At 48.4% G+C, this 67,877-nt stretch overlaps 5 protein-coding genes across 14 annotated transcripts; all 5 read left to right on the top strand.

Moving 5' to 3' along the window:
• The first annotated feature begins 1,785 nt into the window (after window positions 1-1,785).
• Window positions 1,786-13,461, top strand: PORCN (porcupine O-acyltransferase). 3 transcript variants are annotated; one of them, XM_058535805.1, is made up of 13 exons: window positions 1,787-1,887; window positions 2,550-2,722; window positions 4,206-4,398; window positions 4,712-4,755; window positions 5,154-5,335; window positions 5,416-5,546; window positions 7,047-7,172; window positions 7,316-7,416; window positions 8,939-9,015; window positions 9,106-9,169; window positions 9,269-9,354; window positions 10,391-10,501; window positions 12,998-13,461. In XM_058535805.1, exons 2-13 carry the CDS (start codon window positions 2,587-2,589, stop codon window positions 13,097-13,099), a joined length of 1,353 nt encoding a protein of 450 aa, XP_058391788.1. In that variant the 5' UTR covers window positions 1,787-1,887; window positions 2,550-2,586; the 3' UTR covers window positions 13,100-13,461. The 3 variants fall into 3 exon arrangements, with proteins under 3 accessions (XP_058391790.1, XP_058391788.1, XP_058391789.1); XM_058535806.1 differs by having other exon boundaries at window positions 2,578-2,722; XM_058535807.1 differs by lacking the exon at window positions 7,047-7,172 and having other exon boundaries at window positions 1,786-1,887.
• A 669-nt stretch (window positions 13,462-14,130) lies between these two features.
• EBP (EBP cholestenol delta-isomerase) lies at window positions 14,131-18,479 on the top strand. 2 transcript variants are annotated; one of them, XM_058535817.1, is made up of 5 exons: window positions 14,131-14,475; window positions 15,379-15,697; window positions 17,067-17,103; window positions 17,232-17,362; window positions 17,984-18,479. In XM_058535817.1, the coding sequence occupies exons 2-5, from the start codon at window positions 15,397-15,399 to the stop codon at window positions 18,205-18,207; spliced, it is 693 nt and encodes a 230-aa protein (XP_058391800.1). In that variant the 5' UTR covers window positions 14,131-14,475; window positions 15,379-15,396; the 3' UTR covers window positions 18,208-18,479. The 2 variants fall into 2 exon arrangements, with proteins under 2 accessions (XP_058391800.1, XP_058391799.1); XM_058535816.1 differs by having other exon boundaries at window positions 14,132-14,475; window positions 15,336-15,697.
• A 3,309-nt stretch (window positions 18,480-21,788) lies between these two features.
• TBC1D25 (TBC1 domain family member 25) lies at window positions 21,789-36,068 on the top strand. Of its 2 annotated transcripts, XM_058535793.1 has the most exons (7): window positions 21,789-21,980; window positions 23,508-23,617; window positions 24,801-24,955; window positions 27,023-27,112; window positions 31,100-31,227; window positions 31,367-31,555; window positions 31,827-36,068. In XM_058535793.1, exons 1-7 carry the CDS (start codon window positions 21,861-21,863, stop codon window positions 33,186-33,188), a joined length of 2,154 nt encoding a protein of 717 aa, XP_058391776.1. In that variant the 5' UTR covers window positions 21,789-21,860; the 3' UTR covers window positions 33,189-36,068. The 2 variants fall into 2 exon arrangements, with proteins under 2 accessions (XP_058391776.1, XP_058391777.1); XM_058535794.1 differs by lacking the exon at window positions 27,023-27,112.
• Window positions 36,069-43,224: 7,156 nt separating this feature from the next.
• RBM3 (RNA binding motif protein 3) lies at window positions 43,225-46,846 on the top strand. 2 transcript variants are annotated; one of them, XM_058535819.1, is made up of 7 exons: window positions 43,228-43,323; window positions 43,920-44,039; window positions 44,297-44,403; window positions 45,042-45,147; window positions 45,248-45,341; window positions 45,838-45,924; window positions 46,258-46,846. In XM_058535819.1, exons 2-6 carry the CDS (start codon window positions 43,937-43,939, stop codon window positions 45,896-45,898), a joined length of 471 nt encoding a protein of 156 aa, XP_058391802.1. In that variant the 5' UTR covers window positions 43,228-43,323; window positions 43,920-43,936; the 3' UTR covers window positions 45,899-45,924; window positions 46,258-46,846. The 2 variants fall into 2 exon arrangements, 1 of the variants encoding a protein (XP_058391802.1); XR_009217486.1 differs by having other exon boundaries at window positions 43,225-43,323; window positions 45,042-45,341; window positions 45,838-45,920.
• A 10,463-nt stretch (window positions 46,847-57,309) lies between these two features.
• On the top strand, window positions 57,310-64,033 carry WDR13 (WD repeat domain 13). Of its 5 annotated transcripts, none has more exons than XM_058535800.1 (10): window positions 57,310-57,438; window positions 57,791-57,870; window positions 58,555-58,795; window positions 59,430-59,539; window positions 59,658-59,788; window positions 60,360-60,667; window positions 61,496-61,676; window positions 61,780-61,921; window positions 63,225-63,343; window positions 63,760-64,033. In XM_058535800.1, the coding sequence occupies exons 2-10, from the start codon at window positions 57,830-57,832 to the stop codon at window positions 63,942-63,944; spliced, it is 1,458 nt and encodes a 485-aa protein (XP_058391783.1). In that variant the 5' UTR covers window positions 57,310-57,438; window positions 57,791-57,829; the 3' UTR covers window positions 63,945-64,033. The 5 variants fall into 5 exon arrangements, with proteins under 5 accessions (XP_058391783.1, XP_058391784.1, XP_058391786.1 ...); XM_058535801.1 differs by lacking the exon at window positions 57,310-57,438 and adding an exon at window positions 58,392-58,416 and having other exon boundaries at window positions 57,565-57,870; window positions 58,589-58,795; XM_058535804.1 differs by lacking the exons at window positions 57,310-57,438; window positions 57,791-57,870 and adding exons at window positions 57,953-57,985; window positions 58,392-58,416 and having other exon boundaries at window positions 58,589-58,795.
• The last annotated feature ends 3,844 nt before the right edge of the window (window positions 64,034-67,877 follow it).

The following is a 67,877-nucleotide window of genomic DNA, read 5'->3' on the forward strand; positions in this document are numbered from 1 at the left end:
CATAGACTATCAAATTTGACAGATATTTATTGAGTGCCAACTCTACTAAGCTCCAGGGATAAAAATATGAAACACCACACCTAGTAGATGTGAAATGGTATCTGTTGCTTTCATTTTGCCTTTCCCTGATAACGAAAGAGACTGAATTATCTTTTCATATATTATACATATTGGCCATTTCAGGGTTTTCTGCTGTGAATTACCTATTCATGTCCACTGTCCATTTTCTAGTGTACTGTTTGTCCTTCTCTCATTGATTTGTAGATGTCCTTTATATGCCCTAGAATCTAGATACTAGTTCTTTGTCAAAAGACTAGATGGAAACAATCAAGTCTGTGAAGCTCAGGGTCACGCATAGTGAGGATCTTCCAGTTTTAAATGCCAGGTCTTGCAACTAAGAGAAATATTTCCGGCATGTGCTGTGGGTCATCATTGACTCTACTTGAGTATGTTTGAAAACTGAGAAAAAAATTAGAATGAAGTCTAAATCATAAATAAAAGTTATGACCTTATTCTGCTGTTAAGGAAAAGAATTAGTATTCGTGTATCTGGCCTATGTAATTCATTCATTATATATATTCTTACTGTGTTAAATATTTTTCATTTGTAATACATCAATATTAATTTATGAGTTAAAACTCCATTTAACTTCATGTTAACATTTTTTTAAAACAAAGAGGGGAGACTTATACATTCCTCTTCAATTGCCATTGGTATTTCCAAGCAAAGAACTGCTAATCCCACTCTTTTCTTTAACAGAAAGGGACACTGCAGCCCGGTGAGCGGGCATGACTTGCCCAGCTCCATACAGGCAGGCATGAATCTGATTAGAACCTGTTTTCCTTAGCTCCTCAGGTCACGGTGGGATCCAGCTTGACTTTGGCTTCCTTCTCCCTTCCACCTTATACATAGCTAAGCATACAGTACGTGCCCAATAAGTGCTCGTTTGGAAAAATAGGCCCTTTATCAGCCTAGGGACAGAACGGAGTGCCCAGACACTGCACACTGCAGGGTAGGGGAGGCAGACAGCAGGTGCTGCATAAATCCTCAGTGTTGGTGCAGATAGAGCCCAAGTCAAACCATTGCTGGGGACACTGTAAATGCTTTAGAAACGCTCCCGGTCGGTGCTCCGTACCAGCCTTCCGGTTCACAGGGAACACACTAGTTGCTGGAGTCACCCTCAATGCAGGGGTGAGTCCGGTGGGTAATTAAGCAGGAAAATCAGTTCTCAACGACAAGCCAAGTGCACACAAGGAGTCCCTAGGGGAAGCACAGGCGCCTAATTCGTGCTCTTAGGTGACCCCAGTCAGTACTTATTAAATGTTTCTGGCCCGTCCCTGGGGGTGGGGAGGGTTGGAAATTCCTTTAGTTCTCTCAAAGGATGGAGAAGGAGAGATCTGGGTTTATTTTCCCATCCGTGAAACGGGGGCACAACAGTGTCACGAGGACGCCCCCCCCCCCCCCCCCCCGCTTTCCCATCTCAGCTTCCAAGGATTAGGAATTGGACGATTCGAAAGTTTGCTCTTGGACGGCCAGAGGACCTCCAGACGCAAACGTTCAGGGCCTGGAACACTTGGGGGCCGGAAAGGTGCGGGCGCTAACGCTCTGCGCGCCGACGCCCTCCCGCGCCCCGCTCCTCTCAACCTCCAGCTCCTCCTTCCCTGGATCCTCCCTCCTCCTGGGGCCCCGCCCCGCTCCTGCCCTCTCATTGGCCGAGGTGGCCGGCCGGGCCTTCCCGGGATTTAAAGGGCCCGCTCTCCGCGGCGCTCTGGGAGCCGCAGCTGGTCCCGGCCTTGCGGCCTGCGGGGGAGGCTGCCCGGAGGAGGCGGCGACGGTGGCGGTGGTGGTGCGTCCCCGGCCCCAAGACTGCGGCTTCCCTCCTGCCAGGTAGGTCGTCAGTAGTGCGCGCGCGGCTCCACCGCTCCCATCCTGAGCCGGCCTCTCCGCGCGGGTCTGCAGCGCGTGTCCTGGGGCTCCCTCTCCATCACCTTTCCGATCCCCCTCCTGCTATGCCCCCTACCGCCACCTCCACCTCCCTGCAGCCTCCAGGCCTGGGCAGGGCTTTGTTGGCGGCTGCGAGAGGCCGGGTGGGGGTGAGATGAGGCGTGCGGGGGATACAGGACACCCCCCACCTCCGTACAAGGAGAGATGCACACGGCTCCCAAGTGTCACAGGATCTCCCTGTCTGCCCTCCACACAGAGTGAGTCTACCTTGGAAACCAGGGGGTCCCCGCCATTAGATATACGGGCCTAGAATGTACACCATTCAATCACCATTGGACCCGGACTGTTCATAGCATGCAAGAGACACAGGTCCTTCATTCACCGCAGGTCGTGGGCTGTGTGTGTGCGCCCAGGACACCCACATACACACAGTTGGCAGCTCAGTCTAATGTACCTGACACTCACACCCTCCCCCAGGGCCCCCAGGACCATATCTCTACATGGGTTGGACAGCCCCAAACTGAAATCTGAGTGCTCAAGTCCATCCCTTGAGCATGGTCTGCCCCATGGACATCTGGGCTCCCTCTGTGTCCCCCCTTTGGCAGGTCTATCCATCTGTCCATCCATCTGTAGGGGTCCACAATGGCCACCTTCAGCCGCCAGGAATTTTTCCAGCAGCTGCTGCAGGGCTGTCTCCTTCCTACTGCCCAGCAGGGCCTTGACCAGATCTGGCTGCTCCTTGCCATCTGCCTCGCCTGCCGTCTCCTCTGGAGGCTCGGTAAGTGCCTGCCACGCCATGTGCCACACACCTGCCACATTCATCCATACCAAGTCACACCTTATCCTGCCACGTCTTGCCAAGCCAAGCCAGGTTCCAATATGCCCAGCCCACCACATCCTACCAGGCCAAGCGCCATTCTATCACACCACGTCCTACTACAGCCAGCCACCCCATGCCACAGCACACCAAGACACATCCTGCCATGCCAAGCCATGCCTTTCAGTATTCCTAGGTTCTGGGACTCTGGAAAGCTGAGGTTCCTGGATCTTGGGATCCTGAAATGTCTACATCCCTGGAATACTCATGTCACAGGGTTATGGAATCCCAAAGTACCATGTTACAGGTTTTGGGGATTCTGACAAGTTGAAATTCTCACATTCTAGGCTTCCAAAATGCTGGAATTCTGGATTTCTAGAATCAAGGCATGATGTGATTTCTGGATTCTAGGATTCTGGAATGTTTCCACAATCACGGCAAGCCTATATCCAAATAAGATTCCAATTCCTCAAGGTTCCTATAGGATGCTGAGAATTTTGGAAATCTGAAATTCAAAGGTTGTACACTTTCTTTTTTGTTTTTCTTTTCTTTTATTATTATTTTTGTGTGTGTGTGAGGAAGATCAGCCCTGAGCTAACATCCATGCTAATCTTCCTCTTTTTTTGCTGAAGAAGACCGGCTCTGAGCTAACATCTATTGCCAATCCTCCTCCTTTTTTTTCCCCAAAGCCCCAGTAGATAGTTGTATGTCATAGTTGCACATTCTTCTAGTTGCTGCATGTGGAACATGGCCTCAGCATGGCTGGAGAAGTGGTGCGTCGGTGCGCGCCCGGGATCCGAACCCGGGCCACCAGTAGCGGAGCGCGCGCACTCAACCGCTAAGCCACAGGGCCAGCCCGTGTTTTTCTTTTATTTTAAATGGATGTTTTATTTTTCCCAGGTTTATCCTTTTGAAATATTTCAAAGTTACAAAAAAGTTAAATTGAAAGAACAGTAAAATGAACACCCATATGTGCATTACCAGATTCTCCATCAACATCTTGCCACATTAGTTCTATCTATCTATCTATCTATCTATCTATCTATCTATCTATCATCTTCCTGAATCACTTGAATAACCTGCTGACACTTCACCTCAAATCCTTCAATGTGTGCCCCCCAAGAACAAGGACATCTCCCCCCAAAACCCACAGCCTCAAACATCACCCCTCAAGAAATGTATTCTTCATGCAATAATATTATCCAATTTAAGTTGATATTCAGATTTCCTTCAGGGTTCCCCAAATGCCCTTTATAGATGTTTCTTTTCTTTAAACCCAGGCCCTGCCACCTCTCCAGCTCCCCACCACCTGCTTTGGGCCCCCTGCAATCCCACCACATTCCAACCTCTAGGCCTTTGCCCAGGCTGTGCCCTCTGCCCAGGTTGCCCTCCCTTCCTACCACCCACCCAACTTGCCTTTCCTCTCTCTCTCTCTCACCCAAAGGGCTGCCATCCTACCTGAAGCACGCAAGCACCGTGGCAGGCGGGTTCTTCAGCCTCTACCACTTCTTCCAGCTGCACATGGTTTGGGTCGTGCTGCTCAGCCTCCTGTGCTACCTCGTGCTGTTCCTCTGCCGACATTCCTCCCATCGTGGCGTCTTCCTATCCGTCACCATCCTTATCTACCTACTCATGGGGTATGGCTGTGAGTCCTCCTCCCCACACTTTGGCAGTGTGGGCCCCCAGGCCACTCCTTGCGAGGCTGTCGAGGACAGCGGGGCGTGGGGTGTTCCTGGAGGAGGGAATCTGGGAGACTTGTTCTTTCTAAAGGCTGTACAGGACAGGCTGGACTTGGGCTGCCCCTGGAGGAGGGAGGCCTGGAGAATGATTCCTCTGTGAGGTTGTGCAGGACAGGGGAAGGTATAACCCGCTCTGCACCTTGCTTCCCCCCTTTGTGGTCTCTGAGGCCATGGGAGTCATGGGGCCAAGACCACCACCTTGTTTCCTCAGTGAGATGCACATGGTGGACACCGTGACATGGCACAAGATGCGAGGTAGGCAGCTCTGGCCCTCTCACCCGCCCCAGCCCTCCTGCCGCACTCCACAGCCCCTAACTCTCCCAACCCTGTCTTTCCTTCCCCACTTTTCTCCTTCATCTGCCCACCCCACTGGACATGCAGGCCTCAGATTCCCCTGACGTCTGTGTCTCTCTCTACCATGCCTCCCCGCACCCCCCGCCCCGTCTGTCTGTCCCATCTCATGTACGTGCCTGACTCTCTTGAGTAAGGGCATCTGCCAGTCCTGTGCCCACTTGCTCACCCGCTTGTCTGACCCCACGCCCACCTGTTCACCCTTGTCCTCCTCTTTTCCTACCACCTCTCACCTGGTGCTCCCATCCCCCCATGCTGACCTGCTCTATGCCTGTCCACTTGACCATGGGTGCCACACAAAGGGGCCCAGATGATCGTGGCCATGAAGGCGGTGTCTTTGGGCTTCGACCTGGACCGAGGCGTGGTTGGTGCAGTGCCCTCACCCGTGGAGTTCATGGGTTACCTCTACTTTGTGGGCACCATCGTCTTTGGGCCCTGGATATCCTTCCACAGCTACCTACAGGCTGTCGAAGGCCGCCCGCTGGTGAGGTCCTGGGTGGACAGGTGGGGAGGGACTGTGGGAGCCGCCACAGGACAGTGTTCATGGAGCCTTGATCCCCACAGAGCCGCCGATGGCTGCAGAAGGTGGCCCGGAGCCTGGCGCTGGCCCTGCTGTGCCTTGTGCTGTCCACCTGTGTGGGCCCCTACCTCTTCCCGTACTTCATCCCCCTTGATGGTGACCGCCTCCTTCGCAAGTGAGCACAGCCTTTGAGGCCTCTGCCCAGCAGTGAGGGGGTTGGGTAGGGCCCTGGGGTCTCCCTAGTTCTGAGCCTGTCTCTTAATGCTTCTGTCTGTCTTCTGTTACTACAGCAAAAAACGCAAAGCCAGGTAAATGAGGGCAGGTGCTGAGGGCGAGTGGGGCTGACTGGAGGGGGGGCACAGTCTGTGATGGTTGGTTCTGGAAGTCTGAGACTGTCTGACCATCTACCCCATGACTAGGCAGAGACTGAGTGTCTGTCTGTGGCTGTTGTTTGACCAAGATTGCCTCTGTGACTCTGTGTATGACTGACACTCCAACACATACCATGTCTGGCTGTCCGTCTGTTCCACTGTTTCACCATTAGAAACAAGTTACATGACTGCAATGGGGAGTGACAAGTATGTGCTGGTTGGTGACGCTGGGGGGGTGACACTGTGGATGGGTTGTTTGGCTATCAGCCACTGACTCTTTGTGTGAGACTGGACTGCTGGCTGGCTGTGCCATTGTCAATGATGGGGTGTGTGGCTGTCATTGGATGAGTCAGGCTTGTCTGTAACTCTGGGTGGGAATGGGTCTGGCTATAGCGTGTTGTGTGCCTGTCTGTGCTGGACTCTGCCTGTGGGTCTGCCTTCTGTGGCTGCTTGGTGTTGTCTAGCTGAGGGGTCATGACCGACTGTGTGCCTGTGCCTGTCTGCAGGACTGACCATCTGCCTCTGGTGTGACTGCAGGATTCCATGCAGCTGTTTGATTGTATGACTCCCTCCCGCACTCACTGGCCGCTGACTGTGTCTGATGCTGAATGAGGCTCCGAAAGGTGGAGTGACTTGCCCAGTGTCACCCAGCTAAGCAGCCAGGCATTAATCCAGGCCTGGTTCCAGAACCTACACTTTTTCCAGGGCAGGATGCTGCCTGTTTTTGACCATGTCTGATTGTACGACTGACGGGATGATTATCCTGAGTGCAGAATTGTGTGTGGGTGCATAGCAGGTGCTTGCTGGTCTCCAGGCCTAACTAAAGGACTGTTGTGTGTCTTGTAGTCACTGAGTCAGGATAGAAAGCTTTGAGGCTGGGAGTCTGATAGTATTTGCCTCTGGCCACGTGGCTGTGTCAGGGTGTAGGGCTGTGCAGTCAGGCCTCTGATGGTGGCTGGGTCTGGATGTCTGGCCAGGTGAGGCTGCAGTGTCACATTATAAGGCAGCTCTATATCTGTTTGAGCCACATGAAACTGACAGTGTATGTATGTGTATGACTGTTACAGTGCACTTCTTTTGCCACTATGTTTCTGTCTGTCTTGTCTACGAATAACTCAGGCCAGCCTCCAGGGCCTCTCTGACTCTCTTTCCTTCCTTCTCTGCTGCCTTCCTGACCCTTGGGGGCCCTAGGGGCACCATGATAAGGTGAGTTTATAGAATGGGGCCGGGGATGCTGACATATGGTGGGGTGCCATGCTGGGGCCTGGGCATGATGCCTCTCTGCCCTGCTCCTTTCTCCCCAGGTGGCTGCGAGCCTACGAGAGTGCTGTCTCCTTCCACTTCAGCAACTATTTTGTGGGCTTTCTGTCCGAGGCCACGGCCACGTTGGCAGGGGCTGGCTTCACTGAGGAGAAGGATCACCTGGAATGGTGGGGAGGGCCAAGGGGCCCCCTCTCCCACAGGGTGCTACCTAGAGGATCTGCAGGGAGGAGCGGGGGGTGCTCCCGGGGGAAGGAACAGCCAAGATAAAGTTGAGCTCCCAGATGAATTTGCGTGTCTGTTTTGCCCACAGGGACCTGACAGTGTCCAAGCCACTGAATGTGGAGCTGCCCCGGTCCATGGTGGAAGTGGTCACGAGCTGGAACCTGCCCATGTCTTATTGGCTAAATAACTGTGAGTCACCAAGTCCCCACTCCAAGAGAGTTGGGAGTCCTCAACCCAGGCCCTTTCACACATTCATACAACAAACATTTACTGAGAACCTACTGTGTGCCAGGCACTTGTGGAGCTGGCATTTTTTGGTGGAGGGGCAGATAATAAGAGAAAAAAATACATAATACTTCCGGTGGTAATAAGTGCTATGGTAAAAAACAAAGCAGGTGGGGCCAGCCCGGTGGCATAGTTAAGTTCGTGTGCTCCGCTTCAGCGGCCTGGGTTTCGCGGGTTCAGATCCTGGGCACAGACCTATGCACCACTCATCAAGCCATGCTGTGGCGGCATCCCACATACAAAACAGAGGAAGATTGGCACATATGTTAGCTCAGCAACAATCTTCCTCAAGCAAAAAGAGGAAGATTGGCAACAGATGTTAGCTCAGGGCCAATCTTCCTCACTAAAAGAAAAAAAATAGCATGTAAAGATCTGGGAGTGTTAGCGGGAGCGGTTGCAATTTTATTTATTTATTTATTTATTTTTAAGTTTTTTTATTTTATTTTATTTATTTTTCTTCCCCCAAAGCCCCAGTAGATAGTTGTATGTCATAGCTGCACATCCTTCTAGTTGCTGTATGTGGGACACGGCCTCAGCATGGCCAGAAAAGTGGTGCGTCGGTGCGCACCCGGGATCCAAACCCGGGCCGCCAGCAGCGGAGCGCGTGCACTTAACCGCTAAGCCACGGGGCCAGCCCATGCAATTTTAAATAAATTAGCCAGAGCAAGTCCTACTGAGTAGGTGACATCGAATATGTGGGGGAGGAGTGTAACAGATGGAGGGAACAGCCAGTGCAAAGGCCCTGAGGTAGCAGCATACCTGGCACATTTGAGGAACAGCAAAGAGACCAGTGTGGCGGGAGAAGAATGAGTGAGAGGGCCAGTGGCAGGAGGTGAGGTCAGAGAGGTGACGGGGGCCTGGTCCTGGAGGGCCTCGCTGGCCATGGGAGGACTTGGGCTTTTTCTCTGAGAGAGATGGAGCCATGGCAGGAGTCTGGACAGAGGCGGGCCGTGAGCTGACTAGGATTATAATAGGACCCTCTGGCTGCTGTGAGGACAGGTGGGGAGGGGCAAGGCCGGAAGCAGTGAGGAGGCCACTTCGGTAGTCCAGGCCTGTGCTGGGGGCGGCGGCAGCGGACGTGGAGAGGAGAGGTCAGATTCTAGATAAATTCTGAAGGTGGAACTGACAGGATTTGCTGAGAGTTTGGTTGTGGGAGTGGAGAGAGAGCAGATCAAGGGTGATTCTGAGTTTTTGCCCTGAGGAACTGGAAGGGTGGAGCTGACATTGGCTGAACTTGGGGAGACTGCGGGAGGAGTAGGTCCGGAGGGAAGATCAGAAGCTAAGTTCTGGACATGGGAAATTTGAGGCCATTATAAAGATCCTGGGAGCTCCAACAGGTTGTGGGTATCCTCACCCTGCCCTATGGCCCCCCAGGAAGGGCAGGGGGGATCTCAGGAGCCTCTTGACCTGCATCTCCCCCCTCCAGATGTTTTCAAGAATGCTCTCCGCCTGGGGACCTTCTCAGCCGTGCTGGTCACCTATGCAGCCAGCGCCCTCCTGCACGTGAGCAGGGTGGAGCGGGATCAGGGTGGAAGCTGGGCGGAGGTGGCAGGGCCTCCTCCTCACTGGCCTCATTGCACCCGGCTCCCCCAGGGCTTCAGCTTCCATCTGGCTGCAGTGCTGCTGTCCCTGGCGTTTATCACTTATGTGGAGCACGGTGAGTGCAGAACCCAGCCCGGCAGACAGGGTGGAAGGTTGGTGGGGGACTGGAACCACCATCCCCTGAGGCTAACCTGACCCCCCGCATCTGTCCCAGTCCTCCGGAAGCGCCTGGCTCGGATCCTCAGTGCCTGCGTCTTGTCAAAACGGTGCCCACCAGACTGTTCACACCAGCATCGCTTGGTGAGGGTTCAACCTGGGCAACCTCATGCCCAACACTCCCCCTCAAAAATATTACTTCTGTCTCCATCTTATATCTGTCTCAGGGTGCCCAGCTTCCTCTTCTGGTGCCTGAGCCATCCCCATAACCTCACCTCTATTCACTGGCATTCATTTCTCTAACATACATTTATCAAGCACCTGCTGTATACACACCTGGCATTTATTTCCCCCAATGAACATTTATTGAGCACCTGCTGGTACCAGGCACTGTTCCAGGTGCTGGAGACACAGTGGTGAGCAAAACAGACCAAAGTCCCAGCCCTCTGGGACAAACATTTTAACAGAGAAGACAGTAAATAAAAAATAAGTCAGTAAAATATAATAGTTTGTTCGATTGGGATTAGTGCCAAGGAGAAAATACATAAGGGAAAAGGGAGAGGAAGTATCTGGGGGTGAGTGGTTTCAATTTTAAAGATGGAGGTGACTTTTGAGTTCTTTAACTGAAGGAGGTGAGGGAGGGAAGCATTCCAGGCAAAGGGAACAGCTGGTGTAAAGAGATGGGAGAGGGCCTGGAATATCTGAGGATCAGTGAGGAGGCCAGTGTGGCTTGAGCAGAGTGAGCGAGGGGGAGAGTGGTGGGAGAGTGGTGGGCTCTGTAGGTCATGGTGGGGGTTTGCTTTTGTTTTTGTTTTTTTTTTTTTCATTCTGTTTGCAATAAGAAGTGTGGACAACCTCAAATTTGTCTCCCACCCGACAACTGATGTTTATCACCATAAACCCCCAACGCAAAGCCCCGGCATTTTTCCTCCTCTGCGTGAATACTCGCATCTCCCCCAACCTGGATGCCCTCATGCTAACAGTACCCTCATCCCTGGATACCCCTTGAGCTCCCATAGGAGGATCTGAACCACCTCTTTCCTAGTCCGGGGGGTACCCTAGACATCCCCATCCTTGGGACCCACTGTGCCTTGTGCATCTCCCTGGGCTCCCTGCCCAGGTGGGGCTCAGGGACAGTAAGTAGGTTCCGCTGCCAAACATATCCATCTGCCCCCTACAGGGCCTGGGGGTGCGAGCCTTAAACCTGCTCTTTGGGGCCCTGGCCATCTTCCACCTGGCCTACCTGGGCTCCCTGTTTGACGTCGATGTGGACGATACCACAGAGGAGCAGGTGAGCTGGGGCCTGGGGCTGGGGGGTACCCGGGATGTGCTGCCTGCTCATAGGAACCTTGAGCTCCTCTGGGAGCTCAAGGGGTGTCCTCACTAGCACAAAGGTGGGGAGGCCGAGGCATGAGGACCTCATATCATGTATCTGCAGCTTGTGCAGCCAGTGCTCCTCAGTCCTTCTTTCCCATTGTCCCTCTGGTTGATTCGCACTGTTGGGTCTTTTATTTGGGTGAAGTGTGCAAAATATGTTTATTTTACTTATAAAATTTATTTTATAGAGATGTAGTGCAAAATCCAGGTTTTACTTTATTAAAAATTTATTATTTCATCATATTTTTGTTTAGATGGAATTTGCAAGGTTTCTTAATTTTTAAAAAAATATTTTTACTCAAGTTGAGTGTGCAAACTCGATTCTACTTTCAAAATGAATATTAAAATGTATATGCTATTTTTATTCATGTGGAGTATGTACATTCCTTTTTAAATGAAAAACAATTTTAAAAATAATGTTGATTGGGGCCAGCCCAGTAGTGTAGTAGTTGAGTTTGCGTGCTCTACTTTGGTGGCCTGGGGTTCGCGGGTTCGGATCCCGGGCACCGACCTACACCACTCGTTGGTGGCCATGCTGTGGCGGTGTCCCACATACAAAATAGAGGAAGATTGGCACAGATGTTAGCTCAGCAACAATCTTCCTCAAGCAAAAAGAGGAAGATTGGCAGCGGATGTTAGCTCAGGGCCAATCTTCCTCACAAAAAAAATTTAAAAATAAAATAATAACAATAATGATGTTTATTCATATGGCTCTTATAGGATCCAGGTTTTGCCTCTCTTTTAGTTCAATTTTTTATTTTTAATTTAAAATAAAAACTTTATATTATTTTTGTCATTAAAAAAATTTTTAAGTTTTATTCAGGTTGAGTGTGCAAAATCTGAGTTGTGTTTTTTTTTTATATAATTTTTTTATTTATTTATTTTTTCCCCCAAAGCCCCAGTAGATAGCTGTATGTCATAGCTGGACATCCCTCCAGCTGCTGTACGTGGGACGTGGCCTCAGCATGGCCGGAGAAGCGGTGTATCTGTGCGCGCCCGGGGTTCCGAACCCAGGCCGCCAGCAGCAGAGCGCGTGCACTTCACCGCTAAGCCTCGGGGCCCGCCCTGAGTTGTGTTTTTTGTTTGTTTGTTTGTTTGTTTTGGTGATGAAGATCAGCCCCGAGCTAACATCCATGCCAATCCTCCTCTTTTTGCTGAGGAAGACCAGCCCTGAGCTAACATCTATTGGCAATCCTCCTCCTTTTTTTCCCCTTTTCTCCCCAAAGCCCCAGTAGATAGTTGTACGTCATAGTTGCACATCCCTCTAGTTGCTGTATGTTGGACACTGCCTCAGCATGGCCGGACAAGCGGTACATCGGTGCGCGCCCGGGATCCGAACCCGGGCCACCAGCAGCGGAGCGCGCACACTCAACCCCTAAGCCACGGGGCCAGCCCCTGAGTTGTGCTTCTCTTTAAAGTTTTTGTTTTATTTTTATTAAAACATTTAAAAATATTTAATGCATATCACATGGCTCAAAAACCAAACAGTATTCAATATATTCAGGGAAAAGTCTTACTCCTACCCTCTACCCCCTGCCCTCTTACAGGTAACCACTTTTATTCATTTTATTGAAATATCCTTCTAAAATTGAAGCATAATAAGCAAATATAAAATATATTTTAATTCCCTCTCCATGGTTTTTACCCTAAAGGTAACACATGAATGACACTGTTCTGCATGTTGCTTTTTCAGATAATAATTCTTGAAAATCTTTCACTTTAGTACATAGAGTGTCCTCATTCATTTTTTCCATTGTGAGGATATGACACCGTGTAGTTTGTCACTTATTGGTGGACACCCAGGTGATTTCTAGTCGTTTCCTTTTGCAAATGATGCTGCAGCAAGTAATACCCTCGTACCCATGTGGATTCACACAGGTGCAGACAGAATTGTTGGATCTATTCTTATGGTCTCAGTGGAGAAATTACCTTTTTGCCCTCCCACCAACAGTGCATGAATGTGCCCATCACCTCAGCAACAGAGCACCTCTCAGACTTCCTGGATGTTTGCCAGTTTGAGAGAAGGAAGATTATGAGTGAGGCTGAGTATCTTTTCATATGTTCAAGAGCCATTTGTTTTTTCCTTTACTGAGAATGGCCTACTCACCTCCTTTGCCAATTTTTGTCTTTTCAAAAAATTGATTTCTAGGAGCTCTTTATATATAAGGGAGAGTACAGGTCAGAGAATGGAATTGCCTTGTCTTGTTTTTAAATGATTTTTAAAGAAGAATAAAACACAAAAGAAGAAAAAATTAAATCTGCTTACCTTTCATGTGTACCCAATCTCTTCTCTGGAGCCTCGCCTAAGGTTACTGTGGAGTCACAGAAATGTCCTTGAGCAAAGGATGGGTTTTCCTGAGAATTTCTTTGTTCTTAATGAGTGAAACCATCACCTTTTTCTCTCCCACAGGGCTACGGCATGGCATACACTGTCCACAAGTGGTCAGAGCTCAGCTGGGCCAGTCACTGGGTCACTTTTGGATGCTGGATCTTCTACCGTCTCATAGGCTGAGGCATGTCTGTGGACCCTCACAGCTCCCTCAAGACCCCTCCTCAGGGTGCCAGCTCTGATGGGGGATGAGGGAAGGCCCTCTCTCTAATTCTTGACCACTCTCTATCCTTGACCCCCCTAACACCCCTACACACACACACACACACACACACACACACACACACACACCATTTCCATGCCTGTAGGTCCCCACCCCACCACAAGGCGGGAAGGGGGTGGTCCCTGCTGGGGCCTAGGGGTGGGGGATTCTTGGGGAAGCAGAGAGGGGGAGATCCAGGGCCTCCCCGCCTTCCTTCTCCCTTTTTATATACAGTTTGTTATTGTCAAATAAAAGTAGGAAATATACGAAAGGCTCTTTCTTCACTGCTCAGTGGGGAATAGAAGTAAGGAAGGGAGCACAGCAGGGATAAAGCTTGGAAGCTGGAAACCATGAAGAAGGAGCAGGTTGTGATTGGTTCATGGTTAATTTCTATTGTTCATGATTGGATGATAAGCCTGAGGATGGCACTGCTTGATTTGAGTGGGGCCAGGACAGATTTGATAGTTGGATGTGGGGGAAGCCTGATACTAATTGGCTGGAAAACCGAGGGATCCCCATTCTGATTGGTTGCTCCGATGGGACAGAGAGGAGGGAAAGCAAGACAGATGAAGAGTTGCCGCTTATTGGTCCTTAGGACTGAGAATTGTGCGTTCTAATTGGATAGGAGATCTGGGATGGGTCTAGATTCTGATTGATTGCGCGGTCAGGGTGGCCACTGGCTTAGTTAGGGAGTTCTGATTGGCTCTTTAGAGTTGGCACAAGGATGACCGCTGAGGAGTTCTGAGCTCTGAGGGAGAGGGTGGAGGCTCAGTGTACAAGATATGATTTGCCTGTCGTATTAACAGTTTCCTTGCCAATTTGGGCATTAAGATTGAAGGTTGGTCCGGGAACTGATTGGTTGCTCTGCCTAGAAAAGGAGGGCAAAGGTGAGAGGACGCAACGCAAAGCTGGTTCAACAGCAGGTGAGGAGGATGAACACTTGATTTCCGATATGATTGACTGATAAGTAGATACGGAAACTGAAGCCAAGACTCGCGGCAGATTGGCTTCGGCTGAAAACTCCCATCAATCTTGGCCAGACTCCACCCAACTCCTGACTCGGTCTCAGCCAACAGCGAAAATGGCACCATGCGTGAGGGCGGGGCCGGCGGCACACAGAGAGCTTCTATTGGTTGAAAGCGGCACTGGCCGCCTTCCCAGCGCCTCCATTGGCCAGCTCCATAAGGCGAGGAACCTGTGAGGGGATGGGTCTGAACTAGGGATGTTACGGAGCCAGCGTGCTGGGCTAGAGAGAGCTGGGAGCCTGTAGGAGAGTCCGCTGCGACCGCGCCGCTGGGTGAGTGCCCTCCACCTGGCCTGCCACTCCATCCCCTAGCTCTCAGCTGCTAAACAGCCGGCGCTCGGCGCGCCTAGGCGAGACCTCTCCCCCACCCGCATCTTACCCTCCGCCGCGCTTGCGCGAGACCCCCGGGTACCGCGCGGTCGTCCGGACGACAGAAGATCCGCCTTCTCATTGGGCAGCTGGACTAGAGGGTTCTAGTTCTGATTGGTGGTCTGTGTATTTGACCTTCCTTTTTCGTTTTAGCGCTGCGCGCCAGACTCATCTTCCACTTTCCTCTTTTTTGCAGGTTGGCTGAGTTGTGCACTATTAGGGGAAGTGTCTGGCTTTCCACACGCTGAACTTGAGGGTTGTAGTTCTGATTAGTCTTCTCTCTTCTGTCCTGCAGTTACCAGGACTACGAGGAGGGAATAGCTTTCCGTTGAACGATGCAAGACACTGACCCCTGCAGTGGGACCCAACGTGGTTCCTGTGTCTGCCTTACCAGAGCGTGACCAATGAGGGCTGGGACCTAGTCTGGTTCTTGTGTCTGCCTACCAGACTGTGACCAATGAAAGCAGGAACCAGACCTGTTTCCTGTGTCTTCCCCAGCAGAGCGTGACCCCTGAAGGCTGGGACCTGGTCTGGTTCCTGTGTCTACCACATGAGCCATATGGCTCCCAGAAGGCTGGAACAAGCTTTCAGTCTTTCTGCGGCCTTGTAGTCATGTTTTTAAAACAGCATATAATTAGATGATTTTTAATCCAGTCTTACAGTCTGTCTATTAGCTGATAAATTTAGTCTATTTACATTTCTTGTGATAGTAAACTATTTGGGTTTGATTTTATGATCTCATTCTGTGTTTTCTATTTGTTCAGGTTTTCTCTTTCTTTTTTCTGCCTTCTACGTATCCACACACAGCCATTAGCTTAGAAAGACATGACCACCAACACCAGCCCGTTGCACCCATACTGGCCTCGGCACCTGAGGCTGGACAACTTTGTGCCTAATGACTGCCCCACCTGGCATCTCCTGGCTGGCCTCTTCTCCGTCTCTGGGGTCTTAGTTGTCACCACATGGCTGTTGTCAGGTCGTGCTGCAGTCGTGCCACTGGGGACTTGGCGGCGACTGTCCCTGTGCTGGTTTGCAGTCTGTGGGTTCATTCACCTGGTGATTGAGGGCTGGTTCAGCCTCTACCATGAGGACCTTCTTGGAGACCAAGCCTTCTTGTCCCAACTCTGTGAGTCCTGAGTTCTTTGATGTGCTGAGGGAGGGAATTTTCTGGGCAGGGATTGGTTTAGATGTTGACCCACCCACCAACTCTTCTTCTATTAATTTATTTTAAAAATTTATTTAACTTTATTGTCCCATATATATTCACATGTGTTAAAAAACAAACCATTTAAAGAGGTATGCAGTGAAAATCTACCTTCTATCCACCAAGTTTCCCCAATTATTAACCACTGTTAATAATTGCTTCTTTCCTTACAGGGTTTATTTGCACATAGATTACACAAGCCTCAGTTTGCTCAATTGTAAAAGAGGGATAATAGTAATACCCAAATATATGTAAGGCACTTAGAACAGTGTTTGGCAGACAGTAGATGCCATATAACTTTACTATTATTATCATCATCATCATCATTGTTTTTATTTTTCCCTTTTGTGTAAGCAAATGGTAACATGATATATACACTTCTCAACTTCGCTTTTTTTAACAAGGCCACTCATCAATTCATGAAGAGCTTTCAAAGCATATATGTTACAGAATTATTTGACTTGTTATTGATGGGCATTTTCCCCCCAATGTTTTGCTGTTATAAGCAATACACATTTTTGGCCTTGTGAATAAAGCTGCTATGAACATTCTTATACAAGTCTTTGTATAGAGATCTTTCATTTCTCTTGAATAAATATGGAGGAGTGGAATGGCTGGGTCGTATGGTAGATGTGTGTTTAACTTGATGAAAAACTGCCAAACTGTTGTCAAAAATGGCTGCACCATTTTATATTCCCACCGGCGGTATATGAAAGTTCTAGTTCCTCTACATCCTCAGTGACACTTAAGTATGGTCAGGTGTTTCTTAAATTTTGGTCCTAGTGGATATGAGTGATATCTCATTATGGTTTTAATTTGCTTTTCCTTAATGACTCATGAAAGTTTGAGCACCTTGCATGTGTTTATTGACCATTTGGAAATCCTCTTTTTTTGAAGAACCTATTTCAGTCTCCTGCCTGTTGGGTGATCTGTGTTTTTCTTATTGAGTCTCTGCGCACTCTTTCATTCACTCATCTGTTCACTGTGCTCTCTCTCTCACTTATTGGCCACTTCACTCACTCCCTCATCTACACCTGCTTGCTTTTTTCCCACCAACATTTATTGAGTACCAGACAATCAAAGCCACACTTATTGTTCTGTGTCAGGGTTGCACATATTATCTTGTATACATATATTAACTGTAGAATCCAAACAGCTACCCCATTTCAGATAGGAAACTGAGGCATAGAGAGGTTATAAAGCCTGCCTTCTTACATGGGCCCTCAGCTTGCACAAGTTTGAGTTCCTTTTCCTGCCTTTATTCTTCATGTATGTCTCTTGTCTTCTTCAGGGAAAGAGTATGCCAAGGGAGACAGCCGATATATCCTGTAAGTGTTTGCGCCTGTCGGGGGAGACCTGCATTGGTTTGGGGTGGTGGTGAGTCAGGGAGCACTAACGGGGTGCCCTGTGGGTAGAGCACAATGATGCCACTGTCTCTCCATCCTTTCTCCCGCAGGAGTGATAACTTCACGATATGCATGGAGACCATCACAGCTTGCCTGTGGGGACCACTCAGCCTATGGGTGGTGATTGCCTTTCTCCGCCAGCAGCCCCTCCGCTTTGTCCTACAGCTCGTGGTCTCTGTGGGTGAGGAGAGGGCCCACACTGGGTGCTGGAAGGGTTGATGGGGGTTCACAGACACAGGGGCGTACCTGCGGGTGGGATCTCTCAATTGTGCCCAACCAGGGCAGAGTCAGAGTGAATGACAAACTCCCTGAGGTTCTGGAACAGCCATGCCCCTCTTGGCCTGCATTCTCAAGCGGAGAGGGTTCATTTCTCCTCCTCCTCCATCACCAAGTCTCCTGTGAAAGTTAGATGAGGTGGCCCATGATGGCAGGAAGCCCCCCTGATCCTACAGGATCAGGATTCTGAGCTCCCTTCCTCTGAGTCTCAGTCCTCTTGTGTTCTTACAGTGTTAGCTTTCTTTAGTTCTGGAAACGTGAGTTCTCTTTAGTCCTGCAATCCTGACCTGTCTTGAATTAAAGGATTTTGAGCTTCCTTAAATTCTGGAGGTATGAACTCTCTGAGTTAAGAAATTCTCAGCTTCTGATCTCTGGAATTCTCAATTTTCTGATTTCTCAAATTTTCAGCTGTATGATTTCAGAATTCTTAGCTCTTTGAATTTAGGAATCCTGAGCACTGAGACCTTGAATGATGACTTGGAATAGCTCTTCCTCCTCACAGGATTCCCCCTTCCGCCTCCCACAGGTCAGATCTATGGAGATGTGCTCTATTTCCTGACAGAGCACCGCGACGGATTCCAGCATGGAGAGCTGGGCCACCCGCTCTATTTCTGGTTTTACTTTGTCTTCATGAACGCCCTGTGGCTGGTGCTGCCTGGAATCCTCGTGCTTGACTCTGTGAAGCAGCTCTCTCTTGCCCAGAGCACACTAGACGCCAAAGCCACAAAAGCCAAAAGCAAGCAGAACTAATGAGTGATGGACTGGGCTTGAACACTGGCTGATGAACAACTCTCTACCTGCCAGAAGAGTCCAGTCCATGCTCCCACAGGTTGGAGGGACAAAGTGAATTGATCTGTCAAGCTCAGGCTGATTGGGTGGGCACCAAAAGGGCCAGAGACGAGAAAGAAAGGAGCTGTACGGAGCTACTGCCAGGAGCCGTTGGAACAAAGGTACAAGAGAACACAGGAGGTCCGTGATGGTGGCGATTTTTTAAATCAGGAAATAAAAGATCTTGACCCTGACACTGAGAGATCTTTAATTACTAACCCCAGAGATGCCCCATGACTGACCCAAAGACCCCTCCATCACTCATTCATTCTACAGACCACCATTCTCTCAGCCATGGACCCCTATCATCATCACAGAGACCTCTAATCTATGATCTCACTAGCCCCCATCGCTGACCCCACAGATTCCCATGATGGCTGATTAGATCCATGAGACACCCATAATCTCTTCTAAAGAGTGATTGTCCACTGATACCCTTGGTGTTCTCACCAGAACACACTTTTTCATTTTCTTGCAATATGAACAGGCTGAGAATTTTCCAAATCTTCAAGTTCTTCAATTTACTCAGCCTCTTGTCTCTTGATCAGGCACCTCACAGACTTACCCATCACTACCCTAAAGACCCCCATCACTCACCCCAGAGACCGCACAAAACTCACCCAACAGACCCCATCATTAACCCCTAAGACACCCCTCGCTATCCCCACAAAGAGCCTTTCATTCACTCCATAGACTTCCATCACTCATACCACAGACCCCATCACTTGCCCCAATAGACCTCCCATCATGTACCCTACAACCCCATGACTCGCCCTGGAGACTGCCCCCATCGTGTATCACACAGACCCTATCACTCTTCCCACAACCCCCCTATCATTTACCTTGTAGGCCTCTTATCACTCACCCTACAGATCCCCCATCACTCAACCTATAAACTCCCCGTAACTCACTTTGCAGAATGCATCACTTACCTCACATATCCCTATGAGTCACCCCACAGATCCCCAATTACCCTACAGACCTCCATCACTCATCCCACAGACCACCTATCATGCACCCACAGATTCCCATCATTTGCCCCACAGATACCCCTCACCGTATAGACCCCTCCATCACTCATCCCACTGTCTCTCTGTCATTCACCTCATAGGCCTTCAGTCATAAAGCAAATGGGTACTTGAGGAATTCTGAGGAGATGGCAAAGAATGAATAATAAAACTGCAGATACCTGTAGACTGGCTCTAGGTGACCTGTGCAGGGCTGGGCTTCAGTTCAAATCCTGGTAGTGCTCGAGCCTACAGTATAGCTTTTGAGAAGTGCCTCGCTGTTAAGGCCAAAACCGTGCATCACTTTCTCACCTCATATTCACCACTTACCTGATCGCTTGCTTGAGGCATGCTGGCCTGCTTGCTCTTCCTCACTCACGCCAGGCGCAGCCCCACTTTCTGTCCATTGCACTGTCTACTCTTTCTACCACTTACTGTCCCTTTGACCTTGAGCATGTTTCTCCCTGACCTTCAGTGCTCTCATCTGTAAAATGCTAATTGTAGTAGTACCTACCTCATAGAGTTTTTATGGAGATTAAATGAATGAATATATGTGGACAGTCTGGCATACGCTTTGTATTTGTTGAATGTGTAGGGGAAGAAGGAGGATCCCCCCCGCCCACCTTTTCCTGTAAGGTTCTTATGGCTGGTCAAACAATTAAAAAGGCAGGTTAGCAGGAGAAAATGAAGTTTAATAACATGTATACATGGGAGAAACCCAGAAAACTAAGCTACTCGCCACAATGGCCGAAGTTGCCCCCTTAAATATCATCTCAACTGAAGATAAAGGAGGATGTTGGGGGTAGTGGTTTGGGACTTCAAAGGGGAGGAAGGCAATTCACATGGAGATGGAAAAGCAAATGTTTGTTAGACAACTGTTTACTGGGCCACCTTTAGAGAACATGGCCTGAGAGACAGAATTTCGATAAGATGGGCTTGATGGTGCCTTTCTTATCACACCTATTTTATGTTATACTATAGTTATCTCATGGTATTAGCTCCTTCCTGGAACAGGCCTTCTATCTTAAATTCTTCTAGGCAATTTGGAGGAAAGCCAAATGTTCTTCCTGAGTCTTCTGAGCCTTTATTGTCTTCAGCTCGAAATAATCCGCATACCAGACTCACGCATCTTGGGGTGGCCTGCCCTGAACCCCATCAAATAGAAGAATAAATAAATGAAAGAGAAAGTTCTCCCCAGGAATATAGCAAGGACCTCTTTGATCTCCTTGCTTCCAGGATCTTTCCACCAAGACTTTCTCTGCAACCGAGACAGAGGCATCGGACCATCATACCCCCATCTAAAACCTGTGCTCCAGCGCCCTCAGGATAAACTCCAAGCTCCAGGATAATGTTTTGCTCACCCCATCCTATGATAATTTTAATGAGAAGCAGACTCTCCTTGTTTCCATCAGAAAATCCAGCAGTGCCATAAGAAGTGTGTTTGACTCCAGCATGTGGGACAAGAGAAATGTGCTAATAACCCTCTCTGGCTTTCAAAAAAAAATTCCCCATTATTTATACCTTTCAGAAAATAGATGTCTATTTAATACTGAGGCAAGAAATTATTTAAAAAGATACCAAAATAGAATTGCAAACTTCTCTAAAAAGTTAACATTAAGGATAACATCCATACAACCCTGCAACAATAGCCGAAGTCCAGGCATCTTACAGGACTCCTTTGTTAGAAATTACATTGTAAGGGCAGTCTATTTTGTCCAAGCCATATGGATGCTGTGTAATGAAGTGAGGAAAATGCCTTTTTGCATTTTGTAGAGTGTTAAGTTTCTCAAAGGAGTCTAAGATACGCTCAGTCATTCAGCTGACATTTAGTGGACACACCATTTAATAACAGGACCAACCTCAACATGTTGTAAGGATTATATAAAATAAAGGCAAACTTTAAAAAGCTAGGACCCCCAAGAGAGCATAAAAATGGCTTTTTTTGGCAAATTATTTATTGAAGTACAACATGCGGACAGAAACTGCAAAAATCATAAACGTACAGCTCCATGCATTTTGACAACGTGTAAACTATTAAGATTCTGGAAAAAGGATTATTTTTCCGTTCAGCAGATTCATCCAAAGCGAGGTGCATAGGCATTTGAAATAGATGACGTCATCTGTCAGGAGAGACACTCGGCGACTTTGGGCTGGGCGTGGGGCCTTGGCGTCATCGCGCAGCAGCTTCCTTTCCCCGCCCACTTCTCTCGCCCGAATAGGTAGTCACGTCAACACACACCTAGGTGAATCCGGAATTAAACTGCCCAAACAACCAAACCGCAGACGGGGGGAGGCGGAGCCTCAGAAGGCGCCTGCACATTGGCTGAAGTGAGGCCAATTGCCCGGCTTTTGGGGGCGGGGCTCCTGGCAACGGCACCATATGCGCATGCGCAGAGGCGACCTCAACATTGTGCCAGGTGGGAGGGGCGGTTGGGGGGAGCAGGGTCGCGCGGCGCACTCTGCGCCTGCGCCCGGGCGCAAGGTGGGGCTGCGGGCGCCCGCACTCTGGGGTGCGCGCAGGGGTAGGGGGCAACGGTCCACTGTCACCCTGAGACGGGTGGCGGCGGGATGGCGACGGCCTCTGGGGCCTCGGACTTGGCCTGCTCCGGAGCGCCCCCGCCTGGCGGGGGAGCCCAGGCGGCGGCGGCTGAGGAGGAGGAGCGAGAGGTGGTACGGGTCCGAGTCAAGGTGAGGCTGACGGCCGGTCGAGCAGCCCGTCCGGAGCTCCCAGGGGAGGGGAAGGTGGCTGTCCTAGGATGGAGGGCGGGACCTGAGATTTGAGGTGTTACCTGAGGGGCGAGGCTTGAGGGCAGAGTGATGGTGGTGGGCGGGAGGCGGGGGGGGGGGGGGCTGGACCAGGGAATACAGGGGCAGGGCCTGAGGGCGTGGGGACTGAAAATAGAGGGTGGGGGCCTATGGAATAGATAGGTGGAGATTATGGGCAGAGAGGAGGAGCTATAGGGTTCGAGGAGGGGCCTTAATAGTTGAGAAGTGGGGCCCTGAAGAATGAGGAGGGCTGTTGCTGTCTGAAAAGGAGGCGCTGAAGTCAGTTAGCGTATGTGTTGAGAGTGCACCCTGAGGGAGCTGACCTGCTCATCGGGGAGACAAACAGCTAGATAAATGAGATGCTTTGGACACTGGTGAATGTCATCAGGAAATAACGAAAAAGGTTCTGAACTAGGGAGTTAATTTAGCCACGGTTCTATAGGGAACTCCTCAGAGAGCTATTGAAGTAGCAGAGACCCGAATAAAAAGGAGTCAGCCGTGTGCATATCAGGGGGGAAGAGTGTTCTAGGCAGAGGGAACAGCAAGAGCAAAGGCTGGGAGGTGGGGGTGAGTTTGGCATGTTCCCTTAAGTTCCCATATTGCTGGAACAGAGAGAGTGAGGGGAAGAGTGATAGGAGGTGAAAGAGAGATAAGAGAGGGCGGATTGTGAAGGGCCTTTGGTGTGCACTCTGAGTAAGAAAGCTGTTGCAGTAATTCCAGCAAGCAGTGACTGGGATGGCTCGGACTAGGGTCGTGGTATTGGTAGTGATGAGAAGAGAGTAGATTCTGGAGAAGTAAACATCACTTCAGTGTAATAGAGAAGCTCTGAGATAGAGGTTTGGGAGTTCAGAAAATAGATGATGTCTGAGCTGTGAGTGAGCCACTTGAAGAAAGTGGGAAGGACTTTCCAGACAGGGGGATCAGCACAAGCAAAGGCTTGGAGCCAGGATGTGTTCAAAGTAACTTCCAGCAATTTGGTCCTATAGGCCCAACCTGCTGGGGACCGTGGGGTAGCCTTTGAAGAGATTTAAGTAGGAGAGTGTTGTAGATAGATGTGCTAGATTGGTTGCAGCATGGAGGACTGATTTAATAGGGGCCAGACTGGACATGGTGATCCTGCAAACCATTGTCGAGGGGATATAGAAGGATTGGGTGCCTGGACTCTTGCAGTAGCCTCCTCCTCACTGGACTACTGCTTTCTCCCTTGCCCCCCAGTCTGTTCTTTGCAGAGCAGCCAGAAGGATCCTGTTAAGTCCTAAGTCAGGCCACATCCCTCCTCTGCTAACAACCCTTCTAAGGCACCCCCCCTCACCAAAGTCCTCACCATGGCCCAGAACACCTGCCTTGATCTGTCCCCCGCTGCTTCTCTGACCTTGCCTCCTGCCACTCACTCCACTTCAGCATGGTGATGTGGCCCCTGATGGCCAACCCCATGTCTTCTCTCCCCAGAAATGCGAGAGCTTCTTGCCACCTGAGTTCCGCTCTTTTGCTGTTGACCCCCAGATCACCTCCCTCGATGTGTTACAGCACATCCTCATCCGAGCCTTTGACTTGAACGGGTGAGTAATGAGATCATGGGGACTGACCAGTGGGCCACACACCTCAACAGTGGTTGTTTGGCTTTTTTGTTGTTGTTTGGTAGGGTTTTTGTTTGTTTGTTTATTTTATTATAAATAATCCCCCAGTGAACAGCCACATATGCATATCTTGGACTGTTTGGGGAAATTGAGTCATAGGATGAATTCCTAGCAGTGGTATTGCTGGGTTAAAGGGTGTGTGCTTTTTGAAATTCCAATGGATGTTTCCAAAGTGCTCTCCAGACAGGTTTTGCCAATTTACCATCTCACCAGCAGCATATAAAATGCCTGTTTCCCTCACACCCTCACAAACACTGGTTACTAGAAAACGTCGGAAAATTTGCCAACCTAATAGATGAAAAGTGGTGTCTCTTGGGGGCAAGTGTGATGGTTGTTTTGTTGTGGTTGTTATTTTGGAGGAATGTGTGCACATGGTAACAAACTCAAAGAGTACAAAGGTGATGGCTAGTTAGGATGTTTCCATGGTTACAGTAGTTATCACACAGCATACTTCTTTGCATAGTTGCACAAGTGTATCTGAAGAACAAATTCTTAGTTGTTATTTGACTTTTCTTGCATAAACATTTTTTATTGTGAAAAATAACAAACATACAGATTGCTTTATTTTTTATGCAGTGAGAAGGCTGCTTTCTGGGCCGGCCCCGTGGCTTAGTGGTTAAGTGCGCGCACTCCGCTGCTGGCAGCCCGGGTTCGGATCCCGGGCGCGCGCCGATGCACTGCTTCTCCGGCCATGCTGAGGCCGCGTCCCACGTACAGCAACTAGAAGGATGTGCAGCTATGACATACAACTATCTACTGGGGCTTTGGGGGAAAAAATAAATAAAATTTAAAAAAAAAAAGAAGGCTGCTTTCTTCCTACTTCTATCCCTCAACTACCTGTTACCCTCCCTAGAGGGGACCAACCCTTTACCAGTTTCATTGTGCCCTCCAGATCCAAGCAGGTGTGTGTCTGTTTCTGTGTTTGGGTAACAAAGTGGAGATAAATGATCTGACCTCAGGATGCCTACAGTCCTCGGCACAGTACCCAGCACATAGTGGGAAGTTGTTTTCAACACCTTCTGTCTTCCCCTGCTTCTTTTGGAAACTGTCCCTGAGGCCTCCAGGAAACTGGGGCTCTGAGAGCTGCCACGCCTCCTCTGTCCAGGAAGAAGAACTTTGGCATCAACTACCTGGGCCGGGATCGGCTGGGGCAGGAAGCTTACCTCTCACTCCTGTCGGACTGGGACCTCAGCACAGCCTTCGCCACCGCCTCCAAACCTTACCTGCAACTGCGTGTAGACATTCGGCCCACTGAGGACAGTGAGTACCCTGCTTCCCAGAGACACTGCTCTTGGGCCCACCCTTTCCCCATAGGATGACACCACCCCTTGCAGTCCCTCCCTTCCAGTGGGCTGGGGAGGAAGGTATCCTACGTCCAAATCCTGGCTTGGCCTCTGGGCCTCAATTTCTTCACCTGTAAAGTAGAGATTATGGTATCTTCAGGCCATCGTGGGGATTAATCAGGGAAATTCATGTAAAATGCCTGAAACAGTGCATGGCTGCATAGTGAATGCTCAAAAAGTATTAGCTCTAATAACAATAATTATCATATTATCTTTACTATTATAGCATATAATCTAGTAATATATGTAGTAATTAGATAATGCAGTATAATAATAGAGCTGTAGTATTATATGTTTCAGTTATAATAATATGTAAATAGAACAATGCTGATTATAATAATGGTAGTTGTATTTATTCATTCACTCATCCCGCACTCATATTCATTTGTTGGCACTCTTGCTCATTCATTTGTTCCCTTGAGCTCTCAGCCACTTCTTCTCTTCTCATATTTGTTCCCCCACTCTTGCCTGTGCTGGTCCCTGGGAGCACACAGATAAATTAAGACATGCTCCCCAAAATGTGGTTATGGACCATACATTAGATAGTAGTGTTGTATCAGTTTTAAATTTCCTGGGTATGGTAATGGTATCACAGTTATTGAAGGAAAATGTCCTTGTTCTCAGGAAAAACACAGTTAAGTATTAAGGGGTCAAGTGTCATAATGTCTGCAGATAATTCGGCAAAAAATAATATGTATATATACAGAGAGAGCTAGATGAGGCAAATGTGGCAAAAATGTGAAGTTAGGAGACCTAGATGAAGGATGTATGAGTGTTTGATGTCTTTGTCTTTCTAACTTTATTGTAGATTTGAAATTTTTTTAAATTTAAAAAGTTGTGGATTGGAAGGCATGGTTCCCAGCCTCAGGGAACTCATGTGCCCATTTGAGATGACTGAGGCATTTTATTAACATCATAACAACATATAAATAGCTAACATGGGTGGAACACTTGGAGCCATTCTACACACATAATATTTATTCATTGGATTGTCAAAATAATCCTACAGGGTAGGAACGATTGTTATCCTCATGTTATGGATGAGGAAACTGAGGCTCAGAGAGGGGACAGGATTTGTCCATGTCACAGAGACAGTAAGTAGAGGAGCAGGATTTGAACCCAAGTAGTGGCTGGCCCTTAACCATTTGACTCTACAAAATTTTGGGCTTGTTAAGATTGGCAGCCTTGAGAAAAAGAGATAAGAAAAAAAGGGAGATACGCAGAGAAAGAAACAAGTCAGAGAGAAAGGTAGTGACAGAGACAGGCAGAGAGACAAATGGAAAAAGACAAGTAGCCAGAGACACAGGAACATCTGCCACTGAGTAGCCCTATGTGCTTAGGTCAGTCACTTAATTATTTCCCCAAGCCTCAGTTTCCTCAGCTGTAAAATAGACACAGTAGCACTATTTCAGTAAAGAAATCAGATCTGCTTGGCTAATAAACATGTGAAGAAAACTCCAACTTTTATAAGAACTGAGAGGAATGCAAATAAAGCAAAGAGACGGACACCCATTAGTTTGGCAAAAAGATTTTTAAAAGTTATTTTTTTAAAAAAGAATCAACTTTCCAATTATTGATGAGTCGGTTCTTTTTCCTGTTGTTGTCTTATTTACCAAATTCCTGCATGTACATGAGTTTGTTTCTAAATTCCTGATCCTCTTACATTGATCTCTTGTTAAATCCTAAGCCAATTCCATGTTGTTTTAATCACATAGCTTTATGATATGTTTTAATGTTTTCCTTTTAAAAAATATTTCTTGAGTATTCTTGTGCACTTACTGTTCTTTTCTTTTATTAGAATTAGCTTATCATTCCGTTAAGATCCTGATGGAAATTTTATTGGAGTTACATTTTTTAAAGAAATTAGTTTTTGATTACCCAGTAAATACATTCTCTTTATTAAAAATGAAAACATTTCAAATAATGCTGAAGTCTCCTGGAACCACTATGCCTAATCTTAATCCCCTACCCTTTTGCCCTGCAGGAACCACTTTGATCAGTTTGATGTTGCAGGTCCTTTATTTATTCGCTCAGACACACACACACACAAAAATTTGTCCACATACAGAGATATGTAAGTATATTCGTATTTGTATATATACACAAATGGTATGTGTTTAAAATAACTGGTATACTATACATTAATAAGTAAGTATCCAATAGATGGAGATGTTATAAGTATTATTAATGGCATTCTTGTGATCATGTTCATGACTGTGAAAGCAACAGGCATGTTGTGACCACTTGGATGGCCCAGTCCCTCTTTCTGGGAAAAAGTCAGTTTCTGTCACCTCTGCAATTGGAAGATTACCAAGCCTAGACCTTCGACCCATTTGTGCATTGGTGATATGAATCCTCTTCCTGTCATATATATTGAAAATATTTTTTCTCAGCTTATCTTTTGTTTTATGGCATTGTTTATGGTGTCTTTTTTTTGTGCTACCAAAAATTAAAATTTGTATGCAGCCTTATACATATAACGATCTTTTCCTTTATGATTTCTGAGTTCATCCCCTTACTTAGAAACATCTTCTCCATCCACAAGCTTATAGAAATATTCTCTTACATTTTCTTTTAATATGCTTATTGTTTTCTTTTTTACATGTAAATCTGTACTCTCTCAACATTGTGATGAGTAGACCTAGCTTTTTAAAAAAATTCCAGATAAATAGTCAGTTTTGCCAGCATCATTTATTAAATAGCCACCTTTTCTACACTGATTTGAAGTGTCACTTTTGTCGTATAGTGAGTTCCCATATGTACTTCGATTTATTTCTGGGCTTTCTATTGCATTCCACCGATTGGCTCTATTTGTCTATTGCTATGCTAAGACCATATTTTTAGCACAGTGGTTTTGTGGGAAATTTTAATAAGGCAAGCGTTGCCATCCTCCCACTATTCTTTTTTTGGGTCTTCTTTTTCTTAACTATTTTTAAATGTGAATTCTTTCATATGAACCTTAAAATAATTTTATCCAGTTCCAGGAAAAACCCCATTAGATTTCTGATTGGTATTGCACAGAATCTATATATTAATTTAGAGTTTGGGAAGCCTGACAATTTTATGATAAGGAAATGTAGTACGTATAGCGTATATTATGTCATACCACAAGCAGGGCCTGGGGCAGCACCCCATAATGAAACGTGTGGATGTTTCTTCAGGGAAATGTGTGCGTATGCACACTTAGTGGGTTACATAAAGACCACATATAGTCTCATTTCAGTTCAGATCAGCTTTTGCCACTAGATGAGTTTGTGCTTGTGGAAATCCTTTGCCCGTTTCACTAATGGGTTGGTTCTTTCTTTTTTTAATTGGTATAGAATGTCTCTCTTTTCCTGTAATGTTTCTGGCCTTGAGTGGAGCTTTTTCTGACATTCACATTGCTGCTCTTGCTTTCTGTTTGTTTGTGTTTGCCAGGTATACCTGTAGGTTTCTTCAGTTTTCAACCTTTCTCTGTCACCTTGTTTTAGGTATGTCTGTCAGAAAAACCTCATCTGGATTTATGCTTTTTTTTAACACAAATGGCAGTGAAATCTTCAGACCACTTTTTCCCTCCAGTCTCTCCCACCCCCCCCAGCCCTTGAAATGGAAGCTTTAGAACACTTCTAATTCTTATTCTCCTTCTGATCCCCAGCCCTTAACTTCTGGATTTTACTTAGACAGTATTTTTTTTTCTTTTTAAATTCCAGGCTATCATTATCTTTTCTTTATAGTAGGTTGCTTATGTTTCAGGAATCCTAATGTACCACTTAATATTACAAACTCTCAGTCACAGTGTCTTTGTCATTTTATGTTTAACTGTATATATTAAAAACCTGTGGCCCATTGCCATTTACCCTCCCTTTTGCCTTCCCCCACCTTGAGCCCTTGTAGTCATTCAGTAGTCCTTTGCTTAGAGCGCTTCTTTGTTGTCCTCCAATAAGGTGCATGGGGTAGATGGACTCTAATGATCAAAAATGTCTTTCTCTGGCCACAATAGATACATACTATCTTGGCTGGGTGTGGGGCCCTTGGATCTCAGGCCTTTCTTCTCAGTGCTCCATGGGTGCCGTGAGCCCCTCTCTTGCTTCCAGAGTAGTGGGACAGAAGTCCATCGCCAGTCTGACCCTTCTGTTGTAAGCAGCCTGTTCTTTGTCTTTGGAAGCTGGCAACATTTTTTCTTCATTCTTAGAATGTGGGCATTTCACCAGCCTGTGAATAGAGTGAGGGGAGGCCTGTTGTATGTGCTGTTTGTTGATTAATTCTATCTAAGACTTGATGAGCCATTTCTTCATCTCTGGGCCATTTTCCTTCATACCTGTGTGATTATAATGTCTCCACCTGATCCCTTTTCTCCCCCTGCATTTCCTAGTATTTGCATATTAGGTCTCCTGGACTTGCCCTCCAGGTCTTTCTACTTGTTCACTCAAATCATCAAGCTTTATCTGTGTGCCTTGAAGGGATTCTTCTCTTTGGTCTTTCAGACTGTTGACCTTCATTTTGCCTGTTCAGTAGTGTGATCATCTTCATTTTACCTCTGAAGTATTTTAAATGCCCTAATTAATGTTTTAGAAAGACCATTCTGGCGGCTGTTGGGAGAAAGTGGAGAAGGGCAAAGAGGAAGCAGGAACTGGTTAGGAGACAGTTTGAGGTGAGAGATGTGGTGGCTGAGACAGGGCGATGTGGTGGAGATGAGAGAAGAGGTGGAATTGAAGCATGTTCTGCATGCAGAAGCCACAGGGCCTGGCGACAGTTTGGCCTTGGGAGCTGAGAGAGTTGGGGGCAGCAAGGATGTCTCAGGTTTCTGGCTTAAGCAACTGAGCAGATAGAGGTGCTGTTCACTCACATGAGGAGCAGAGGAGGAGGTTGTGTCTAGAGTGGATCTCGGGCTCGCCTCTTGGACCCCTTAGGTTTGCAGTGTGCTGTGAGACATCCAAGGAGAGGCAGTGACATCCAAATGTGGCCTAGGGTTTGCTTCCCCCTCAGCTCTGTGGGAGAAAGTACAGTGGACTCCATGGAAATGCTGCATAGGGATGGCATTTGCCTGCAAATGACAATGGCTTAAACAAATCGAAGTTGATTTGTTTCATATAGTAGAGTTTGAAAGCCACTGGACATTGCTTTTGTCAGCTTAGCAGCTCTGTGGCACCAGGGCTGACATCTCTTCAGTCTCTCGAATTTGCCTTGAGGTGGCCAGTGCTGCTTCAACCACTGCATCACATTTGAGGCGAGAAGAAAGGACATGAGAGGGAGTAAAGAAGAGGGAGAAGGGGCAAACTTCTGCTGCTGTTCCATGGGCCAGAACTGGATGAAGTCAAACATAGCATTGTCTCCCCTGTCTAATGTACACGACATACCTGTTCCACAAATGCTTTTTCTAAAATCTGTCTGGGCTCTGGAGTAAGGTAAATAAGGTTCAGACCCCAGCCCTACCATTTCCTGGCTGTAGAATCTTGGCCACTTACTAATTGTTCCAACCTTTTTGTCATTGTCTGTAAAATGAAAATGATAACGGTAGTGTATACCAATTGTGGGAATGTAAGATTAAGAGTTTGGGTTCTCCAGCTTTGGGCCTGGGCTTCAAATTTCAGTTCTTTCACTCCCTAGCTGTGGGGCCTTGGGCAACGGTCTTATCCTGACTGTGCCTATTTCCTTATAGAAAGAGGGCCGATAATAATGGTGCCTACCTCATAGGATGGATGTGAATATTAAATGAGTTAATATTTGCAAAGAGCTCAGAACACTTCCTGGCACTTAGCACTATGGAAGTGTTGTCCAGTGTTCTTAGTATTTACATTAAAGTTAAGCCCTTGTCATAGTGCCTGTCTCATAGTCAGTGCTAATAAATATTACTTTATATCATTAAAATATTACTATGAGAGTCTGCCCAGCCATTTTGTGAGACAGTTACCACAAAAGAATTATTCAGTTTTAATCTTTGCATCACTTGGATGACATGGGAAGAGAGAGTGGGAGTCATCTGTTGCCCTGTGGGTAGCCCGGCTTTGGTAGGAGAGGAACCCAGCCCTGAGGTCTGGGGTTCTCATTCCCATTCTCATATCACATCATTCTGTGTGCCCAGGCCCGCTGCTGGAGGACTGGGACATAATCAGCCCCAAGGATGTGATTGGCTCTGACGTGCTGCTGGCTGAGAAACGGTCATCGCTGACAACAGCTGCCCTGCCCTTCACACAGTCCATCCTTTCTCAGGTGGTTTCAGGGATCCCTGGGCCCAGCTGTGGTTGGAGGGCAGGGCCTACCTGGCACCCCCGATTCTGAGCATGCTGGTTGGCATCTGCCCCTAGCCTGCCCAGCTGACTGGCAGCCTCCCGCCTTCCTTCCTTCACAGGTGGGCCGCACCTTATCTAAGGTCCAGCAGGTGCTAAGCTGGTCATATGGCGAAGATGTCAAGCCTTTCAAGCCACCCCTGAGCGATGCTGAGTTTCACACGTACCTGAACCATGAGGGCCAGCTCTCCCGCCCCGAGGAGTTGCGCCTGCGGATCTATCACGGTGGTGTTGAGCCCTCCCTGCGAAAGGTGAGCCTCCTTGGTCACTCATTGGATCCATCACTCCTGCAGTCATGAAGAGCTCCTGAGACGCATGCAGTGGACCACACTGTTGTGGGATGGCATGGAGATATTCCATGGCAGCAAGCTCTCCTTCAGGAGGGGCAGGAGTCAGAGGTGGGAAGGCAGACTTTTCTGAAGGAGGACAGAGGCCCAGGGAGGGTGAGTGGTGACAGATATACACTGGGGTGTGGTGTCTCATCTGTACAACTTCAGCCTCATCCTTTTCATCCCTGGCCAGGTGGTGTGGCGGTACCTGCTGAATGTGTACCCAGATGGGCTGACAGGCCGTGAGCGGATGGACTACATGAAACGCAAGAGTCGCGAGTATGAGCAGCTCAAGAGCGAGTGGGCACAGCGAGCGAGCCCCGAGGACCTGGAATTCATCCGAAGTACAGTCCTCAAGGATGTACTACGTACCGACCGGGCCCACCCCTACTACGCGGGGCCTGAGGATGGCCCACATCTGCGGGCACTGCACGACCTGCTCACCACCTATGCTGTTACCCACCCACAGGTGTCCTACTGCCAGGGCATGAGCGACCTTGCCTCGCCCATCCTCGCCGTCATGGACCACGAAGGCCATGCCTTTGTCTGCTTTTGTGGCATCATGAAGCGCCTGTCTGCGAACTTCCATCCTGATGGCCGTGCCATGGCCACCAAGTTCGCCCATCTCAAGCTGCTGCTGCGACATGCGGACCCTGACTTCTACCAGTACTTGCAAGAAGCTGGCGCTGATGACCTCTTCTTCTGTTACCGCTGGCTGCTACTTGAGCTCAAGCGTGAGTTCGCCTTTGACGATGCCCTCCGCATGCTTGAGGTCACCTGGAGTTCACTGCCCCCTGATCCTCCTGAACACGAGGTAGAGCTTGTCGGACCCCCCAGCCAAGTGGCAGACACTGGCTGTGGTGGCCACAGGGGGCAGCCTGTGAGACAGAGGCACATGTTAAGGCCTGCCGGTGCAGGAGGCAGTGCCTTCGAAGATGCTGTTGACCACTTGGGCATGAGCAGCCAGGGGCCTAGTGGTGGAGGGCGTCTCCTGAGACAAGCCAGCCTGGATGACCTGCAACAACTCAGGGATAACACGGGCTCCAGGAGGGACCCTCTGGTCCAGCTGCCCCGCCCAGCTGCCCTCATCAGCTGCAAGTCCCTCTCTGAGCCCTTGCTGAATTCCCCAGACCCACTGTTCTCTTCCTCTTCCCACCCTGATTCCCCATCCTCCTCATCTCCGTCATCCACCCAGGAGGCCTCTCCCGCTGGTGATGTGGCTGCAGGATCCCCCTTGATGCCAGAGGTGGGATCCCCACAAGACCCTGGGAAGTCCCTGCCACCCTCACCCCCACTGGGCCTGCCTCCGCCCCAGGAGTTTGGCCGGGGGAACCCATTCATGCTCTTCCTCTGCCTCGCCATCCTGCTGGAGCACCGTGACCACATTATGCGCAACGGGCTGGATTACAACGAGCTGGCCATGCATTTTGACCGCCTTGTGCGAAAACACCATCTGGGGCGTGTCCTACGCCGGGCCAAGGCTCTCTTTGCTGATTACCTGCAGTCAGAGGTGTGGGACTCAGAGGAGGGAGCCGAGGCCACAGCCCCATCTTGATCGAGCTCCCTCCAGCCCACCATCGGCCCTACGGGATCTTCGTTCTCTGCCGTGAGGGCCTACACATGAGACCCCACCTCCCTGCCTGCCAGCCCTAGACCTGTTGGAGCATGGGGCCATCTCTCTCCAGGTCTGAGAGTATGGGGCTCTGCTTTGGTACTGCCCCATGGAGGCCACGGCCTCTTTTTTCTGTTTTTGTCGTTTTGTTTTTAACAACTGTACTTTGCACACATAAGGTCACTGTGGTCTGTGTATTTCTCTGCCCCCTCCCTGGTTTTTGTTGTAGAGGGAGTCCCCAGGGGCTCTTTACCTGACGGAGGTGAAATACTTCACTTAGTGGAGGGTCGCTTCTGCTTCCCTAGTGGCGGGAGAGTGGGGAGGGAGTGCTGAGAATCGGTTCTAGAAGGTGAGCTAAGGTCGAGGACTGCTTGAGGAAGGCCTGAGGCTGTTTTGTGGTACATCTGTCTGCCTCTAAGGGTCTGGATTATGGGTGTGAATGTATATTTTCAGGACAGGCCCCTGAATGAGGAATGAGAGAGAGAGTTCCTGACTCAAAGAGGGCAAGATTCATTACAAAGACTGGAAGTGTGGGCTGCTTAAGAGAGAAGGGTTGGGCCAGCCACCTCTGGCATTCCACGTCACCATTTCTAGGATCCAGACCCTCCCCTGTGAGTCTTATGCACTAATGCTGGCAGTCCTGGGCAGGAGTCTAAGGCTCCTATTCTTGTCACTTGCTTTGGGGCCAGCTTGAGGGACTGTGGCCTTGCCATGCCTAGGGCTCTAAGCCCTAAGCTGGGTTTCCAGCTCATGGCTACCCGTCTAACCATTTCAGCAATAGAAACCATTTATTTGCCTTCTCTACTCCACTGATATGGACAAACAAATCAATCACTGATAAAGCTCAGGCCCTAAAAGAAGTCACCTACCTATTTGGAGGATAATGATCACAAGAAGGTCGTTTTTCCCACTTAACTTCTCAGAAGGTGGGTTATCTTATAGGCTGGGGACTGTCCTTCACAAAGGACCTGGCAGACGATGCGTGAGGTAACTGGGGTCCTTCAGGTTGTGACCTCACCATGCCAGGGTCTGTCCAGAAGTTGCTCCATTAGGCAATGCTAACAGAGGTGAGGGGCATCAGGGCAGCCATCCTCTCATCTGTCTCCCCCAAGAATGCCATAGATAGCTGGAGATGACTCTTAAAAGGCTCCCATCACCCCCTAGTATTGGAGTGGAAGCTGACCATTTCTCAGATGAGGGTTCAATCACTGAAAGAGCAGGATAAGACCGTTCTGTGTTTAGGATGCTCCAAGACTATGGGTCTAAGAAACACATTTGCAGATAAGGGCCTCCAACCCCCACCCAGGGCCATCCAAGAAATGGCAATGTCTGTCCCTCTGAGGACCTGAAATGTCCCCTTTGTTACTAACCAGCTGACACCCTCTGGGTGCATTCTGTGATTAATGAGCTCAGATATTTGAGGGGCCAGAGAAATCAATTCTGTGTATGGTGGCTTGGGACCTCTGAGGGCCAGAGGAGTCCTTTCTGTAAATAGAAGGCTCAGATGCCCTGAAGGGTAGAAACCTCTATTATGTCCTGAGGATACTTGGGGCTTCTGTTTCCTGCCAAGATGGCAAATAGCATAAGACACTGATTCCCTTGCCTGAAAGCAGCCCTTGAGAAACTACAGAGGGAAACATGAGTTCCAGAAACTGCAGCACAGCTATGAAGACCTGTGGGGAAATGAAAGTCTGTCTTTAACTGGCCTGTGTTTTGAGTGGTGGACGGCTGGAGGCAGCAAATACAGGATAGGTTAGAGATTTAAGGTCTGGCTCTCACCTCTCCCCCATGTTGCCTTGGGATGGTGCTTGTCTGCCCCTTCACTGCAGAAATCGTCCAAACCACTGGTACAAGTGTTGGGGGGGGCTAGTGTCAGAGCAGCAAGAACCCTGCTGAGGGGTGGAAATGAGCAGCCAGAGGCAATCACTCCTCTACCTCTCCCCCTCCAGACACCAGGTCTGGTGGTGACACCTAGGGAGATGGCCTCCTCTACGGATTTAAACATGAAACCCCTACCAGAAGAATTGTCAGGTAGTGTGATAGCAGATGGGAGTGACAGCCCTGCTTTTCTGGTGCCCGGGACTGTCCACCCTCTGGCTTCATCTCCCCACACATCTCTTTACCCCTTGAACTCCAGGTGATTGAGCAGAGTCAAGTCTGGCCTTCAGCCTTCCCTCAGTACATTTTTTTTTTGGTGAGAAAAATTGGCCCTGCACTGACTTCTGTTGGCAATTTTCTTCCTCTTTTTTTTTTCTTGAGGAAGATTGTTGCTGAGCTAACATCTATGCCAGTCTTCCTCCATTTTGTATGTGGGACGCCACAACAGCATGGCTTGATGAGCATTGTGTAGGTCCGCACCCAGGATCCGAACCTGTGAACCCTGGGCCACCAAAGCAGAGCATGCAAACCCAACCACTATGCCAGCGGGCCAGCCCCCCTCAGTACATTTTACCAGCCACAACAGCTGCTAAATTCAGTGAAATATGAGCTCACTGCCAAATGACTAGACCCTGGGCCAATATAACTACCTCCAAAGAAAAATAAAATGGATGTATTAGTTATCTATTGCTGTATAACCAATTATCCCCAAACTTAGCAGCTTAAAATAATGGATATTTGGCGCCGGCCAGTGGCATAGCGGTTAAGTGCACATGCTCCACTGTGGCGGCCCGGGATTTGGATCCCCTGCACACACCGATGCACGGCTTGTCAAGCCATGCTGTGGCGGCGTCTCACATAAAGTAGAGGAAGATGGGCACGGATGTTAGCCCAGGGCCAGTCTTCCTCAGCAAAAAGAGGAGGATTGGCATCAGATGTTAGCTCAGGGCTGATTTTCCACACACATACACACACACACACACACACAAAAACAATAGATATTTACTATCTCAGTTTCTGAAGGTCAGGAATCTGAGAGAAGCTTAGCCAGGTGGATTTGACTCAGGGTCTCTTTTGAGGTTTCAGTCAAGTTGTCAGCCAGGATTGCAGTCAGCTGAAGGTGTGACTCGGCCGAAGGACCCACTTCCAACAGGGCCCACTCACAGGGCTGTTGGCAGGAGGCTTCGGTTTCTCACCACCTGAGCCTCTCCATGGGGCTCCTCACAACACATGGTCCCAGCGAGCAGGCGGGAGACCATGACCAAGAGAGAATCGAAGTGTCTATTATACCTTAACTTCAGAAATGACATACCATCACTTCTGCTGTATTTTCTTGGTCACATAGACCAACTCTAGTACAACATAGGAGGGAACTACATAGGATGTGAATACCAGGAGGAGGGGATGATTGGGGGCTATATTGGAGGCTAGCTACCACACTGGATGACATGTGAAGCAGAAGTATTGGGACAGATAGATGAAGAATTTTAAATAAGTATAATAAATGAGATAATATTAGGCTATAAAACAGGAACAAGAGATATAAAAAGGACCCAAAGAAAATACTAGGTGTGAGTATGATGGGAGAAAAAAAGGAACAGAAAAATACTATAAATGAAGAATATGAAATGAGATGTCAGAAGTTTTAATATAGTAATTACAAAAAAATATTTAGAACACAGAGATCCTCATTGGATTGAAAAAAAAAACACATACAAAGATTTAGAAATGTTGAAAATGAAAGGATGAAGAAAAGATATAGCAGACTAATAAAAGCCCAAAGAAAGTTGGGATAGTCATCCTAATAGCTAACAAACTAAAATTTAAGATCACAAAAGACAAAGAAGGACATATACTCATTGACAAAGAAGATACATCTGCCATAAACACATGTACTCCTAAGAAGCCCGAACATTTTTAAGCTTGACATATATATATATATAATATATGACATATATTATAAGAACATCTCCGTCCACTTAACAAATGGAAAAGCCTCTTTTCATGCTTACTCTTAACAACTACAAAAATAGACCTTCTTAGGGCACAAAGAAAGCCTCAGTGAATTCAAAAGTATCAGTATTAAGCATGTTCTCTGACCATAATGCAATAAAATTAGCAATAATAAAAAGCTAAAAAAAAAAGGCCCCCATTTTTGGAAACTAATTACTAAATAACCCTTGGATGAAGGAAGAAATCATAAAGGAACTTTAGAAATATTTAGAACTAAATATTAAGAACACTACATGCAAAATTTGTGGGACACAGCAAAATTAGTTAGAATAAAATGTATAGCTTTACACTTATCAGGAAAGAAGAAAGATTGACAAATAAACTATCTGCATTCAACTCAAGAAGTTGGAAAAAGAGCAGAGGAACAAACCCATGACTCCATGAGTCACAGAGGAAATAATGTAGGGAAGGAATTGAGTGCAGTAGAGAATTTAAAAAGTAATGATAAAGAATAACAAAATAAGGGGCCGGCCCATAGTGGTTAAGCGCGCGCGCTCCGCTGTTGGCAGCCCAGGTTCAGATCCTGGGCACGCACCGACACACCGCTTGTCAAGCCATGCTGTGGTGGCATCCCATATAAAGTGGAGGAAGATGGGCATGGATGTTAGCTCAGGGCCAGTCTCCCTCAGCAAAAAGAGGAGGATTGGCAGATGTTAGCTCAGGGCTGATCTTCCTCACACACAAGAAAAAGAATAACAAAATAAAAAGCTGGTTCTTTGAAAATATTAGTGATAAACCTCTGCCAAGACTGCTTTAAACGAATGCATAATACAGAACAAAAAGAGGGAAAATTACAGACACAAAAAGAGGCTCATGGGCCGGCCCTGTGGCTTAGCGGTTAAGTGTGCGCGCTCCACTACTGGCGGCCCAGGTTCGGATCCCAGGCACGCACCCACGTACTGCTTTTCCTGCCACGCTGAGGCCGCGTCCCACATACAGCAACTAGAAGGATGTGCCACTATGACATACACCTATCTACTGGGGCTTTGGGGGAAAAAAGGAGGAGGATTGGCAATAGATGTTAGCTCAGAGCCGGTCTTCCTCAGCAAAAAGAGGAGGATTGGCATGCATGTTAGCTCAGGGCTGATCTTCCTCACACAAAAAAAAAGAGGCTCAATATTGTAAGCTAATACATTTGAAAACCTAAACGAAAGGGTTAAGTTTCTGGAAAAATTAAACTGTGCTCAAAGTGATGCAAAAAGAAATTGAAAACTTGAATATAACAAGTTTTAAGAAAAATTGAAGTGATAGTCAAAGACATCCCATCTCATTGTAACAGAAAGCTTCAGGCCCAGACCCAGATGGTTTTGCAGATGTAGCTATATCAAACTTTCAAGGAATTGTTAATTCCCAAATATACAAATTGTTCCAGAAAATAGGAAAAGAGCAAAAGCTGTCCAGCTCATTTTTTGAGGCTAGTATAGTCTTGATTCTAAAACCAGATAAGGAAGATACAAAACAATAAATTTATAGACCCATTTCACTTAATAATACAGATGCGAAAATTCTAATAACATATTAGCTACCTGAATTCAACAGTGTATTTTGTTTTTTGAGGAACATTGCCCTGAGCTAACATCTGCTGCCAATCTTCCTCTTGCTCTTTTTTCTCCCCAAAGCCCCAGTACATAGTTGTATATCCTAGTTGTAGGTCCTTCTAGTTCTTCTATGTGGGATGTCGCCTCAGCATGGCTTGAGGAACGGTAAGTAGGTCTGTGCCCAGGATCCGAACTGGTGAACCCCGGGCCACCAAAGCAGAGCACGCAAACTTAACCACTATGCCACCAGGCCAGCCCCAACAGTGTATTTTTTTAAAATCACAAGTAAGGTTTATCTCAGGAATGCAAACATGATCCAAATTAGAAAATGAATGAATTACCACATTAATAAAGGGAAAAATCATGATAATCTCAAAGCAGAAAAAAAATATTGATAAGGTTCAGTACCTGTTTATGATATTTAAAAAAAGAAACTATTAGCAACCAAAATAAGAGTAGAAGAGAACTTCCTTAACTTGATAAAGATTATGTGCAAAAACTTACCGCAAAAATGCCTAATAGAGAAATTTTACATGCATTTTCCTTTTAAGATTAGGAACAAGGCAAGGATGTTCGCTCTCAATACTACTATTTAATATACAACTGCCAATGTTTTAAGAAAAGAAAAAGAAATGAGGTATAAGTTTTGGAAGGAATTGATAAAGCCCATTTGCAAATGATATGATTGACTACCTTAAAGAACCAACAGAATGACCAGAGAAACTGTTAGGACTAATAAGAGAGTTCAGCAAGGTTTCCATATCAACCTATAAAAATCAAAAGCATTTCTCTATATTAGCAATAACCAACAAGAAAAGTATCTCAGGGGGCCGGCCCCGTGGCTTAGTGGTTAAGTGCGCGCGCTCCGCTGCTGGTGGCCCGGGTTTGGATCCCGGGCGCGCACCTACACACCGCTTCTCTGGCCATGCTGAGGCCGCATCCCACATACAGCGACTAGAAGGATGTGCAGCTATGACATACAACTATCTACTGGGGCTTTGGGGGGAAAAATAAATAAATAAAATCTTTAAAAAAAAAAGTATCTCAGAAAGAATTTAATCAATACAAAAGACCTCTATAAGAAAAAAATTTAAACTCTAATAACAAATAGATGATCTGAATAAAAGGAGAAACATTTCATTCTCTTTGCTGGGAAGATTGGCTTAAAACAATAAACATTTATTATCTCACACGGTTTCAGAGGGTCAGAATTCCGGGAGTGGCTTAGCTGGCTGGTTCTGGCTCAGAGTCTGCCATGAAGTTGCAGTCAGGATGTGGATGGTCTGCAGTTATTTGAAGGCTTGACTCCACTTCCAAGAAGGCCCACTCACATAGCTGTTGGCAGGAGGCCTCAGTTCCTCCATAGGGCTGATCATGACATACCAGCTACCGACCCACAAAGAGAACTATCTGTGTGAAGAGAGAGGGAAGCCAAAGCGCTCTTTATGACCTAGTCTTGGAAGTGACATGCTCATTCTTTGCATTACAAGTGAGTCAGTAAGTCCAGCCCACATTCAAGGTCAAGGGAATTAGGCTCCAACTCTCAAAGCAAGCAGTATCAAAGAGTTTGCGGACATATCTTAAAACCTCCACAGGTAATGTTATTTCTCTCCAAATCTATTAATTCAATGCAATCCCAACAAAACTTCCATTACTTTTTCTAGAATTACAATAAACTTACATTACAATTTGGAATAATAAAGGATTATGGATAGCTAAGATAACCTTCAAAAAGAAGTTATGATGGGAACTTGCCCCGCTATATATTAAGACATACTAAAGGCCTTAGTAATTAAAGAAAAAAAACTGATATTGGCCTAAGTAGACCAATGGAACAGAAAAAAGGGCTCAGAGACAGAGCCATGTATCTATGGAACTTAATATATGATATAAGTGGTACTACATACACAAAAAGATGGGACAGATTGTTTAGAAGATGGTGATGGGATGTCTGGCTCATGATATGGAGAAAAATAAAACCAGATCCCTATCTCACACCACATACAAGGATGGACTCTAGATGGATTAAAACCTAAATGTGAGAGCAAAACTATAAAGTTAACAGAAGAAAATATAGAACATCTTTGTGACCTGGGAAGAGAAGGATTTCTTTAAAAGCACAGACCACAAGGGGGAAAATTGATTATATCAAAATTAAGGATCTTTATTCAACTAGGATACTACTTACAGTTAATAACACAAATGTCAGAGTGGGAGAGGCTATCTGCAATTTCCAACACCCAAGGGATTTGTAATCAGACTACGTGAGGGACCCCCGAAAATCAACAAGAAGAGGAATATGGGAATTGACCTAATAGAATATGAATATGAACAAGCAATTTACATGAGGAAACCCACAACTGAACAAGCAAATGAAAAGTACTCAGAATCATTATCCATCATTTAAAATACAAATTTAAAAACTAATGAAATATGACTACATCTGTTAGACTGGAAAATTTTTGAAAGTTAGATAATGCTCAGTGTTGGCAGAGACAGGGGAACGTGGGTACCTTCATACATCACTCCAGTCACTTCAGATAACAATCTGGCCCTGCTTACAGAAATTGTGTGTACATCCCCTATGACCCAGCAATTTTTCTCTGAGTATACATCCTAAAGAATTTTCACACTGGCCCATAAGGGAGCATTTACAAGGCATTATTTATTGAAATGAGGTTGGAGGCAGCCCAAGTGTCCCTTGGTGGGAGTGTCTAGGGGTAAAATGATGCAGTGGATGCACACATTGGAGTTTATTGCAACCATTAGAAGCAACAGACAGACTAGATGTACCTGTAACAACACAGATGGATCTTAAAAACATAATACTGGATGGAAAAACAAGGAAAAAACCGAATGACACTACCATTTACTTTAATTAAAAGCATAGACAAAAATGCAGATTTTATATGAAATCACACAAAAAGATCACATTAAATCCAATAAAATGGTTAACTGTGGGAGAAAGAGAATGATGGGTAAGTGCAAGAATAAAAGAGAATGAATAAAATGAGGGGCTTTGCATGGAACAACAATGACAATATGTCATGAACTGTGAAATATGATCAGAGCTCAGACACTCTAAGAGGCAAACAAGTACCACTTTTTTGCGTGAGGGCTCAGATTCTCTGAGGGCTACCTAAGACCAGTATGTATGCGGACAGTGTGAAATCTGTTCACGTCCATCCTGGGCATAGGAGGTCTGGATATATCAAAAGCCACACAAGTCCATTTTGTGGATGATAGCATACTGTACTCCGCAAGTTAACAAATTTAGTCTGTGTTTGGCGGGGGGAGGGGGGATGCTGACCCTTAGAAGGCTGAACAAGTCCGTTCTATGGATAAGAAATTTAGAGTCTCTGAGGACAAACCAACCCATTCTTCCTTGATGGGGAGCTCAGAAATGAAAAGTCTGTCAAATCCATTCATTGTAAAGGTAGCTCCGAAACTCTGAAAGCTGGACAAAATCAAACTGTGGACAGTGGGTTTGGACACTCCTTGCTTTGGATAAGTCCATTGTGCACTGTGCAAGTCCTTTCTGTGGATCAAGGCCTCAGCAACTCTGAGTGACAGCAAAAATTGTTCTGTGGATTTGGATTTACTCCCTCTGAAGATTGGGGCATCCTGTTTTGTAAAAGTCACCTCAGGCAGTCTACTGGCGGGGAAATCAAGAGACTGGCTTCAGCAGGCTGTCAGATAAAGATGAGGGCTGAAGTCAGAAACGAGAAGGCAATGACACCAGGGAAAAGAGTCCATGACAGGCAGCTAGATGTTGGGCAGAGAAGAAAAGGTAGGGGTCAGGATCAGACACTAAGAAAACATAGGGTCTGATGTTAAGGACTCTGAGGGGTGATGACATCAGCGACAGTGGGGGATAAAACATCGGACCCTCGAGCGATATGACGTTAGAGGGCTATAAGGTGAAGGAGGTTAACAGAGGACTGTAATTATGTTGTCAGGGACCTAGAGGAAGACGACTGAGATAGCGAGGAAGCCATCAGAACCAATGGGAGAAATGACGTCAAGAATCGTGAGGGTGGGGGCCCGGCCCATGGCGCAGCGGTTAAGTGCGCTTGCTCCGCTTGGGCGGGGTTCGAAGGTTTGGATCCCAGGCGAGAGACACGCTGCTTTGTCAAGCCATGCTGTGGCGGCAAGCCACATAAAGTAGAGGAAGATGGGCACGGATGTTAGCCCAGGGCTGATCTTGCTCAGCGAAAAAGAGGAAGATTGGCATCAGATGTTAACTCAGGGATGATTTTCCTGACACACACACACACACACAAAAAAGAATTGTGAGGGTGGTGTCAGGGACAGAAAGGAGTGTGAAAGCAAAAAGGCTTGTGCACAGAAGGGATGAAGACAGCTGGGGGCCAGTGGAGGGATGCTAACGTCACGGTGCACCAACCACACAGAACGAGCCTCCTTTCCCGGAAACCTGCTGAGCGCTTTGCTGCCCTTGCTCTGCCGTTCCTTCCTCCCCTCGCTGGCCTCAGCCAATGAGCACGCACGCCCGCGCGCGCGGGGGGGACGTCCCGTGACGTGTCCGCTACGTGCGCTTTATCAAGCGCCTTCCCGCGCGGCAGCCTTCCCAGTCTGTCTGCTCCTCGGCGGTAGCTGTCCTTTCGGCCCTTTTACGCATTAATTTCCAGGTAAGCAGCGTTTGTCTTGCGGAGCGGCCGCTCCCCGCCTCACTGATGTGCCCCGCGCCTGCCGAGAGCGAGATGCGCGAGTGGGGAGAGTAGCGGCTTCTGACACGTAGGCTTGGGCGATCTGGGGCGGGCGGGTCCCGTGCTCGGAGGTGAAATTTTGCGGCTGGTGGGAGGCTGGCGCGCTATCTCCGAGTGCGAGGAATGCCGGGAGGGGCTGGCGGCGTGGGTGGCGGCAGTGACCACGCGACAGCCAACACCTGCGGGCCCCCTTTTTCCCCACGTGACCGCCGCCATCTTGTTCTGCGGGCGCAGAAGGAACGCAAGGGTGTTCCGGGCCTGCGCGGCGGCACAAAATGACGGGCGTGGCGGCAGGGGGTGTTGTGGGCATGCGCAAAGGCGGCCCCCAAATGGCTGCCTCGCTGAGCTGACCCCGCGGATTCCCGCCTTTTCGGCTTGCGTTGTCAGTCTCTTTAGTTACTCATTTTGTTCCTCGGGTCTGTTTTCTGTTTTCTCCATCCTTTCTTACTCCTCTAGCCTCTTCCTCCTTCCTCCCACTTCCACTCTTTCTCCCACCCTTCTCCGTGCTCTCACCGCAGGACTCGAATTCACTGCCATGTCCTCTGAAGAGGGGAAGCTCTTCGTGGGAGGGCTCAACTTCAACACCGATGAGCAGGCTCTGGAAGACCACTTCAGCAGCTTTGGGCCTATTTCTGAGGGTGAGGTGTGGGCCAGAGCCGTGATGAGGGGGAGTGTGAGAGGAAGTCTGGGACCCTTGCATTTCAAGCAGCATTGAGAGAAAAGCCAGGGTCCTAGGCCTTTACATACTTGTTTCCTTTTTCTGTTTCTAGGCCTAAGCTGTAGGTTTAGGCGAAACCCGGTAACTTTCAGTTGGAGGCTTGGTGGGAGGGGTCCATTCTCTGTACCTGACATCCCTGGCCACTTTTCCTCTTACCCGTCTCTCTCCCTTCCTCAGTGGTCGTTGTCAAGGACCGGGAGACTCAGCGATCCCGGGGTTTTGGCTTCATCACCTTCACCAATCCAGAGCATGCCTCAGATGCCATGAGAGCCATGAATGGAGAGGTGAGGCCTCCTACCTACATAGGGGCTCTGTCCCCATCTGCCACTTCTGCCATTCTTTCTGTTTTTCCCTCTGTGTCTGCTAGGGGCAGCGCGGCCACCAAGCCCCGCAGTGCCCACTCACAGGAGCGTGACTGCCTTCTGTTCTAGGGGGTGGAGGGCAGCGGCAGACAGAGCCGGGCTGCTTGGGAGGCGACGACTGGTCCTGCATGAGGCCGAGAAGCCACCTGTGGATGGTTGACCTGCCCTGGGCTTAGGTAGTAGAGTCTGCAGACCTGCGGGCCTGGCCCGGAGAGGACCTCGTGAGTCTTCTGGGATGGACTCTGAAGCCTCAAACCAAGAGAGGTGTCTAGCCCTAATAGTTGGGCAGCTTAGAGGAGTGGGGAGGAGAACTCAGCCTGAGTTCAGTAAAGATGTAAGTAGTAGCAGGGGGAATACGGTGGATTCAGGTCATTTTGTGGGATTCTCTAGCTCCCCATAAAGCCATTCTGGTCAAAGGAGCTTGTTCTGGAACATGGCACCCAGAACCTGGTGCCCAGCAGGAGTTTCTGGGCTCTTTTGCCCGCCTGCCCTGCCCACTCTTCCCTCACCACTGCTCTGTCTGACCACCAACCCATCCTCCTTGTGTCTCCCACACCTAGTCCCTGGATGGTCGCCAGATCCGTGTGGACCATGCAGGCAAGTCGGCCCGCGGAACCAGAGGGGGTGCCTTTGGGGCCCATGGGCGTGGTCGCGGCTACTCTAGAGGTAAGTGCAGTGGTAAGTTTGATCATGGAGTATGGGGAGAGCCACCTGTTAGTGGTTTATGTCTGGACAACTGCCATTAAATATTTCTTATCTGCTGTAGGTGGTGGGGACCAGGGCTATGGGAGTGGCAGATATGACAGTCGACCTGGAGGATATGGCTATGGCTATGGAAGGTCCAGAGACTATGGTGGCAGGTGGGTAGCCAAGTGGTTGAGATGCTCTGGTGGTGCTGCTTCTGTCTCCTTAAAAGCTTGGTTGAGTGTTCACATATGTCTTAATTTGGTGTTACTAGTGTTTGCTCTTAGGAATAAAACTTCTGATGAAACTAAAACAAGTATGAAATTTAATATTTTAAGTTATGTATAAATCATTAATGAATTTTGAGATTGTATAATTACAATATATGGTAGTTGATACATAATGTATGTGTTTTTTGTACCGTGTTGGTTAATTGTGTCTACGTTGTATTAATGCTTAACGTGATTTAGTGTTACATGTAAGTCGTATACCATGTAATTATGTGATTTCTACACAACATTCATGTGCTTAATATGTCCTGTTTTACACATTAAAGTTTATATTATGGTACGTGTAGAATATGATAGGATATGTAAATATCTGTGAGTTTTAATATTGTCAAGGAGTATGTGATACATTCCTGTAACACTACCCTGTATGTTTTTTTCCCAGAAACCAGGGTGGTTATGACCGCTACTCAGGAGGAAATTACAGAGACAATTACGACAACTGAGATGAGGCATGCACACCTAATTGTAGGTGAGACTTGTATGTGACAACTGAGCAGACCTCTATCCACCAGCCCTGCCATGTTCTCTCATTTCCTCCTACCTGCACATACCTCACCTGGCCCCCCTGACATCATTCCTAGGCCTCCCTTTCTCTCGGGTGCCTGTCAGGGGTAGTATGCTTGCAGGGGTGGGTGGAGGTCTGACAACCTATCTCCCCTGTAATCTACTCTTGCTGGGCGTGGAGGAGATGAAGGGGGGTATTCCTATTGTCCAGCCCTCAGTATCTATCAACCGTGGGAGGTGAGCATGTTAGCCTGTTCCTTCCCAATATCACAATTCTCCCCCTTTTTACTGTTCTCAGATACACAAGGAATAAAACTTCTGATCCAGGATCGTCCTTCCAAATGGCTGTATTTATAAAAATTTTTGGAGCTGCACTGAAACAGCTGTTATAGTACATCAACTTCTGTTTTTGAATTGAGCTCCCAAGGTGGCTTGTTAAAGACCTTTTAGAAAGCTCCATGTGTTTTTTACAATTTTTCTCCCATTTAAAGACAAATTCTGGAATATTTGTAGAATCTGGATGTTTTTCCTTTTACCGGTTTTTTAGTTTTGGCCTCTCAGGATTATTGTTCTGGCAAAAAATGTTTGGCCAGACTGATTTTAAAAAAAAAAATAATGTGCGTTTAGGGACATTTTAAAAACCTGTACACAATGTTTATCATGGTTAGGAAGCAATTTCTGAATGTAACTATAAGAGATGAACATGATACTTAGATGTGTTTTTTACTCAAGATCACTGCCCTGATTATATAGAAGTTTCTTAAAACTATTTGTGAATGTCATTTTTTTTTAATACTGGAAGAAAAAAAGATTCTGTTGTGTCTCATGTAGTGTTTAGGACGTCATCACGGAGATGATTAAAAAATTGAAACCTGAAAACAAATTGATATTGATAGTGCTTATTGCTTACTCAACCCAGTTTGCAAATTAAAAATACAGGGAGATCAGGAGGGAGGCTTTGAGGAAAGAATTTAGTTAGGGGAGTGGGCAGGAATTGCTAAAAGGGTTAGAGACATTGAGTTCAAAGTTTGGTTGAGTTTGGGATTGGTTTGGGTATACATGAGTCCTGAGGGAGGCATGGGTACAGGTGAAATCTCCTTTATGGCTGGAGTTGGGTTTCCTGAGATGGTTTTCTGATCCCATTGTCTTGAGCAGTGTCAGCTTGGGAATCAGACTGCTTGGGTTTGAATCTCCTAGCTTCTCTGAGCATCAGGTGGGTACCCTTCTCACAGGATTGTTCATCTGGCAGGAGCTATACCCTGCCGTAAAGAGTGGTTCCAGGGGGCCGGCCCTGTGGCTTAGTGGTTAAGTGCGTGCATTCAGCTACTGGTGGCCCAGGTTCGGATCCCGGCTGCGCACCGATGCACTGCTTGTCTAGCCATGCTGGGGCGGCGTCCCACATAAAGCAACTAGCAGGATGTGCAAGTACGACATACAACTATCTCCTCGGGCTTTGGGGAGAAAAAGGGGAAAAAAAAAGGATTGCCAATAGATGTTAGCTCAGGGCTGATCTTCCCCACCAAAAAAAAAAAGTGGTTCCACTTCCTTCCCCTGAAATGATAGGGGTGGAGGAGGTCTACTAAACTCACCTTGGTGTGATGGACATGTGAGAAGCCTGATTAGAAAGCAGTTCTAAGAGCTTGGATTCTGTTCAGATTCAAATCAGGCTCTGTTGCTTCCCAGCTGTTTGACCTTGGGTGAGTCATTTAACTTGTGTGCCTCAGCCTCATGGGCATTTTTTCATTTTCTGTTGAGGATTAAATGCGTTTAACAGGCGTATACAGCCATTGAGAACAGTTGGCAAATCCCTCAGTCACAGGGATTCAGTCTTCAGTGGTAAGGTGGTGGCGATGGCCTGGCCTGGTTTTTTTTTTTTTTTTTTTTTTTTTTTTTTTTTTTTTTTTGTGAGGAGATCAGCCCTGAGCTAACGTCAGCCAATCCTCCTCTTTTCTTGCTGAGGAAGACGGCCCTGGGCTAACATCTGTGCCCATCTTCCTCCACTCCACATGGGACGCCGCCACAGCATGGCCCACCAAGCAGTGCGTCGGTTCGCGCCCGGGATCCGAACCAGCGAACCCCGGGCCGCCGCAGCGGAGCGCGCGCACCCAACCACTCGCGCCACCGGGCCGGCCCCTGGCCTGGTTTTTTATAATTTTATTTATTTTTTTTTTTTCCCCCAAAGCCCTAGCAGATAGCTGTATGTCATAGCTGCACCTCCCTCTAGTTGCTGCATGTGGGACGCAGCCTCAGCGTGGCCAGAGAAGCCGTGCATCGGTGCGCGCCCGGGATCGAACCTGGGCTGCCAGCAGCAGAGCGTGCGATCTTAACCGCTAAGCCACGGTGGCCTGGCCTGGTTTTGAACCTCCAGCTGATCTTAGTTCCTCAGTTCTACTCCCTCTAGTTGTGGTTCTGGTGGCTGCATTGGAGTCCCATGAGCTTTATTCTTTCATTTGGAGTTTCTAACCAGTTGTGTCCGTGGCTTCACCTGGCTGATGTGGACCAAGTACCACCCGATTACAAGTTCCAGGACATCCTCAACTGCTGTATTTCCCTTATTCATGGGGCATATGTTAATGGACTGATTGTTCCCTCAGTTCATATGTTGAAACCCTCCCCTCCCCAATATGATGGTATTAGAAAGTGACACCTTTGGGGAGTGATTAAGGATTAGATGAGGTCCTGAGGGTGGGGCCCTCATGATGGAATTAGTACCCTTGTAAGCTTGCTTCCTCTTTCTGTGCTTCACCATGTGAGGATACAGCAAGAAGTTGGCAGTCTGAGTCACAGTTTTGGCAGCCTGCCTCCTGGGTCTCCTAGCTAGTTGGGACACGTCCCAAGGACCCTTTCTCCCACCTGAACAGTCATGAATTTGCTTTGGCATGTGGATGTTGCTCCCACCAATGGGAGCTAGCTTCAGGGAGCTAGCTAAGGTAGTGGGAGCTGGCAGGAACACCGTTACTGCTTTGTAGGTGGGTGAGGGGGGCACCTCTGTTCCCTGCCTCTCAGGAAGTAAGATGTACTTCTCATCCCCAGTGTGGTCTGAGACGGGATCCGATAGTAACCACAAAGTTCCTGCAACAAAATGTTGCCCTAAGTGACGTCAATAAAGACCGTAAATAGCCTAGATCTGAATAACAACTTGATCAATCTTCTCTGCTCTCAATGTCAAAAGGTGCTTTGTGGTAATCCAGCCCAGAGAGGTCCAGTGTCTTGCTGTTTATTTGCTCTAAGGAAAGGGGCCTAGAGGACTCAGGGTAGGTTTTTCTCTTGCAGTACAATGGCTGAGCAGGAAAATTTCCAGACGTGAGATTCAAAGCCCCTTTTAAAATGTTTATTCTCTGCTTCAGTTTGACCAGAATCTAATGTGCGTTTCCCAAGAACCCACTGAGCCCAGGAACTCCCAAATATTCAAAGGTGCTTTGAGAACCTGTGAAGAGCAGACCCTTGGCCTGCAAATACTTGTGACACCCCCATACCCCATCCATTTTAAGGTCCAGAATAAATCCTAAGCCCTGCCCCTCCCATCCCCTGTGGACCGAAATCAGTGTGTTGAGACCCTGCTTCCTAGCTTAATTTCTCTGCCTCAGGTTCAACACGTGTAAAATGGGACTAATAGTAACCATCTCACAGAGGAGTTAAGGGTCAAGTGGGACATGTTTTGAATAGGGCAAGTTCCTGATACTATTCCTACACACTTGCCCTATGTTCTGGATTTGGGGATGTAGAAAACTTTATTTCAAGAAGCTTTTAAAAATAAGTTGCCGTAGGGCGGGCCCCGTGGCTTAGAGGTTAAGTGCACGCGCTCTGCTGCTGGCGGCCCGGGTTCGGATCCTGGGCACGCACTGACGCACTGCTTCTCTGGCCATGCTGGGGCCGCGTCCCACATGCAGCAACTAGAAGGATGTACAGCTATGACACAACTATCTACTGGGGCTTTGGGGGGAAAATAAATAAATAAATAAATAATCTTTAAAAAAAAATAAGTTGCTGTGGGGGCTGGCCCTGTGGGCCTAGTGGTTAAGTTCGATGTGATCCGCTTTGGAGGCCTGGGTTTGGTTCCCAGGTGCAGGCCTACACCACTTGTTGGTGGCCATGCTGTGGCAGCGACCCACATACGAGATAGAGGAAGATTGGCACAGATGTTAGCTCAAGGCAAATCTTCCTCAAGCAAAAAGAGGAAGATAGGCAACAGATGTTAGCTCAGGGCAAATCTTCCTCAGCTAAAAAGAAAATAAGTTGCTGTGAATATTTCGGTATGTAAAGAAGCATGTTGGATAACGATCAGTAGCCAGTGTTCCTCTTCTGCTTATCAAGATGAAACATGCCCTAGTCCCTGCCCAGCTGCATTCCGTTTCCACCCCCTAACCTTCCCTAGGCTAATATAAGGGCCACAATCCCTTACAGTTCAGAGTGCACAAAGACCTGAAAAACCAGAAGTGAGTTTTTTCAAATTTGATGACAAAATCTGACCTGAAGCTTTTCATTATCTTTATTTTTTCCACTTAGCATGAATATGCATACAATATACTGCAGGAAGTTCAGTCTTGGGTTATGGAGAGCTGCCCTAGATCCTACCAGGTGTGGGTTTTAATTTACAGTGAATGCACAGAGACAGTTAAGGCTTCTAAATTGTTAAAAACAATCAGTGGGTTTATTCTGCATAAACACTTCTAATATGCTGTCAAGTCGCATTTTTTAACTCAATCGTATGCTTCCTTTAAGTAAAACTAATCTGTGGAAGTTTTCTGTTTTTTTTTTTTTTTTTTTGTGATAAAGATGGGCCCTGAGCTCACATCTGTTGCCAATCTTCCTCTTTTTGCTGAGGAAGATTGGCCCTGAGCTAACATCTGTGCCCATCTTCCTCTATTGTGTATGTGGGATGCTGCCACAGCATGGCTTGATGAGTGGTGTGTAGGTCCATGCCCGGGATCTGAGCCTGTGAACCCTGGGGCTGCTGAAGCAGAGCACGTGAACTTAACCACTACACCACCAGCTGGCCCCCATGGAATTTTTCTTTTCTTGTTCTTAATAGTTGTCTGAGCACAGAATTTGCAGTTCCTGCTTTAAACTTTATGACTACAATTTATAGTAAGAAGTATGATTTTCTTCATTGGGGTCCAGTCCACCATTTGTTTATGTAAGTGGAAGAAAACTTTAATGAGTGAAGTGTGCAGAGTGCCCTGATGTTACCTAGTTTATTGGGTTATAGCAAAGACAGCTGGCGCTAAACCACTCAAATGCTCATGGAGCCTGCAGTTTGACACATGCTGTGTGTTTATGATTGTTGAATCTGGGTGAGAGATACATGAAAGTTTATATCAATACTATTGTAAGTTTGAGATTTTCTATAAAATGTTAAAAAGAAAACTGTTAGGGGTGTGGTTTGTTGGATCTCCACATTGGTGTGGGAGCTGGGTAGCTGTCAGGTGTTTTCGCTGGCCTTCCCTGTTCCCCAAAGCCCTCTCCATAGTTGCAGACATTTCTTCTCCAAGGGCTTCAAGAAACCCTGTTTAATAAAGGCTGGCTTCTGTTTCTTGACATCTGACATTCCTTAATCAAGTTGATACTTTGCAGATACTGGCCATAGACCCCTGTCCTGTTTCCCCTCCCCAGTCACAGCCCTTGGGACCTCTCTGGCTTCTCCAGGCGGAAAGACCATCCCTTTGCCCAGCACCAGAGGTCCTGCCTTTCCTCCTCCATACCCAGGACCTCTAAAAACCTGTCTCCTCGTCTGTACAGTGGAGATAAAGGTAGCCCATTAAATGAGTTAAGATACGGGCAACACCTAGAACAGTGTCTAGTAGTTAGATGTGGTCAATAACTTAGAATTTGTTATGTGTGCCGTAGGGATACAGCAATAGATATATTTTTTCCCTCAGGAATCGCATTGGTGGAGTCTATGGACAGTAAAGGAATAAGTTGGTGCGTGATGTAACATTAGGGAGTGGCAGGCCTTAAGAAAAATAAAGCAGGAGTTGTGGAGAGTGATAGGATGTGCTGTTTTACACAGGGTGGTCAAGGAAGGTGACTCAGAAGAGGTGACCTTTCAGCGGACTTGAAGGTAGAGGGAGAGCAAGCAAGGTGTAGGGGAGTGGTTCTGTCATGGTGCGCTGGCTGCTTCACACGTCTCCACACAGGCCACGTAGGCAGGCTGATCTAAACTAGGGCAGAACACCTGTGATCCTCAGCACACGGAGCTCGAGAGGCTTGTGAGGAACTGCTGCGAGACCATTTCTCACTCACCTCCCTGTTTACCGAGAAGGCTGTCGTGAGACAGTTTCTCATCGCCCGAGGTTCTGGTGAGGTGTGAGGTTTGCTGTCCCTCCCTCCACTAACTTGGCTGTAGAACTGCTTAGCCTGGAATTAACTCCTCAGTAACAGTGTGTCCTACTATCCATGCTGCAGTCGTCTGGGCCCTTTTGTTGCGGTGTTACCCAGCATGAGGGAGATGAGCTGGTATCTGTGGCTATTCTTGCTTTTGCTGTCTGTGTTAAAAGTAGCAAACATCCGAATCAAATGAGGGCTCGTTTCTTTCCCAGCCAAATCTGTCAGCCTTGCCTTGCCTTGCCATCTGGGAGAGGAGAATTAAGGGAGAAGGAAAAGCAAGTGCAAAGGCCCTGAGGTGGGAGCTTGCTTGGTGTGTGTGAGCAACAGCAAGAAGGTCAGTGTGGCGGGAGCAGAATGAGTGAGGGGGCCAGTGGCAGGAGGTGAGGTCAGAGAGGTGACGGGGGCCTGGTCCTGGAGGGCCTCGCTGGCCATGGGAGGACTTGGGCTTTTTCTCTGAGAGAGATGGAGCCATGGCAGGAGTCTGGACAGAGGCGGGCCGTGAGCTGACTAGGATTATAATAGGACCCTCTGGCTGCTGTGAGGACAGGTGGGGAGGGGCAAGGGCGGAAGCAGTGAGGAGGCCACTTCAGTAGTCCAGGCCTGTGCTGGGGGCGGCGGCAGCGGACGTGGAGAGGAGAGGTCAGATTCTGGATAAATTCTGAAGGTGGAACTGACAGGATTTGCTGGCAGATCAGACGAGGGGAGTGGGATGAGAGAAAGTACTTGTTAAGAATCTGCACTGGAGGAGCAGTAATTTGGCAGTTGGTGTTAAATAGTATAGTGGTTAAGAGCAAGGATTCCGGAGCCAGGTGGCCTGGATGTAAATCCAACTCTCTTCGCTTACCCACTGTGTGACCTTGGACAGGTCACTTCATCTCTTTGCCTCCATTTCCCCATCTGTGACATGGGGTAATAATAGTACTGACTTCTCGGGTTGTTGTGAGGATTGGAGAAGGTTTCCTATGTCTGTCAAGTGCTTAGAACAGTGCCTGGCGCGAAGCGCTTGTAATATTACTGTAGGATGAGTAGAAGTGTTCGCGAGTGAGTGCACAGGAGAGAGCGTTCCAGATCCCAGGAACAGTTTGTGTAGTTTTCAAAAGATGTGCAAGAAAGTCAGTGTGGCCTGGAACATAACCTGATTGAGGAAGAGCACCGAGGGACAAAGTTGGAGAGGAGGCCTGAGAGATCAGCTTCTCACAGCAGCTGTGAGCCGTTGGGGGTTTCTGGGTGGATCTACCAGTGCAGGAGGACGGAAGAGAGACAGGAGGGGAAATTGATTTGGGACTTGATGCCGGGGACGTACAGAGAGAGGAGAGAGATGAGGCACTGTTGTCAACACTGATGGCTGGTTACCTGGGGTTGGAGGTGTCTGGTGTCCAGGATAAGAAACTTAGTCCAGTTCTACATCCCACCGGGGTCCCAATGCTAGTTGTGATATTTCTGTGGCCATGGGCAGTAAACCCCTCCAGGATTCACTTTCTTCATCTTCAAAGTGGGGCTAAATGTTGCACCTACCTCATTAGAGTTGTTGTGACAGTCACATAAGAGGGATGTAGTAAGAGCTGGGTAAGTGCAGGCTGTCACCAAAACCAGGTGGAGATTATCCCGGGAAAGCAAGGGTGGCTTAATATTTGGGAAGCAATGAGATGTAGTTCAGTGTATTAGTAGAAAAAATGGAAAGAATCAAGGGCTGTGCCCATTTAGCTATATCGCCAGGGACTGAGGGACCAAACCCAGGGTCCAGTCTTTCTCAGGCCCACAGTCTGACCTCGAATCCCTCACGGGGTAAATAGAATTGAGATCTTAAGAGCAGAGCGACCCCAGTTGCAGCCCCGTGAAATGGTTTCTCCCCCTCTCTGAGTTGGTCACTGACTGGCCTCACTGGCCTTATTTGCACATTCAGCGTCCAGAGCTTTGTGTATCTGGCTCCTTTTCATTCGGTTCCAGCTTAAATTTATTTCTCATCCCTCTCCTCTTCCCCCACCGTTCGGCAGCACTAACCAAATTACTATTTTAATGATAGTAAGTACCAATTTCTTAAATGATCTCCTTCTTTATCGTTCATTTTTCCAGTTGGAATGGCAGCTCCATGAGAGCAGGGACCATTTGTCTGAGTTACTGCTATTTCCCCAGTGCCTGACCTAGTACGGGCTTGATAAATATCGGTTGGAAGGCTGGCTCGCTATATCAGCTTGCTGGGGGCTGCTCAAGTGGTCTGTGAGGCTTTTCGCAACTGCAGGAATCTTGTTTCTGACTCAAGCCATAGGGAGTTATCACCATCAAGACCTTGGGGATTGTGAGAACTTTGGCTTCAGAGGCAAATGTTTTCCCATCAGGAAATGGTAAAATTTAAGTTATGACTTATTGTCCAATCCCCCCTTGTCGCATTTAGGAAGAAACTGCAGAGCTGAGATAAGGGAATAAGGACTCAGTGTCTGTGCTCCAGTGACGCCTCAGCTCTATCTCTCCTCCCATTTTGCTCTCTGGCCTTGATTCTCAGCATACCTTTGTCACCCCACGCCACCCAGGCTTTCCCTCAAATCATGCTCCTTTTTGTTCCCTAGGGTGGGGCCCAACTTCAGGTTTCGTTTCAGCCTGTGTTAGTAATAATAAGTGGACACAGCCAGTGTGGTCCAGTGCTCGTCTTTCCGTTTCTCAACTCTGGAGGCCAAATAGGCAGGAGGTGCATGAAGGAAGGAGGAGTCTGGAAAAAACATGGCCCTTGCCTGTTTCTGCCGCCACTTGAGTCACTATTGTGATGTGGCGTTATCTTCAAACAACTCTGGCTTTTCTGTCCAAATCTGTGTGTTTGTTCGTTTGGCTAGGACCCTCAACTGTCACTTGGACAGTAAAATAGCCCCAGATCCTGTTAGAGTGAATGAGACTTGTGGTCCCCCATGGGCTTGAGCTTCCTTTCTAGATGTCATAATTATAACAAAGGTCACTCACAACCTCCAGGAACTGCTTCTGATGTCTTGATAACCTCAGGCCTGAGACCCTCCTTTCCCCACCCACTGACCTGCCATTCTTGCAGATAAACTGCCCCTTTCTCTCCAAGCTCCCAACAAAGTGCAAGTGCCTTCTGTCATCAGCTTGTTGTTCAAAACCCATTTTTAATCCAATGAGTGTGTAAATATTTAAAAACAAAAATTGAAAAAATGCAGAGCACATTAATGCAAGGGGTGGCTGTGGTCATTCTAATTCTCATTATTTCCACACCAGATCTACCTCTGGCAGGGAAAAGTTTTTTAAACAACTAACAGTAGTCAACGTTTAATGAGTCTTTTCTCTATTCCAGATGCTAGTCTAAACTTTACAAGTATTAACTCATTTAGTCTTCACAATAACTCTATGAGGCAGTTTTTTTCAGATGAGTTGACAGAGTCACAAAGGAGTCAAGTTACTTGCCCAAGGCCACATAGCTCCTAGTTGGCAGAGGCTGTGGCTATGGCCAAGTTATCCTGCCTTCTGAAAAGTACTGTACTACCTCTCACAATAATAGCAAAGGTCACGCAACAGGTGTTGTTATGAACACTTTCTATGCATTAATAACTAATTCATACTTAGAACAACCCTGTCATTAGGTGGTTTTGTCTAGTCTCCTATAGTCTTATAGGAATGAAGTTTTAAAAATAATTTTTGAGATTTTAACATATGAGTATTGTGAAAACAACAACAAAAGAATCAATTCTGGCAGTGAAACAGTAAATCTCCCTGGCATCCCCAACTCGCCTGTAATTTCTTCCCACCATGTTTCTTTGGTAGCTGAGCAGTGGGATGAAGGGGTGGGACTCTGTCCAGGGAGGGTCAAGATGAATGGGAAAGGCATTGATCATAGCATCCTTTATGGCAAAAAAATGAACTTGGAAATAAACCCAGTGCTGGTCACAAATAGGGGACCAATTCAATAAAATGTCACCCTGGAACTCCCTGAGCTTCAGATTTCCTCATCTGTAAAATGAGGATAGTAATGGGACCCACAACATTCAATTATTAGGATTAAATGGATTAATACATGTAAATCACCTTGAACAGTATCCAGCACATTGTCCAATAAATGTTAGTGATTACATGTTTGTGCAGTGAAATAGTTTATTCTTTAACAATCATGAAATAGAAGGATATTTAATATCCTGAAAAGACACCGATAGCTTAGTTACATGGACAAGGGAGATGCTAAGTCAATACAGTACAGTGTGGTCTATTTTTGTTAGAACACAAAAAAGGGCAATATGTTTTTGGATGTGTCTCCTTGTTTCAGGTGGCTTTAAAACGTTCAGATTATTGTATTTGTTATAAAAATAGTGTGAAAAATAACAGTTTTGAGAATTGTCAGTTGATGTTAAGATCCAAAGGAAGCTACTAAACCCTTTATTTCAACTTTGTAAATTGTGTATCCTGATCAAGTTAAGATGAATAGTTAGAGGTGCAGCCTCCTGTTGGAGCTGAAATAAGGATGATTCGGATAGCCTCCTAGGATCCAAATCGCAAAGCTTGTTCTGTCTAATTGTTTCTGCCTTTAGAGACTCACGCCCAAACCAAGCTTCCTGGGAGCATCCAAGCCCAACACCCCCTCCCCCCAACACACACACATACACACACACACACACAGAACGGACTCTTCTCATCCTGGGGTAGTGGGGGTCCAGAGGCCCATCAGTCACTCTAAGAACTGGAGAACTTTTAGAGGCCTCTGCATGTGTGATTATTTTTTATTCTGTGCTTCACATCTTGCTTGGCCAAGATCGTGCTGTTAAAAAGCAGTTTATACCACTCTTTCTAAAGAAAGTCGTTTTTTTTTTTTTTGAAAGTCGTGTTTTTGATTTCTAGTGAGTGATTCACATACTCGCCCCTGTCCCTGTGGCTCTTTCTTGTGTATACAAAAAGTGCCATTAGGGATTGGGGTGGATAGAACCTCAGGGGCGGAGCCTCCACCACTGTGCCGGAAGCTCTTGTCCCTTAGTGCGCTTGCGTGGTTCTTCCACGCCCTAGGGAGGATTCCTATCGATTCCTCTGTGCTCGGCAGCGCTTCCTGGCCGCAGGCGGCCATCTTGCCTAGAGCCTGAGAGAGGGAGAAGAGAGACAGAAGGAGAGGGCGACACTGGTCTCAGGGCCGCCCCGGGGGCCTCAAGAGCGGGAGGCAGCCCCGGAGGTGGTCCCTGATCCGGGGCCCTGCTCTTGGACCCGAGAAGGGAAGGCGGGGGGCGGGGGGAGGCCAGATGGGTGGGGAATGCCAAGAAGGATTGCTAGTCGGGGGGGAGGTGCGTTGCTATGGCGACCGGGGAGGGCGGGGTCAGGTCTGAATCGCTGCTGTGAGTCATCCTGGGCGCTGCTGGGAAGGGCAGGGCAGGGCTGGGATGATTGACCATGCTAACAGCCGGGTGGGATTTCGCGACATCGCGGTGTGAAGGGACTCGCTGCCTATGGCAACGATCGCCTGGCAGAAGGGGCGGAACTAGATCCCTCCACTTGAGACGCTGACATTCCAGGCCCTTGTCCTGCAGGCTCCCGCGGGCTGACACGCCGGAAGAGGAGGCCGGGGAATGGCCGCGGTGTGGCAGCAGGTCTTAGCAGTGGACGCGAGGTGAGGCGTGGGGTCGGAGCCCATGGGAGCGGAAGTTACTGTGGTGCATGCGCAATGGCGATAAGTGAGGCTGGGCGGAGAACTTGCCTTATGCGGCTGCATTGGCATGCCGAAGGTGAGCATGCGCAGTAGCATGGTGTGGGGACTTGCCCGCTGTGAGAAGGGCTGGCCAGAGGGTCGTAAAGAGCATGCTGGGAAAATGCAGTCACATTTGGGCATGCGCAAAGAGGCTGTGTTAGTAGAGCCTTTGGGAGTGGGTGATGGAGCTCTGGCTAGTGACATCCTATTCCCCACCATTGCCCTGCCAGACTTCTCTTACCATCATCACTTGTCCAGTCTGACCCCATTACCATCCCATTCTGACCCCTGCCATTGCCCCACACTAACCCCCATCACCATATCAGACTGACCCCTATTATTGTCTACACTGACTCAGTCGCTCCATACTAACTCCAGCAAAGCTGCAGGCTGCCTCCACTGGCTTCACACTGACCTAATCGCCATGCCCATTATTACTGTAGACTCACCCTCATCACAGCACCAGAGGTACCACCATCACCATGGCTGATTACTTGCCATCCTGACCCCTCACTGCCACACATCTCATTCTCCTTCCCTATCCCTTGAGCTGATTGATTCCCTCTGTCCTGTGCCTGCTGCCCGCCCTGCTTCCTGCCATCGCAGGTACAACGCGTACCGCACACCAACGTTTCCACAGTTTCGGACACAGTATATCCGGCGGCGCAGCCAGCTACTACGGGAGAATGCCAAGGCTGGGCACCCCCCAGCGTTCCGTCGGCAGTACCTGAGGCTGCGTGGGCAGCTGTTGGGCCAGCGCTACGGGCCCCTCTCCGAGCCAGGCAGTGCTCGTGCCTATAGCAACAGCATCATCCGCAGCAGCCGCACTACCCTCGACCGCATGGAGGTGAGCTCCTCCCCAGGCCACCTACGGTGCATACCACCCGCCTCCGTATATATTCACTCAATAGACTTGTCAAGCACCTGCTATGTGTGAGGTGCTGTTCCAGGCTCTTAGGATGAGTAGAGAGCAAAAAGAGATCATAAATGAGATAAGTCAATAAAGAGACAATGAACAAGATAAACAAGTCAATAAACATAGCAAACCAGATAAACAAGTCAGTAATGACCATGGTTTGTAGTGAGAAGTGCTAAGATGGAAAAATAAAGGAGACGGGGGATAAAACAGGACTGGTGTGAGGGACAGAGGGAAGCTAGTTTTCATGGGGATGATCAGAGAAGGCCTCTCGGAGGAGGTGGCAATTGAGCTGTGACTTGAATGAAGCAAAAGACTGAGGCAAGTGGTTTTCTGGAGAAAGAATGTTCATTCTTCATTCAAAGGACATTTACTGAGTATCTGCTGAGTAGGGCAAGAGTGAAAGCAGGGGAACTAGTGCGGAGGCCACCACAGTAGTCCTGGCGATGGCAGTGGCAGAGGACAGGGTGAGAAGGGATCTGGATATATTTTGAAGACTCCAGACCTCATAGGTTTTTGAGGGCTGTTTTTAAGATGTGCCCAGCCTGACCTTCTCTGTTTGCAGGACTTTGAGGATGATCCTCGGGCCCTGGGGGCCCGTGGGCACCGCCGTTCCGTCAGCCGAGGCTCCTACCAGCTGCAGGCACAGATGAACCGTGCTGTCTTTGAGGACAGGTATGCACCAGGGGCAGCTGAGGGCTGGGGGTTTGTGAGGAGGGGAAGGGCTACAAGTCAATGGCAGTCTGAACGCTAGCACCTACCTCCTGTTACCCTTACTCCTACTGGGGCCCAGGCCCCCCGGCAGCGTGGTGCCCACGTCAGCAGCAGAAGCCAGTCGAGCTATGGCCGGGGACACGTCACTGAGTGAGAACTACGCCTTTGCGGGCATGTACCACGTTTTTGACCAACACGTGGATGAGGCAGGTGAGCCAGTAGATGGCGGGTCCCATCACCACAAATTTGCCCAAACTGTGACAACCACCAAGTGCATCCTTTTCTGGAGTGCCAAGTGTCTTGCCCACCTTTGAAGGGGGGCTATCCATAAACGTGTTGCAAACCTAAAAGCTCTCTACAAAGTGGTCTGCAAAACCTGGGGTACTTTGTCTACTGTAAAGGAGCTCAGGAGCTTAAAAGAGCACTTTGCAGAAGGCGTCTGGGTTGTGACTCACTTGGAAGAGTTCAAAGCCTTTGCTGCAGAGAAATCCCCTCGCAAAGGGCAGGGTGGGTTTTGCAAACTGCCAAGACTTTGGTGATTGTAAGGTGCTTGCTGTGATGTAGGAGCTTTTTCATGTTGCAACCCATAAAGTACCTGCTATGATTTAGGGAGCTTTTGGCAGAGGGCCTTCTGGGGTTCCAACTCCCAAGGAAAGCCCTTTGCTGAGGCCAGTGTGCCTGGTGCGGTGGGTCCTGGCCCCCAGCCCACACGTCAGAGCCTTATAAACGGAAGCACCCACTGAGTCTGCTGACTCCCACAAATGCCTGCTTGGCATTGCAGTCCCAAGAGTGCGCTTCGCCAATGATGACCGGCACCGCCTGGCCTGCTGCTCACTCGATGGCAGCATCTCACTGTGCCAGCTGGTGCCCGCCCCGCCCACCGTGCTCCGAGTGCTGCGGGGCCACACCCGCGGTGTCTCCGACTTCGCCTGGTCTCTCTCCAATGACATCCTCGTGTCCACCTCACTTGATGCTACCATGCGCATCTGGGCCTCTGAGGACGGCCGCTGCATCCGGGAGATCCCTGACCCTGATGGCGCCGAACTGCTCTGCTGCACCTTCCAGCCCGTCAACAACAACCTCACTGTGGTCAGGCTCCAGGGCGCCCGCTCGCCAAGGGCAGGGATGCCGGGCTGGGAGGGCTGTCCCAGGGAATCAATGTCAAGGGGTCCTCTCTAGGCCGTTGCCACAGTTCCTTCTCTGGTCAGAGTCGGAGGGAAACGGGTCAGAACGGGGGGGCATGCGGTTCTCCGTCTGGGATGGCCTCATTGGGGTAGACTCCGGGGGGGAATGGCCAGGGGGTAGGGTCACGGATCTGGCACCCCTTCGTTCCCATCAGCAGGAGTCCTACCGTTTTCCAACTGCAGGGACTGCTGATTGGGGAGCAGGATTACTAGTCGGAAACCTCGTCTCGTCTCAGTGGCAGCCCCACTGTGGTCCGACCCCAGGAGAGTCAGAAGGCGGGGGAAGGAAATGAAGTCTGGCCTGGCCCTGAGGGGGCGGGGGGAGCTGGCCGGGTGGGCTTGTGCTCCGGGATCCTTTCAGTTGCAGCGGCGGCTGCCGCCCTAGTGTAGTCAGGGGTCCAGAAAGGACCAGTCAGGGAGCAGATGAGCTCTTATCATGGGCCTGGGACGGCCCTGTGGTTTGCCAACCACAGGAGGTGCTGGCCAAGGGGCAGCGTTATGGGTCTGAGATCCCTTTAGTCCCAGGAGCAGCTCTTTACTCTGGTCAGATCGCAAGAGGGGCTGGCTCAGGAAGATTATAGCCCTGGGTCACCTTCTAGTCTACCCAGCACAGCACCACTGTGACAAGACTCCAGTAAGACCAACCAGTCCCATCAACAGCAGCCCCACTGTGGTCAGACTCAAGGAGGGACTAGCTGCGAGCAGGATGATGGTGTGCGGGTCTCACCCACAGGTGGGGAATGCCAAGCACAATGTGCATGTCATGAACATCTCCACGGGCAAGAAAGTGAAGGGTGGCTCCAGCAAGCTGACGGGCCGTGTCCTCGCTCTGTCCTTTGATGCCCCCGGCCGGCTGCTCTGGGCGGGCGATGACCGCGGCAGTGTTTTCTCCTTCCTCTTTGACATGGCCACAGGTAGGCAGGCCCAGGCCTGTGTCTAGGTGCTTGCTTGCATTCCCGCCCCCCTGGTGCGCAGCTCTCACCCTTACCTTTGTCTCCCCTTCCTGTGTTGCCCCAGGGAAGCTGACCAAAGCCAAGCGGCTGGTAGTACATGAGGGTAGCCCTGTGACCAGCATCTCTGCCCGCTCCTGGGTCAGCCGCGAGGCCCGGGACCCCTCACTGCTCATCAATGCTTGTCTCAACAAGCTGCTGCTCTACAGGTGGGTCCCCCTCCGTCCAGACCACCTGGAAATGGAGAGCCTGCTGCCTCCATCGGACTGGGACAGGGGCCTGTCTCCCCATCAGCCTAGAACCATGTAGGGCCTGACCAAGGAGGTCTGGTCTCCTTCTGGTAATGACGACATCAAGAGTAGCAGTACTAGAACTAGCAGTAGTGAGTCCTGCCATAGCAACTGCTGGGGCCAGGCCCTGTTCATAGCACCTTATACATACTGCCTTATTTAGTCCTCACAACCCTGTGAGGTGGGTGCTGTCATGTCCACTTTACAGATGAGCAAACTGAGGCATAAAATAGACTAGGGCCCTCTTAGAGCAGTGACCTGTTTTTCTTCATTTCTTTTTTTGTGTGGGAGGGTGTTTACTATCCCCACTTACATATGTCATGTTACCCAAATGCAGTCCTCAGCTTGGGCCACATACTGGAAAGACCTGAAGAGCTTCAAAAAATCACGGCCAGGCCCTGCTCCAGGCCAGTGGTTTCAGAAGCTCTGGGGTGGGACTGAGTATATTGAAAATTCCCCAAGGGATGTCCAGCCAGGCCTGAAAACCACTGCCTGACAGGATGCTTGCTGTTTTATTTTTCTTCTCCTTTTAAAAAAATAATACACTCACACACACACATATATATGTATGTGCTTGTAGTTTAATTTAAGTATACTCCTAGGTTTTTTGTCTGTTTCCCCCATCCTCTCCCTTCTCTCCTCCCTCCTGCCACCTTGGCCCTCCTCCTGCCTCAGTAAAGCGTGCTAACAACTTTGTACGTATCTTTCCATGTTTTGTTCTCTCACTTACAACCCTAGGCGTGCACACAGGCCACACATTTTTGAGGGAGGGTAATTGTTTTACAGAAGTGGGCTTCTTGTACATCCTTCTCCACAGCTTCTTTTCTCACCAGACGATGACTGTGGAAGTGCCCCAGGTCACCTGCGGTAGCTTCCGTTCATTCTTTTGCATGGTATTCCACAGTTCAGGAGTGCCGTAGTTTGGTTAGCCATTTTCTCTCTTTGTGCCCGTCCTGACACCAGAGTCTCTTAGAGACCCTTAGAAAGAGAACTAGTGAATTCAACTGTGGAGGCTCCCCATTTATATCAACAGAGACAGTTTCCAGCTGTCACTGATTCACACGCCAGCTGTGCCTTATCGGTTTATGCAGACTTCTCAAGACTGGATTTCATGAACCTTGAAAAGAGCTCAGGTCCAGGGGTGGGGACACAGACTGGCCCACCGTTCATCCCCCCTCTGGGGCTGAGGCTGCACCCTGACCCGCTCTAATCCTCCCCTCAGGGTGGTGGACAATGAGGGGACCCTGCAGCTGAAGAGAAGCTTCCCCATTGAGCAGAGCTCACATCCCGTGCGCAGCATCTTCTGCCCCCTCATGTCCTTCCGCCAGGGGGCCTGTGTGGGTGAGTCCCATAGGGTTGGGGTGTCTGGGCAGCCGGGGAGGGGCAGGGCCCAGGGCTGGTGCTGATCTGGCTCAGACCTCACAAGACCCTGATGCCCTGACTTCCTGGGCCTCAGGAGCTCTCATGCCCCAGCAACCTCACACTTGCAACAAAGACCCCCAAACAGCCCAGAAACCTCACAGCTTGAGATACAGACCCCTCCCCAAATAGCTCAGAGACCTCACACTCTGGACACAGAACCAAAATAGCTAGGGGACTGCCGTCTAGGGCTGGGCCCCCCCACTCCCACAGCCATGGAACCTCACACCTTGGACATAAATCCCTCCGCACCTCAGACACCTCCAAGACTTCGCACCCAGGGCACCCCAGTGCCTCCTGTGAAACCTCCTGATAGCCTGTCTCTCTCGTCTGGGCAGTGACGGGCAGCGAGGACATGTGCGTGCACTTCTTTGATGTGGAGCGGGCAGCCAAGGCCGCCGTCAACAAGCTGCAGGGCCACAGTGCACCTGTGCTGGACGTCAGCTTCAACTGCGACGAGAGCCTGCTGGCTTCCAGCGACGCCAGCGGCATGGTCATCGTCTGGAGGCGGGAGCAGAAGTAGCAGCGTTCTGGCCCTGTCACGGTCCCTCTTCTCACCCACCTCCTGCTCCAGCCTTGTGTTTGTAAATAAAGTTTCTGTGGTTGTGCCGATGGCTGGCTCCCGGGTCTGCTGGGGGCGGGATGGGGGAGAGGGCAGCTCTAGGGCCCACGGTGGAATGGGGTTCACCTACTCATTCCGTCATTCGTTCATGCATTGGTTTGTTTATTCATTCACCAACCATTTATTGAATGTCTGCCATGTCATAGGCACCACTTGAAGTGTTTTACAGTCATGCATTGGACAGACATTATTGATCACCTACTGTGTGCCAGGAACTGCTCTATGTACTAGGGGTATAGCTGTGACCTAAACTGACAGAAATCCCTCCCCTCATGGGGCTTGCATTTTAGTGGGGGCAAGTAGATAATAGAATTATATAACAGGTCAGCTAAGGATGACTGTTGTGAGGACGGGAGATGGAGTTGCAGGAGTGGGGGGTTGGGCTCTTTTTGGTGCTGTGATCAGAGATGTTCCTGATGGTGTAATTTACAGAGACCTGAGAGAGGGAGCTGTAGTGTGTGGTGGAGAACATTCTAGACGGAGAGAGAGAAGGTAGTGCAAAGGTGCGAAGGCTGGAGTGTGCCAGGATTGTTGTAGAGGCCAGCGTGGCTGGACCAGAGTGTGGTAGATGAGGTTGTACAGGCCTGATCCTGGAGGGCTTCATGGGTCATGGTGAGGCCTTGGGCTTTTTTTCTAAGTGAGGGGTGTTTTGAGCAGAGGAGGGCAGTGATCCGACATGACTGTAAGAAGATGCCTCTGGGCACTGTGAAGGGAACACATGGGGTGGGCAAGGGCTGAAGCAGGACACCAGTCAGGAGACCGTGCAGTAGTTGAGGTGAGTGATGATGGGGACTCATGCCAGGGTGGTGGCAGTGGAGGAGTTGAGGTGGGGAATGTTGAGGTCTACCACAGGAGTTTCATCCTATTAGCCTGCAGGGCCCTGCTGGATTCTCAGGGAGGCTGAGGCTCTCAGGCTCCCCCCACTCCCAGGGCAGCCACTACCTGGGCCCCACCCCTGTCTGTGCATTAGGTTGTCTCCCACAAGCAAGGAGCAGAGGTGTTGAAGACTTGGAGTGCCAAGCTGGTGCGGGAACAACCATGGACCCTAAGGCTGAGCTAGCCACTCCTGCTGGGGGCAAGGGGGATAGGGCTTCTCCCACCATCCGCAGAGGAACCCCAGACCACCCCTAGCTCCTTTTACACCCCCCCAGGGCCCAAATTCAAGGCCTGGAACAGCTCAGAGACCACAAAGTGATGTCCGATATTTTTTTTTGGCAGTTTTAATTTAGGTTTGTTTTATTTAAGTTTATTCTGTATTTATTTATTTGTGTGTGTGTGTGAGGAAGATCAGCCCTGAGCTAACATCCATGCTAATCCTCCTCTTTTTGCTGAGGAAGACCGGCTCTGAGCTAACATCTATTGCCAATCCTCCTCCATTTATATTTCCCCCAAAGCCCCAGTAGATAGTTGTATGTCATAGTTGCACATCCTTCCAGTTGCTGTATGTGGGACGCAGCCTCAGCATGGCCGGAGAAGCCGTGCGTCAGTGCACGCCCGGGATCCGAATCCCAGGCCGCCAGTAGCAGAGCGCGCGCACTTAACGGCTAAGCCATGTGGCCGGCCCTTATTTAAGTTTAATGTTAATTCCATGCTGTGTTTCAGTAAGAACAATAGATTTCTGTATCTGTGGCTTCAGTCAGATATCCAGTAGTACAAATTAGCTGCAAGTTACACATACTGAACAAAAGAGGTTGAGCAAGCAAAGGAGGGGAGGGCGACCCAGGGGGAGAGGGAGGGAGAAGAAACAAAGAATTGAACACACATACAGGCTTTTCCATACCACCTTCAATGCTAACCTGCTTCAGAGAGAGAGTAAAAGTAGGCAAGAATGAGCAGCCACGGATTGTTGAACTGATGTCCAATATTTGAGGGACCCTGGAGTGAGGAGAGAAAGCTTATGGTATAGACGGGCAGAGATAACAAAAATCCCTTGTCAATGACCTGAGTCACCAGGAAATGTCAGAGGCTCTTGTTCCCTTCCCTTCAGCTCCATAGGCTGCCACGTCCAGATGCATCAATGGGAAGCATGACTGCCATCTTGAGACCTCAGGGGCAGTCCACAGAGTCACAGAGACTCCAACCTGGCCCAACATCGTTGAGCTGCTGAACTAACACCAGCAGTCTTGTTGGGGGAGGAAAATAACCTCTTGTTTGTTCAATCCACTGTTATTTGTGGTTGCTTGCATCTAGAAGCATTTCTATCTGGTACTTCCATCTGACAGACCTTCAGGTAAATGGTGAGGAGATAGGGCCATTGGTGAGCTAGACTGTTCGTGGTCAAGATCATGTATGTATGTGTTGGAGGTCCCCAAGACCACCCAGACTCAATGGTTTGCTAGGAGGACTCTCAGTCTCAGCATCTACTCGTACTCACGGCTATGATTTCTTCCAGCAAAAGTATGCAGAGCACAATCAGCAAAGGGAAAAGGCACACAGGGCGGAGTCCAGGGAGACCAGGCGCAAGCTCCCAAGGGTCCTCTCCTGGTGGAGTCACACAGGACACGCTCAATTCCCCCAGTAGCCAGTTGCAACAACACGAGTGAAATGTTGCCAACCAGGGAAGCTTGTTAGAGACTCAGGTCCCAGGGTATTTACTGGGGTGGGGGGGGGTCACATAGGCACAGCCAAGGGCCGACCTTGAAGCAGGCCTTTCCAAGGAGAGCAGTTCAGGCTCTGTTAACCCCATTCTGTACAGTATGCAACACCAAAAAGAAGCTCAGTTTCAACTAAGGTCGGTGGGTGGGCAAGATCATTTGGGGGAATCTCATTTTTCTCCAACACTTTCCTCTTTTTATTTTTTTGTGAGGAAGATCAACCCTGAGCTAACATCCATGCTAATCCTCCTCTTTTTGCTGAGGAAGACCAGCTCTGAGCTAACATCTATTGCCAATCCTCCTCCTTTTTTTTTTTTCCCAAAGCCCCAGTAGATAGTTGTATGTCATAGTTGCACATCCTTCTAGTTGCTGTATGTGGGACGCGGCCTCAGCATGGCCGGAGAAGCGGTGCGTCAGTGCGTGCCCAGGATCCGAACCCAGGCCGCCAGTAGCAGAGCGTGCGCACTTAACCGCTAAGCCACAGGGCCGGCCCAGCACAACACTTTCTTCTTTTCTTCACGCTCTTTATGGAGTCTGGATTCAAGGTGGCTGATCATGGATATTGTACATGATTTTGGGAGTTTCTTCCTTATGAGATTTTGAAGTGGCAGAGTTGACATTCTGCTTTGAATTTGTCTTCATGATACTTTCTCTTGACTCACAACCTAAGGAAATAAATAATAAGAAAATAATGAAAAATGAATAAAAATAATATTGTTGGGCTTCTGTTGACTTGCTCATCATCACTATGCCTCTGGTTTGACATCAGATCTGGAACTCTTTTTTTTTTTATTTTGTGAGGAAGATCAGCCCTGAGCTAACATCCATGCTAATCCTCCTCTTTTTGCTGAGGAAGACCAGCTCTGAGCTAACATCTATTGCCAATCCTCCTCCTTTTTTTCCCCAAAGCCCCAGTAGATAGTTGTATGTCATAGTTGCACAACCTTCTAGTTGCTGTATGTGAGACGCGGCCTCAGCATGGCCGGAGAAGCGGTGCGTTGGTGCGCGCCCGGGATCCAAACCAGGGCCGCCAGTAGCAGAGCACGCGCACTCAACCACTAAGCCACGGGCCGGCCCCTGCTGACTATTCTTTGATCCATCCTTGAACCTAGGCCTCTGGTTAATATCCCAGCATCACTGGCTTTCTGCTCTGACAGGGCTTTTTTGAGCTCTAAAACCAGCAAGGCATCTCTGGTCTGACTTCAAATCCAGACTTTGTTGGCTTTTACACCATCAAAAC

Source organism: Diceros bicornis, chromosome X (assembly GCF_020826845.1).
Source record: "Diceros bicornis minor isolate mBicDic1 chromosome X, mDicBic1.mat.cur, whole genome shotgun sequence".
Lineage (NCBI taxonomy): Eukaryota > Metazoa > Chordata > Mammalia > Perissodactyla > Rhinocerotidae > Diceros > Diceros bicornis.

Excerpts from the sequence above, each read along its gene's own strand:
- PORCN (XM_058535805.1), top strand. The coding sequence starts at position 2,587 with ATGGCCACCTTCAGCCGCCAGGAATTTTTCCAGCAGCTGCTGCAGGGC. Across the intron at positions 7,173-7,315 it reads GAGAAGGATCACCTGGAATG|GGACCTGACAGTGTCCAAGC; the intron begins GTGGGGAGGGCC and ends TTTTGCCCACAG. Across the intron at positions 9,170-9,268 it reads TATCACTTATGTGGAGCACG|TCCTCCGGAAGCGCCTGGCT; the intron begins GTGAGTGCAGAA and ends CATCTGTCCCAG.
- EBP (XM_058535817.1), top strand. The coding sequence starts at position 15,397 with ATGACCACCAACACCAGCCCGTTGCACCCATACTGGCCTCGGCACCTG. Across the intron at positions 15,698-17,066 it reads AGCCTTCTTGTCCCAACTCT|GGAAAGAGTATGCCAAGGGA; the intron begins GTGAGTCCTGAG and ends TGTCTTCTTCAG. Across the intron at positions 17,104-17,231 it reads GGAGACAGCCGATATATCCT|GAGTGATAACTTCACGATAT; the intron begins GTAAGTGTTTGC and ends TTTCTCCCGCAG.
- TBC1D25 (XM_058535793.1), top strand. The coding sequence starts at position 21,861 with ATGGCGACGGCCTCTGGGGCCTCGGACTTGGCCTGCTCCGGAGCGCCC. Across the intron at positions 23,618-24,800 it reads CGAGCCTTTGACTTGAACGG|GAAGAAGAACTTTGGCATCA; the intron begins GTGAGTAATGAG and ends TCCTCTGTCCAG. Across the intron at positions 31,556-31,826 it reads TTGAGCCCTCCCTGCGAAAG|GTGGTGTGGCGGTACCTGCT; the intron begins GTGAGCCTCCTT and ends ATCCCTGGCCAG.
- RBM3 (XM_058535819.1), top strand. The coding sequence starts at position 43,937 with ATGTCCTCTGAAGAGGGGAAGCTCTTCGTGGGAGGGCTCAACTTCAAC. Across the intron at positions 44,040-44,296 it reads CTTTGGGCCTATTTCTGAGG|TGGTCGTTGTCAAGGACCGG; the intron begins GTGAGGTGTGGG and ends TCCCTTCCTCAG. Across the intron at positions 45,148-45,247 it reads TGGTCGCGGCTACTCTAGAG|GTGGTGGGGACCAGGGCTAT; the intron begins GTAAGTGCAGTG and ends TATCTGCTGTAG.
- WDR13 (XM_058535800.1), top strand. The coding sequence starts at position 57,830 with ATGGCCGCGGTGTGGCAGCAGGTCTTAGCAGTGGACGCGAG. Across the intron at positions 58,796-59,429 it reads CTACCCTCGACCGCATGGAG|GACTTTGAGGATGATCCTCG; the intron begins GTGAGCTCCTCC and ends CTCTGTTTGCAG. Across the intron at positions 63,344-63,759 it reads CCGCCAGGGGGCCTGTGTGG|TGACGGGCAGCGAGGACATG; the intron begins GTGAGTCCCATA and ends TCGTCTGGGCAG.